The following is a 72089-nucleotide window of genomic DNA, read 5'->3' as shown; positions in this document are numbered from 1 at the left end:
ATCTTAGTTAGGCCGTAAGCTCTAGGTACAACACCATCAGATGTAAGCAGTCTACGGTATGTCAACTCGTCGATAAATTGATCCCGCCTCCATCTCACTAAAAAAGCGCGTAAGTCTCGCGTTAATTTCTTACTAGGATCTTTATTAAGGCGTAAGTACTCGTGTCCGAGAGAATCTCCTCCATCCTTGAAACGTAGGCGTCTTTGTCTAGAGCAACAGTGACGTTACCCTTATCGGCGTTAGTAATTAGTATATTGGGGTGGTCATTGATAAACCTCTTGGTAGTGCGCAACCAGTTCAAAATTAATTTGTCGGTGGATGTAGGGGAAGGAAAATTATTTTGGAATCTATTAAGGATTGGAAGGGAATTATGTCTGACAGAATTAATAATGTTATTTGGACGACCAGTGATATTATTTTCTATACATTTGATAAATTCGATTAAGGTACTGTCTTTATTGTACTTGTTGATAGGAAGTCCGAATTTTTCGCCAAGTTGCAAGAGGTAACGAACCTCTAAGGGAACGTCAATGTCGCTCAAATTGACAAACCATTTTTCTCGTAACAAGTCTAAAGGAGAAGCCCCATCAAAACCATCGGGAACAATATCAATTCTCTCGAAAATGGATTATCTATTGTACGATCGCCTATCAACAACAAGTTGAACACTAGGAGGATAACTAGTGTCTTTGGTAACATTGTAAGAAATAGGTTTAATTTTTAGTTTAATAATTTTAATTTTTTCTGTCCTAGCCAATTTATTTTTTTATTTATTCTAAACATTTGTTTAGAGAAATGGAAACTGTTAATTTTATCTAAATATTTGGACTTCCTATCAACAAATACAATAAAGACAGTACCTTAATCGAATTTATCAAATGTATAGAAAATAATATCACTGGTCGTCCAAATAACATTATTAATTCTGTCAGACATAATTCCCTTCCAATCCTTAATAGATTCCAAAATAATTTTCCTTCCCCTACATCCACCGACAAATTAATTTTGAACTGGTTGCGCACTACCAAGAAGTTTATCAATGACCACCCCAATATACTAATTACTAACGCCGATAAGGGTAACGTCACTGTTGCTCTAGACAAAGACGCCTACGTTTCAAGGATGGAGGAGATTCTCTCGGACACGAGTACTTACGCCTTAATAAAGATCCTAGTAAGAAATTAACGCGAGACTTACGCGCTTTTTTAGTGAGATGGAGGCGGGATCAATTTATCGACGAGTTGATATACCGTAGACTGCTTACATCTGATGGTGTTGTACCTAGAGCTTACGGCCTAACTAAGATACATAAAGAAGGTTACCCATTGAGAGTTATTGTTTCTTGTATAAACAGTCCATTATATAACTTTTCACTTTTTTTACACAACTTAATTAGTGACAGTATTCCAAAAGCTCCCAGCTATATTAAAGACAGTTTCCATTTAGTTGAGCAGTTGAATGGTTCTGTGTTTGATTCTAATTATGTTTTGGCTTCGTTGGATGTAATATCCCTTTTTACTAACATTCCTGTGGAACTAGCATTAAATAGCATCGACAGGAGATGGGTTTACATCTCGGCGAAGACAAACATATCAAAAAATGAGTTCATTATTGCTGTCAGATTCATTTTAAACTCTACCTTTTTTAACAATAGAACTTACAGACACGTGTTCGGCACTCCAATGGGTTCACCATTATCTCCAATAATCGCGGACATTGTAATGCAGGATCTAGAAGAAACAGCACTAAAAAAACTGTCAGTACAACCCTTGTTCTATTTTAGATATGTTGATGATATTTTGCTCGCGCTTCCATCTGACATTGTCAATGACACTTTGAACATTTTCAATTCCTTACATACGAGATTACAGTTTACCTTGGAGGTTGGTGCAAATGGCAGATTGAGTTTTCTCGATACAATACTGATTATAGATAACCAAAAAATTATATTTGACATTTACCATAAAAAGACATTTTCTGGAAGGTTCCTTAATTTCCATTCAAATCATTCTCTGTGCCATAAAAAAGGTACCATTATCAGTTTTATTGACAAAATTATCTTATTATCACATCCACGATTCCAACAAAAAAATTTGATAGATGCTATTCATATTTTCTTAAATAACTGTTATCCTCTTCCCTTTATTTTCTCTACAATAGAACGCAGATTAAAGTTTCATAAATATAATAAAGATACTACACACTATTCACGCAATAAAGACAAATATTTTACGATTCCTTATGTTATATCTATTTCCGAAAGTTTCCTTCCAATCTCTAGTATGTTTCATTGTAAATTGGCCTTTTCTATTCCTAACACGTTAAAAAGTTTCATAAAGAGAGGAAAAGACGAACTTAACTTCCTATCCAATCAGAATGTTGTCTACAAGATCTCATGTGATGATTGTGAGGCGAGTTATGTTGGTCAGACAAAGAGAAAATTGAGCACGAGACTACACGAACATATCTCTGATATCAAAAAGAATACAGGTTCTCCTACTGTCATAACTGATCATCGAATCAATTTTGATCATAATTTCAAATGGAATGATGTGAGAATTTTGGACTGTGAATCTTCTTACAATAAGAGATTGGTGTCTGAAATGATTCATATTAAAAGACAGAAACAAGGCCTTAATAGACAAAACGATACCGAATCTTTACCCGATACTTATTCACAGATCATCCAGTTTCTTTCTCCCTATTGATCGCTTTCCCTTCCCTATCCTTCTCTTCTCTCCCTACTTTCTCTCCCTTCCACTTTATTCTTTCCTTCTTATTATTTTTTTCTCCCTTCTCTTTCTAGTTTTCCATTTCAACCTTCTTGTCTTTATATGTCGTACTTTATATCTTAGCTTCTTAGAGAGACGATCAATTTCGATTCCAATCGCATTGCCTAATCTATAATACATCATTTCGACACACACATAAGGTATTTATTATAAATTTATTTGTTCTAAACTCATCATACATATGTAATGCATGTCGGCAATTTACTCTTTTTTTCTTATATGCTTGTCTTATAATATCAAAGATAATTTTTGCCTCTTTCTTTTAATTTTGACTTATTATTTACGACTTATTTGTACTTTTCTTTTTACTGTTTGCGACTCGATTTGTACTTTTCTTATTATTCTTATTATTTTTATTTACTTCTACCGTTAATTTATTATTACAATTTATACTTGCTAACAGAAACATGTTCATCCTTATACACACATACGATCGGAGGAGCACATTTTTGTCAACTATAATCGTTTGTTTGATTTCCTCTCAATTTGGAGCGAGCTTTATAATTAATTTGCGTCCGAATGCGAATTTTACTTGATTTCTTATGTTTTTATCTACGTTATAACTCTATTGTTAATTACCGTTGCTAATTTATTTGTTACATTGAAAATGATCCAACTAGGATCGAAACGTTTGTTTTGTTCACCTTCTGATTGTCAAATTATATTTTACGTTTTTAATTTTATGACATAGTTTTATTTAAAAAAAATTTTTTTAACTACTTATACAGTTTGTCAATTTATGTTTTAGGCTCGTAGCCCTTTTTCCTTTTTTACTTATTTGATTTATTGAGCCTTTTTATTTTTATAATTTAACTACAATTGATTATTAAAAAAACGCATCGCGCATTGCTGACAAGAATTGAACTTACGATCCCTAGAACAGTAACCTAATACATTTACGCTGATCGCACGCTTATGATTGAGTCAATAGGCCTGTTCTTTTTGACTGAACTTTTGCATCAGTTTATCTCTCTTCCTTTTCTGTCTAAGGCTGAGTTCAAAAATATTACCCGAGTGCCTTTGAATATCATTTTGTCTTTGTTGTTCATCGAATATTAAACAAAAACAAAATGATATTCGAAGGTACTCAGTGTTTTCGAATGTGGTCAGGAGGAAAGAAGAGGAAGAAAGGTGAACTGGTGCAAAAGTTCAGTCAAAAAGAACAGGCCTGTTGCCAACATTGCCTCCTACTGTAATCATTCTTAATTTCATGCCTCTGTTGACAGTTTAATATTATTAATATTTGAGAAGACCTACATAGAAACGAAATAGGCTCGCGGGGCAGAGTTTTTTTCTGCGAGATTCCTTTGTTTTATGAAAAAACACTTCGAGTAAGTCTAATTTAATTGATTTTTCATATAAAATTGAAAGTTTGACAAGAAAGAAGGATACACCTCAAAAATGAAATTAGGCTTATTTGATGTGGTTTTGCATAAAATGAAGGAATCTGACAGAAAGAAACGTCACTCTGCCCCGTGAGCATATATGCTCCTGAGATATTAATTAAAATTCATTAAAATTTATAATTATTCTGGTTAGAAAATCTGTCACAGTTAGGAAATACTGCGCTGCGGTCATAATTTCACATGACCTCAGGCACGAACCTGAGTTTGTCATGGGCCGCATTAGATTGTTTAATAAATTTTATTGCTAAGCCATTCCTATATCAAATCCATGTCAGCGTAAGATTAGGCCTCTTATGGACCATGTCAGATTTTTTAAGTAGTTTTGGCGTGGCAAAGCAGTGACAAAGTATCATTGGCCAGTATCGTGGCACTAATGAAAAAATTTCTATCAGGGATGTGTTTCAGAAATTATAAAAAATATGTTCTTAAATTTTTAATATCATACTAAAATATAATTTTTTTCTTTTCTTATGTATTTTCAATTTTTTTTTTGCTTTATTAAAATGTTTTACATGAAGAATATCAGTATGGTGAATTAGACAACGGATTTCCTCGTTGTCAAAATTACTATACTAAAAAAAATCCTCATTTAAAACGTTATAATAATGCAAAAGAATTAATGAAAAAATTATATAAGAAAGGGAAAACAATGCAGTTTATTATGCTGTAAGAAGCTTAAGAATATTCTTCATAATTTCTGAATTATAAGTCTTTATGTGGAAAGTGGTGCAACTTTATTTTTGGCAACTTTACTTGGCAATCTATAGATGTCAAAATAATTTTGTTCAATTATTATAACAATTAGATATATATAAAAAAACTTAAGCATAATGAGTAAAAGCTATTAAAAATTTTTATATTCTGACAACCAGCTTAAATGCTAAATAGGTAGCATTACTTACTTACTGCTATCTTATTATTGTCTATCTTATTTTGATTGTCCAATAAAATTTATTTTCAGATCTGCATCTGACTAAATTTTTAGATTCTTCAGTAACAAAAAAACCGTTCTTTCTGTGTAAGAGATATAGAATCGAGGAATTTGAAAAATAAAAAAAAACAAAAAAAAAGTTTTATGTAAACATGAAAAAAAGTTGCTCTCTTAAAAGATGTTTACCGCGATGTTTGGTAAATCTAATAAAATACGAGAAGCAAGGAAATCACGAAACGACGGAGTTGCAATAGCGCAAAGTAATGACGTATATTTCGAAATACGTTAGCCTCGCACACACGATCATGAATCATAAATACATTACGTATGCCAATAAGAAATAAAAGGTCCGGTGACAGATTCTACAAATTTCAGGAACTTTGCGCGAGTACTCCCTCGAGAAATCTTTGAATCATTTATCGATTTGTACATGACGCGTCATAGCTTCGCCCTTCGCCAACACTGTCGCTGTAATTTTAGAAAGGACTACTCTATTTTTGTTTTCCGCTATTCGCTTAGAAAAATAACCGATTAACGTATGACATCGCTAAAACTGATGAGAAAACTTTTTAATATCGTACTAAATAATATAATTTTTTCCTTTCTTATGTATTTTCAATTTTTTTTTGTTTTATTAAAATATTTTACATGAGGAATATCAGTATGGTGAATTAGGCAACAGATTTCTTCGTTATCAAAATTGCACTATACTAAAAAAATCCTCATTTAAAACGTTATAATAATGCAAACGAATTATGAAAAAATTATATAAGAAAGCTTTTCTCTTCAATAATTTCGAGACATAAAAAGCCATCGAATTCAGGACTAATAATAATACGGTACGATTATCTGAGCGCAAGTTATAATGTTATAGAGATGTTATTTATAACATTACGAAAAAATGAAGATATCTTCTTTATATCACTTGATGTAAATTGGACGTAAAGAGCCATTGGCAAGAGATTTTTGTAGCAGCGTTCCAAAAGTTCTGCAATATCTTTGTTATCTGTTCATGGCCCTTCAATTTTCTCCACTCAATCGGCCTCGTTATAGTTGGGAATCAGGAGTAGGTTATGAAAGCCCCATTCGAAACGATAACGGAATTTATTATCAGCAAATCGAGGAGAGTCGTTACTCAACAAGTTGGTCTCAACGAGGGTAGATATAGGAAGGCTTTCGTTCAGCAACAGGGCAGGTAGTACGGAAATCAAATAACTGAATGAAGGGGGAATCTAAACGTATATAGTGGAGTTCGCTTAGTAGAAAAGGTGATATTTTATCGGATGTCGTGAATATTATTTGGTTTTATTTCGATATTTTATACAACGAACACACAGTGTCCTCCGTTATCTCTATCGCTGGCAAACGTCCGCGCAAAATGTTTCTACATATTTTATTTCCTGGAATTTATCCGTTAACCAATGTATATGATTGATGATTTTTGTGGCATCGTTAAACGTCGTTAACCGATCTTCCAATATTCGATGCTTCCTGTATTTTTCGAGAGATTCTTCGAAAAAAAGGAAAGATATTGAATTATTATATATATATTTTTTTATTATTATAATTTCCAGAATATTTACAATCTGTCCATAATGGATAATAAATAAATTGTTTATCTTTAGTCGATAATAACGTGTTGATGTTTTTTCGTTGGAAAACACCTTACAATATGCAAGCTTTTGTTAACACTTATTAACAGAAGTTTGATTTTATTTGCTGGGTATCTAGATTGCGTTCAGTATTAAATCTTCTCTGTAAGTCTAGTGATTTAAATCGTTTTAACCTTTGTTTATCAAATTTTTCCTCGAGTAACTTATTTGCGAGTTGATTAGGGTGATTAGTTGATCTATTGATATATATATATATATATATATATATATATATATATATATACATATATATATATATATACATATATATATATATATATATATATACATATATATATAATTTACAGACTGCCATAGTTATTTATTTCTTCCTTTACATATGATATACGAAGATCCTTCTTATGATTTCATTTATTACAAATCATGGTGCATCTACTAGTATTCGCAAAATTTTTGACTGAAATCTCTTCATTTAAATGTTAGAATTTGAGGCTGAACCCCACACTTGTATGCCATACATCCATATCGATTTGAATATAATCTTGTAAAGCAATATTTTGTTTTCCAATGAGAGTTTGGATTTCAGAGCCAATACATTTTATTAAATTTATAATTTAGTTGCTTTCTTTTATTCCATATATGTGTTCTCCATGTCATATTGCTATCCAGATGCATGTTTAAATATTTAATTGATTTGTGCTGTGGTATTGTTGATCATTATTGGTGGACATATTTCTTTTTTAAGTGTAAAAGTTACATGTATTGATTTTTGTTCACAGATTTTAATTCTCCAAGCCATTTTTGTATTTGGATTATGATTTCTTTGGATTATTATTTCTTGAAGATTTTCTGACGCTATTTTCGGCTTTACATGCGAAGCCATGATGACTGTGTCGTCGGCAAATGTTGCTGTAGTTGTTTGTTTTCTTACTGGAAGATCTAAAGTGTATAAAAGATATAAAAATAGGCCTAATACACTGTCCTCCTGGAACTTCAGACTCAATAGACATTAATAACGTATATTTCTTGATACTTAGCTAAAGCTAAAGCTTAACTAGAGGGTAGTTCTTGATACTTAACTAGAAAATGTCTATCGGTTATTGGATCGGTTATGATTTCAGGAGAAAATAATAATTGTGCGGATGATATTTCCTTATTTTGTATAATAATCTTAGATGTCAGACCTTATCGAATGCTTGTGATATATCTAGAAACACTGTCCAGCAATATCTTTTTCTTCTTGATCAGTATTTATTTTACGTAATTCTATGTATCTGTTCGATTGTTGAATGCTGTTGGCGAAAATCAAATTGATGGTTTGGGATAAGATTACTTTTCTCCAACTCTCTAATCTATAATAATTCTTTTGAGCAAGAGCTTTTCAAATACTTTCGCTGTTATAGATAACAAGCTAATTAGCCTATGATGTTATATCTTCAGGATTTTTACTCTGTTTTGGCATTGAAATTATCTGTGTCATTCCATTCCATTGTGTTGGAAAATAGTTTAATTTAATATCTCATTGTAGATGATTGTTAAAAATCTCAAAGCTTTTCCTGGTAATTCTTTTAACATTTTGCTTGTTATTTAATCATATCTTGGTGCTTTTTTTACATTTAGATCTTACTCTTATATCGTGCTATATACTTCTTTAGAATTAATATTCTTGATGGCATTTCCATTTGCTTTCAGATAACGATGAATTTTTTCCTCTTCTTTTTCTTCTATTATAGACTTTGGAGGAAGTTGTTTTACTGCTTGATTTACTTTGTTATGTGGAGATCGCGTTGTTTGCCATACGTTTCTGAGTTTTCTTTTTTTCGCTATTTTGACTTTCACATTCAACTTTAGGAATAGCCGTCCATACTGCTTCTTGTATTATTGTATTAAATTTATTTACTGCTATTTCTAAATTTTCAGTAGTTTTGAGTGGTATGTTATATGATCTCATTATATTTAATCATTTACTATTTCTTTAAATAAATTTCAATTGGTTTTTTGTTGTGAAATGGTGATCTCTTTTTTATTACCTGTATACTTAGCGTGACTATTAATGGCGAATGATCAGAGGACAAATCCAAACACAATTCTATTTTTGAGTAGTGTTCGAATATTTTTTTTGTTACACAGAAATCTATAATCCGATATCTTCCTTCGATCTGAAGGCCAATAGTTGGTTCATCTGTTGATAAAGCATATAGATTATTTTCTAACATGGCTTGATATAATTGTCCCTTCGTAGAGATATATGAGATCTTGAACCCTACCATGGATGCTTCGCATTGTAGTCACATCCAGCAATAAATTTATTTCCTAGAATTTTGTAGAAATGTGCTCCTGTTTTATCATATGTTTCAGGGGACTGTATATTGATGTTAACGTTATTGGTCCGATTAAATCTTCTACCGTGATGCTAGTTATTTAAAGATATTCTTTTTGATATTCTTCATTTACGTGATAATTATTAATGATTTCACAATTATTGTTGTTCTCCCATGAGCGGTGCCATCTGGATAATGTGTGTCATAAATACCTTAGGATTTTTAAGTGATTCTTCTATGTATGAGTCTCCGAGATTACATCTATGTTATGATTTATTAAGAATGTTTTGAGTTCTTGTCCTCTTTGTATCAGCCCATTGGTATTTCATACACCTATTTTTATTGCATTAGACATTAATTCATTTTTGTGATCATGGCTGCAAATAGATTTAACATATTATCCCTTTTCGAGATGAGAGAATTGCAATATCAGTTCCTCAACTTTGTTCCTTTCTGTTCTGTAGTCAATGCTGCTGGTCGTTGTATGTTATTATTATTGTCGCTCACTTGATGTTCGAGAGATTGCTTATTTTTTTTTGTTATTTGAATATATGTATTATTCGAAGTATTCGATTGTATTCGATGTATTCGGTTATTGATTGTTGGTTTGTTCCATTTCTTGCTTTAGCCTTTGTTCGAGATTAGCATCCGTAAAACCGATTTTACGGAATTACTGTATGTACGGTATGTAGTTTAGAAACGTTTAGAAACTTATATCATTTAAAATTATTCTAGAAGCTTCCAAATGAACTTGAAGATCATCTTTCTTTGTTAAAGTCAAGAGTGTAATCAAAACCGCATATTGTACATACACAAAAACCAATTATTAAAAACGGCAATTACAATTCTGATCGATCACAGCGCATGCTCGCTCGCGTGACGCGACACACGTAATTCGCTTACGTTCCAATCATAGTCGCTGATTTTGCGGGCGGGCAATAACGTATTATTTAGCCATCGTTATTAAAAATGACGAAAAGATCTTTGTCCGATCAAACCGATAAAAGGCCAAATCAAACAGTGATCAAACTCTTAGTCGCAGTTAACGCTCCGCAATCTAGATCAATCGCCTCTGAGATGCTCCGCCGAAAGGGTTTTTGCCTGTAAAAAGGAAACGTTGATTTCCATTCGCATTATTTGTGCTGTACTGCATTAAATTCATCATCTTAAAATTTGTTACACATTTTTGTGAAATCATCAACTCTGTGAATTGTTTCTGAATGAAATAAAAATTGTGATCTGTTACGTGAACATTCGCGTTGATTGAATTGCCGCTCGAAAACGTCTTCCCGCTCAAACTCTCTCTCTCTCTCTCTCTCTCTCTCTCTCTCTCTCTCTCTCTCTCTCTCTCCTCTCTCTCCCCCCTCTCTCTCTCTCTCTTTCTCTCTTTCTCTTATTCTCGAACAGCCTTAGTTAGTTTAGAATATAATTTTTGCTGTAATTGTTTATATACTTCACATCCTTTATAGCTTGCTGGATAATTTCCTTCACAGTTGTGACATTTTACTTCCGCAAATTTCTCTTTTTTTTTGACAATCATTCCAGCAAACACAATATAAATACAATATAACGTGGAAGTAAAAATAATGTAACAGATGCACTCTATTTATATTATAAGTTGTGACGTGACGTTTTCCGTCCGTCACAAGGGCCGCATGGCTTGACCGAACGGTGCAGTATAGCGTCCTGAATCCTCTCACATTTTGGGGGCGGACGCACCTGCGCTTTTCCCGCGACGTCGTTTGCGTATCTTACGCGTTCCGCGCTGTCGTTTTCGTTTTCCCGTTTCTGTGTGTTCCCGTACCGAGGGTTACAGAGGCCGGCGACTCCCGTGACCTTGGCGGAGTGACGCCACCTCACCGGAGAGAAGAGGAGGAAGAACGACCAGGATTGGGAGTCGGGAGACGACCGCTGATGACAGACCCGCCGGGGGCGCACGATACCTGACCCCGGGGTCGCACGCAAGTGATATCCTTCCTGTATTGTTATGCCCTTTTGATTATCGCAAAGCATTTTTTTTATCGCACTCTCTTCCAGGCACAAAGCGGATCGAGAGTCGGTACGGCATGATGGGGAAGGCCACTCTACGCCCCAAAGACAGCGAGAGCCCCGGATGGACGCCTCGAGGCCACGAGGCGGCCTGAAAAAGACTCCCGTGATCTCTCGAATTTCGCGCGCCAGGACATGCGACGGGCATGACGCGATTTCCGAGATTAGCGGAAAGCCGCGGGGCTACGCGCCAATCAGGCCCCCTCGCGGGGATAACGAGCCCTGCGTGCGTCCGGGAGGATTAACGCCCGGCACTTGAGCTGTGGCCAGCTTGGCGAGAACACGCGAGAGGACACAGGACGTCAGCTTCCAAGGTCGACTAGGACGAGCACTTGCGAGGGAGTTACAGTAAGACAAGCGTCACCCCTGTAAAGTCGCCGGTTTCCGCATCCGGAAGAAATTATCGAATTTCTATTGGGCGTATAATAATGAGTGCACGTGGCATTACCGTGCACCAGAGTTTCGAGGAACTCGAGTACGCGTGTCGCCTCCCGGAACGGCCCTTGTCATCGGGATAACTCTAAAGCGTTCGTCAAGGCCTCGTCACTCGTTGTCGGTTTCCTTTTTTATTGCGGATCATATGTTGCGTCGAAGTTCCTTGTCGTAGTATTGTCGCGTATCGTGTCGTCTCGAGCATCTGTAGCGTAAGATTTGCATGTTTCGGTCCTCTGTGTCATGACCATTAAAGTCAATTTATAATAGCAATTGATAAGTGTGCGTATTCTGTCATATCGAGACTGCGTAGTGTCGAGTTTGCACGTATTCGAACCTTCTCTGCATCTCAGCTGAGCGGCGCGAGGTTCCGCGAGCGCGCACGAGGTCACGCCGTGTTCACGCTACAATCGTTGCCGAATTCCTTAGCATTTGCGAGGCGATGAAGTATGGTTCGTATAATTCGCGAGAGTATTCCCGTGTGGCGTGAGCTCGTGTCGCGGGAATTTAACGAAGTTGATACGCCTAGCGTAAAATGCGGGAACTATGTAAATCAGTTATTGCGCTCAAGTAGAGTTTATCGTCTCGATTGTACCAGATGTGAATGAGAGTCGAAGACTCACTTAATATATTTGTTACTTTTGTTATTGTTACTTTATGTTCGTGTGTACTTTATTCTCACCCTATTCGCTCCTCCAGACGATCTGCTATCCTCGACCGCGAACCGCCCCCTCTGCCATTTCCGAGACTGAGCTACCGGTTGAGAGCCCGTCGACATTCGCAGCTCATTAAAGATGGCATAAAGAAAATCGCGTAATTTCTAGAAAGAGTGGCACGCTCGCTCGTACCTGGCGCCCAACTATTGTTTTGTGATTATGTGCCGCCCTTAAGAGCGGTCGCGGGAAGACGCATTTCGGTCACGTTTCGTTTAACACCACCCGTCATCCGATCGCCTACGAGAACCTTAGCTGTGAATGTGCGACGAAGTTGCGCCACGCTCGTGAGTGCGGTTGCAAACTATATAACTTCACTTTATACATATAATACACCGTTATGAAACTATTACATTGTTTCATTATTTATACGTTATAATAAATACAACAAATAGCAATATAACGACATTCATTGCATGTTATATAACAGTTGTTTCATTGATATTATATTAATACTATATAATAATTTAAATTATGATTCTGACGTTGCGGTCTCTATTCACGATGTTATGAAGCTCTATGCTAGCTTCAAGCTGTCGAGCGCGACAAAGTGCAACACGCGTGACTATTTGTACTTGAATCATAAGAATTTACGGATAAATGAGTATTACTTGTGCTATAGAAGAATATTATTAGTAAATTCAGTTGCTTACATTACAAATTATATCAGTGCATACTAAAAGCTGTTCCATGAAATTAGTTAAATGTAAAAGTGGTAATTGTTGAGTTTAGCTCTTACACTTCCGATATTGATTAAGTTCATTTGAGTGCATTTTTGCACGAATTTGGTAAATCAAATCATCGTTTTACCGCAAAATGAAGATTAATCATTATAGTGAAGAATATTCAAGTTAGGAAACCTGTCACATCGATGTCATAGAGATAGTCATGAGAACATGAAGCTATAATAAGTATTATTTGCTTCAATATTACACAATTTTTCTGCTCTAAAAATAAAAATTCTCTATTTTAAAAACCTTGATAATAAAGCTAAACAGAAACAGATTTTGAACAAGGTTTGCTATCAATTTTTGATTGCAGAAAGGCAATAAATTGTACCTAGAGTTTGTATTATCTGACATTGTCAGCAAATTGTTGTCAGAAATATGACAAAGCCTGCTAGACATGCTTTGCCAGCAGATTGGTAGCAGAAGATGAACGTCTTGCATAATCTGACGCCAGATTAAGAGCAGATTGAGAACAGAACCTGAAGAAAACTGTGTTCGATTTCTGCCACCAATTTACTGGCATAGTTTGTCAATAGACTTTATCGACAAATCCATAGCCAAAGGCGAACATAGATAATTATAGTTTCATAATCAAAATCTAATCGAGTTTATTGTCAATTTGGCCCCAAATTGGTTAATGTTTTGCTATCAGGAAATATATACAATTATTTTCTATATAATTTTTGTTTTTATAGCAGAGAATTTGTTTTGATTAGGAGTATTTATCTGCTTTAAAAACAAATTTTCTGCTTCAAAAATTAATTCTCTACTATAAAAACAAAAATTTTATAAAAAATAATTTGTATTGTAAAGCAAAGAATTTGTGTTTTTAAAACAGAGATTTTTTTCAAATAGAAAATTTGTGTTTAAAACAGAGTCTGAGAGTATTTGTGTAACCCTCAATGCCATCGAGATGACAGATTTCCTCACCTGAATCTGTCAACTTCAACAATTAATACTTCGGTTTGCGGAACGTTTTTTTACCAGATTCATTCATTTCATGCAAAAAACGCGTCGAATGAACCTAATTTTATCAAATCATATCAGAAGTAAGGAGTCTATACTCAACAATTATCATAAAAGTATGATATATGAATGTTACGATTAAATACTTCGAATACTCAGTAATGATATTTATAAATATACATTTATGTGCAAACTATGAAGTTTATAAATAAATGAATTAAAATCAATTATTACATATGTTTTTTATATCCACGCATAAACAATTTTCTAATAAGGGAATGTATTTTGCACATACTAATCTCAGAAAAAGTAATTAAGGGGGTATAACACCTTTTACGGCCAAAATCGACCTCATTTTCAAGATTTTTTTTTTACATACAAAGAAGTGCGCAATTCAAAATCGGGTCTTTGGGCTTTTTTATTTACATATTAAAGACACTGAACATATTTTTTGTTTTCGAAAAATCATCATGGTTTATAAAATAAATGCCGTCAAAAGAGGCCGCTAACGTCGCGTATGTCTTGCTGGTGTACACGATTGTGGCTGACTGGAGTGACCTAAAGCAAAAATACAAATTGGTTCTTAATCTGTGATAGTTTGACTAAGGTAGTACAGGTGGATTTTAAAAAATATCAATTTTTGAGGAAATGGCGCGACTTTGAAAAAAAAAATCGAATTTTCGTCTAAAAATCTGACATAAAATCGATTGCCAAAAAAAATCTAGTGATTCTTTTTAAAAAAGGCTAGGTAGTACCATAAAGGCACCCATGCTGAGTATAAAGATATTTGATTTTTGTCGATCGGATAAAAATTGTTGGGCGTTGTGATGTACACCAGCTTGAAAAATAGTGTTTTTCAGAAAACGCATTTTAAGTTTTGGTACGAGAAATCTTGCAATTATTAGCTTATTACCTTAATCGGCAATGCCTGGCCCGTACAATTGTCCTTCCAAATTAAAGTCCTCATCATCTTTGACCTTTTTATTGGATATGTCAAGTCTCCGAGCTGCTTTAGCTTCCGCAGTCATGGCGCGCTCGGCTGCGCGGATCCGCCGTTCATCGGTTTTTATGCAAAAGTTGTAGCAGGTGTTACCGATCGTTAAGTTAAGAACTTGCATAATTTCCAATACACTTTTTAGGCCATCGTTGAAATTGCAAACAGCAATATTTGCAACAATATCAATGATCGCCTTGCTGCTGTGGACCCCTTTCGGCGCTATAGACCACAGCACAGAGTTAAAGCTCTCGTTGTTATTTTGAATATACCCGCCAAGACAGCGGGATAATAAATCGTCAGAACTTAATTCTTCGTAGATAGGCTTGACTGCTTTGAAAACTTCATCCTGAAATACTTGACAAACTGTCCGTTTGTTTTCGCTTTAGAATTAATTCCAAGATCTTTTCTAGGAATAGTATGTGCAAAAAGCATTGAGTTAAGCTAGTATAATATATAGCAACATTAGGATAATGTATAGTAACATATCAGTTACATTCTAGTTTTATAATAATAACGCAGTAAATTATATTACTGTTATATGACTATACTGTTATATAACATCTCAAGTTATAAGTTATATTATATAGTTACAATGATTCATGAGTGGAAACTAACGTAGACGTAGAATGTTATGCACACGTTATATTATCTGTTATAAATAGTAATAATGTAATCTTATGGATTTTCCCAAATGCAATAACAAAAAAAAATCAGAGCAAATGAGAATCAACATGGTAGTTAATACGCAATTTTAAATCTTTATTCCAAAAAATAGAATCTTTATTCCAAAAATAATACGTTTCAGTTCACTTTGAAACCATCCTCAGCAAAACAATTTCAAAATATCAATTTTTCATGTCCAAGAAAAAAATCACCATCAGATTAACAGATTTGATATTGTAATCTATTCGAAACATTAAAACAATTATCTTATAAATATTTCAAAACCATTCTATCCAACAAATTACACAAATTAACATTAAAAAATTGGTGACTCACCTCAAAACATAGGGTAACTTCGGCAAATACGCCGCTGGAATTTACGCCGCAAAAGTCAGACAAAATAGAAGGATTGAGAATAATTTTCCCGCAACTATTTTACATGCCTTTATGTTATATTAGTATTGTGTTATGATTTCAGTTTCTTACTGTTAATATTAAATTATGAATTATTATTGAAATTATTGTGAGTTGAATTGATTCATTACTGTGTAGCATCATAAATTATAATCTACATAAAATGATTACTGTGCCTTATTTAACTGACAGATTACATCCCTCAGATCATCCAACATTTTCTTTGTTGCTTTTTAAGTGAATTTATCTCCTCGTTTAAATCGAACGATGTTCTCCAAAATGTCCACGAGATATTCCGAAGGGTCCATGAAGATCCTTTCTTAAATCTCATTTTTTAGATAGGCTGTCATAATATCAAGCTGCTCAATCTTCATGTCGTGCTGAACTGCTACGGTCGCGCGTAGTGAACTCAGCTCCTGGCCACAGGAGCAAATGTCTCGAGAAAATCTACGTCAGGTTTCTGAAAAAATCCGCGCGCCACGATACGGTACTCCTTTCTCTTTTTAATAACTCAATTTAATAACTCTTTGAATCGTACTTGTTTCGCAACACGAACCTGCTTCCAACATGACTTGTTGATTCTCCGGACGCTCGACAAGCTTCCATGAATTGTTCTTGATTAAAGACTTTACTTCAGACGCATAGCTTTTCGCCAAGTTAATGAGTCCGTTTCAGTAATCGCTTGTGCTACGGGGATCTCCACTACACAAGCAATCTCAACTTGTTCCGGATTAGCTTCGCCATAGTTTTTTTGAGGTCGTCTACGTTTACGAGCCGATGCATCTACATTGCCCACACTTTCTATTCCAGACTTTTTATCAATTTCTTCGATGATTTCTTTCAACTTTTCCTTCTAATCAACCCGATCGCCACTCTCCAGATAGAAGAATCCTCGAATGGTGTTGCTGGCTTCTCAGTGTTCCCTTCTAGAAAATGTACATCTCTAGTGGTCTCGACTTTTTGAGAGTTCGGTAGCCATTCAAAAACCTTTTCACTCCTAGGAATATCATATAAATATTCTCTTTTTAGATCAAGCATCGAATTTTCCTTTCTTGTCAAGGCAATATACTTAACATCCAAATTCCTCAAAGTACGCCACCGTAGGTGTACGACCATGTCAAGCTTCATAAAGAGTTATTCCATCGAGCTTCTTTGTTGGACAACGATTTCGGATGTATTATAATTTGCCATAGAGGTGCCTCGGCCCAAAACAAAGGAAACAACTCGGATTGAATCAGAACACATCGCGCCCACTCTATCAACGTCCAGTTCTTCCTCTCCGCCACCCCATTCTGCTCGAGTTTGTAGGCCGTCGCGTTTGCGTCTGTGTTGGATGCCGTGTGATAACTTTAAATATTCATCGAACTCTATAAAGAATATGCGTTTCGCGGGTTTCTTTCGTGTCCAGATCCATTCTTGGAATGTCAATGTTTCGTGAACCTTGCAATCTACTTCATTAGGGCAAAGAGCAACCCGATACTGTACGGCATTCCAAGAATGGATCTGGACACAGAGGAAACCTGCGAAACACATAATCTTTATATAGAAAGCACCCGTGGAATCCCCAAGAATATTTATCGAACTCTTTGTTGATGTACACCATTATCCGATTATGTCTTGATTTTTGTATTATTTTTATATTGTGTCGATTTTCAAAGAGCGCCTTGAAATTCTTGAATTCATCAAGTGCTTGACTCTTGTTCGCGATGAACCTTACTTCCGTCCATCTCATGCTATTGTCTTCATAGACGATCATGAAGCGAGCATCATGAAGGTGATGAAGTAAACCACCATTCGACGATGTCCGCAGGAGACCATTTATGTCTGTATGAATTAACTCTAACTTCACTGTTTCTCGATTTGATTCCTTCGGAAAAGACAACCGCATCATCTTCCCCCGAATGCAAATTTCGCAGTTCGTTTCCTTGTTCACATCACCTGTTTCGATTCTATAGATGATCCCGCCTTTCGATGCACAGTGGTAGATCACGGAAATTTAAATGATCCATTCGTCGATGCCAAATCAATGAGAGATTTTTCGACTTTATTGGAGTTCCGCCCTGTTCCTTCTTGTACTCTGAGTTTTGACAGCTGTCTGATAATGTATCACTTACAGGTACCTGTATATAGTATAGATTATTGACACGCTTCGCGTGCCGACTTCGTGGATCCGTGCTTATCGATGATCGCAGCTTCTTGATTATTGAACACTACTTCGTAGTCTTTGTCCGTAATCTTCGAGACTGAAAGCAAATTGAAAGCTCCGGTACGTGGAATGTGTCACTTAGGATTACATCGCTTCGTTTGCTGTTCATACTCGTCGCAATTTCTGCAACACCTTTTATCTTTATTTTCGCACATGCATTGCAAGTTTAGTTTGCCCGACTCTTTCTCATCGATCTCTGTAAACGTGCTAATATTCTTGCAGAGATGGGAAGTACATCCGCTATCCAGACACCAAATACTTTCTCCTGTGTTCTCAGTCATCTGACATACATCTCCTTTATCATCGGTAGATAACAGGGATACACTTGCAGGTTTTTTGTTACCGGTGATTTTCTACGTACATTCTGAAGCTTTATGCCCTTTTTTGTAACATTTGAAGCACTTGAAGTTGAATTTTCCTTTTCCTGATCACTCTTTTCATATGTCTCTTTGACCTTGGTTTCTTCTTATCCGCAATCATGGCTCCTTGTACTGGGTTCAATGCGGCCGCTTTCTTCGCATCGTATTCTTCAATTACTTTGATGCGTATTTTCGAGTGTAAGCAGTTGATTGCGATTTTCAATGGCATTCTGAAGTTTTCAAAGTTCGAGGGCAAAGCATCATAATCGCAAGTTGATCTGGATTTATGTTGATATCCATGTCGGATAATTTGTCGACATAATTTATCGAGAAATTCATGCTCACACACGTCACCTGTCTCGTTCATTCTCTGTAAAGCTTTTCAACAAGGTTACTTTACGTGCCGATCCATTAAATTGATATGTACTTTTTAATTTGAATAACTCACGTGATGTTATGCAATTTTTTACTTGAGTGAGTTGACTCAATTCAAACTCGGGCCTATAGAATCAAGTCGGATCTTGCCTTTTCATTCCTTGTAATCCATTCTTGAGCAGCAGCTGCACGTCACGTCAATCGTAACCGCAAATTTCTTTATCTCTCCATTGACATAACTCCATCGTTCTTCGTCAACAGTGCATGCATCTGCAGTTTCCACGTGTCGTAGTTGTTATGTCCGAGCGCTTCAATACGCTGTTGGTACTCATCGCGAGCAAGAGATTATCAACATACAACAATGAAATGTTAATGTTTGAGCAGTAATGTCCGACGACACTCGCACAAGATGACCGCGCGCACGAGTGAGATTTCTTATTGATTATTGTTTCATGTACTCTCCTTGTTTCCAAATTTCACAGTTTCTCACGCTCAACGTTTCGTTCACACTCAATCTTTCGATCCTTCGTGCACACGTCGGAGGTCCTTTTGTATAAAATCCTGTGAATCCTCTTTTTACCGGCTTTCTTACGCACATCGAGAGAGCTTTCGCATTGAGAACGTTCTGTACTCGCTGAACAACCGCTAACTACACGACTTTAGGTGTCTGGGCCCATAACCTGTTAGAGGAATGGGACGAAAAGAAGTATAATTTAAGCAGAATGCCAATAAATACTTATTTAATTAGCCTTGTAGCCAGAATATAGCACACTTGGCTTCGAGAAGTACATACAAGTAGCGCGTAAAAAGCAAGAAGTATGAAGAATAGCTGAAAGTGAATAATCGAGGCGCCGCTGCGTCGTTCTTTACATGCGGATAGGTCTTTAAACTGCCAACAAAAAAGAATTAATTAACCAGGTACAGTACTTCAAAGAAAAGAAACAAAATGACTCATCATGAATATTCTAAGAGTAAAGTTATATTATAATAAAAAAATAGTATATATTGTTCGTAATCTGCATATATACATTTATTTATGAGATATGAACAAATTTTATTTTGAGAAATTAAATGTAGTGTAAAAATTATATCTGAGTTAATCTACATGTGAATACAATGAAAAAAGGCGTCGTGATCGCATGATTAGGCAGCCAATCAAACTGTTAATAGTTCATCTCTGCTTTCTAAGGCTATAGTTAGACTAAACTTTTACATAATTAGAAATAAAGTAACGATAAAAGTAATTAGTGAATCGTTACCATTACTCCAAAAACGTAATTGCATTACTACAAACATTGCTCAGAAGAAAATGTAATGTCGTTACCCATTCGTTCCTAAAAAAAGTAACTTGTAACGGTAACGAACAACGGTTACAAATAATGCATTACTTGCCAACCCTGGTTATATTAATATTGAAAATATCCTTATTATTTTCCTTTTATTCTAATTCCACGAAGAACAAGGGTAGTGGTCTCTTTGTTCTAGCTTGCAGAATATTTGATGTGCTTATTACTTTAGGATTTTATCTTCTATTTTTCCTTTGAGTTCTACTAAATTTGTTATTGGATGCATATTTCTTATAATTTTGAATTTTTTATCAGTTTTGTTTTGATGAAGTCTTGCATATCTTTCTTTTTCAATTCCATTATGGGTATGTATTTTTCTGTGACGAGCGGTTGTACTTTAATTTGGTTATTCCTTAATATTCTTACATTGATTTTTTGCGATTTCATCGAATAGATTTTAAAGGAATAACATTTTCAACGCCTTCTATGAAGATAGGAGGAACTTTTATTACAGTTTTTCCTTTGTTAACTATTGTTTTTTCACATCTGTAAGTTCTTCATTGTTTAATTTTTCGTAAATGTTGCTCGTTCCGATTGGATTATTTAAGCCTGTTCTACAATGTACTTTTTGTTTTCTGTTTCTTGCTTCTTGTTATTTTTTATCTTGTCTTTTGGCTTCTTATCCGGTTTTTTGTTTTACATACGTCCGAGATAAAAGTTAACGAACTTCGAAAGAAACAAGAAATACGTAGCAAAAAATACAATTGTTGATAAAAGTTTGCAAAGGAGAAAAAAGCAAAAGGTATAAAACAAGAAACAGAAAAAAGAGACATTGTAGAATAGGCTTTAACTAATAATCTTTTATGGATATTTGATGTTTTCTAATATTAATAATATTAGTTCAGGGTTACTTCTTATCCTCTTTTTATTTTCCATCTTTAGCCAGTTTGGTCCTTGTTCTTGATTTTTTATACATAGTTGTTGACTATAATGTTGCAGCTTTAGTGCCTACGTTTCCGGCTACATATTTAACATTTTTCAGAACGTTTTTACGTTATTCAGAACTGATTGGGTTAAATAAGTAGATTGTGCGTGACTGCCCTGGTGGAAAAATGTTGCTGAAATTATTTTACGTTTTGGAAACTTTTCAACAAAATTACAGCATTTCAATGAAATTTCAGTTTAATTTTAGCGAAACTTTTTCACCAGAGGTTTGATTTAAATCCAGTGCATCAGGCATGCTTAGTAAGCATGTATATACCGGACATTGCATCAATATCTTGTGCGCCTGCGCAGGCCTCACGGCCACGTGCAGACAGCTGACTACGATGATATTCTTTCTATAGATGTTATGTCACAACCAACCTTGATTTAAAGATAACAGATTGCAAGACGCCTTTCCTTACATAAGCAAGGGTCACAAATTAGTCAAGTCAAGATCTACAAAGAAAGAGCTGATAAGCGAATAAAGGCAGAAAAACGGTTTGTCAAAGCAGAACTATACATACGTGTAAGGCCAGACTCACCAGAGATATATATAAATCATTATACATATAAACTTAGAATTTTATACAACAAACAATAAAAAATTTCGTACAAAAGGAATATAAATACAGGGTGGCATGAAGATACGGTCTCACTCGTCTCGAGCAGATAGAGTGGACTAAACTGAATAGAAAAGTCCTCTACCATTTTGTAATGCTCGCAATAATTAACAAGATATTAACGTTTAAATATAACCGAATACGCGCGTCCGCTCGACTTACTATTGTCGAAGGTACGGCCCACCGAGCGAACGGCGCTCGAGTCGTGAAGAGCGGGAATGGCCTAGCAAGCGCGCCGCGCCGTTTGAGCTTAGATGCTCGCGACGGTAAGCCCCGCTCCTCGCGGCCCGCGCGCTCGGTGGACCATACTTTCGGCAATAATAGATCGGGAAGACGTGCATATTCGGCTATTTTTAAACGTTAATATCTCGTTAATTATTGCGAGCATTACAAAATGGTAGAGGACTTTTCTACTCAGTTTAGTCCACTCTACCTGTTCGGGACGAGTGGGGCCATATAATCATGCCACCCTGTATGTATATATATATATATATATATATATATATATATATATATATACAGGGTGCGTTACCATCCGGGCAAATTTTAATTTAAATTTTCCGCTATACTGTGCCTCCGCCAGAGGTTGTTGTTGGTGTCCGAGAAAGCCTAATGCTTCTAGTAAACAGTCATATTCTCAAAATGGCCGCGATGTTGTAACCAAGTGCGAAGTATAATCGAAGAGCCGTGATCATCGAAGACCTTCGCGCTGAGCGCTCAACAACGGAAATAATTCAGTTCTTTAGATCCGAGATCAACCGTTTATGAAGTTGTGGCAAAATATACGGCTTTAGAACAGTCCAACGAAGGTTCTAGTATGTCAGCGAGAAAGAGTCATTCGAAAGAACGCACCGCGAGGACCCTCGCAGTCGTTGAAAGGGCTCAAGCTGATTTCGGATGACCCAGAGCAATCGTTGCGAAAATTAGCATCGATTGTTAGTGTAAGTGAGCCAATAATGCATCGAATTGTCGAGGAGGACCTTCGATACAAATCATATACATTAAAGATATAACAGATGCTCTCTGAGGCTGCCAGGACAAGCCGAGTTGCTCGCTTCGGCTCTCATTCTGGCATTCTAACAACCCAGATTTAAATCCCTTGGACTATTACGTATGGAGCGTAATTGAAAGAGTCACAAATAAGTCTCGGCAGCCCAATATGACATCATTAAGGACCGCTATTGAGACAACATTCGTCGACATGGACAGCGCTACATTACAGCGTACGTGCGAATGCTTCAGACCAAGAATACAAGTTATCATTCAAGCTAGTGAAAGATATATCGAATAATTGTGCTCTACAGGATCTCCCAAATGACATGTAAAAGGATTTTTTGTAATATTTAATTTTTCATTAAAAACATTTTGTTTAAAAAAATTTGTCCGTATTTTAGCGACGCAGCCTGTATATGTGTGTGTGTGTGTGTGTGTGTGTATGTACACGGTGCGGCACTAAATGCGAACAAATCGAATAATTTATATGTATATATATATATATATGTATATATATGGTATATATATATATATATATATATATATATATATATATATATATATATATTGAGTCATTTAAAAAGTATCCGTGGTTTTTTGTCACTAGATGGTATTGATGGTTATATCGGGCAACACTAATCCGATTGTGTCAAACGAACGCGCGTCTGAAAGATGACATTTTAGGTTACATTTTTTGTAAACAAAGTTTGATTCATCAATCGTGTCAAAAGTTATATTGATTTGAAAATGAGTGAAATATCTGAAGAAATACGCTATGTGATGCTTTTTTACTACAAAAAAGGCAAAAACGCAGCATAAACATGCAGACAAATTTGTGAAGTTTACGGCGCGGATGCTGTAAGTGAACGCAGGACGCAGGAGTGATTTGTTCGATTTCGTTCTGGAAATTTTGATGTCAAAGATCGACCTCGCTCTGGTCGGCCAGTCACTAAAAAAAGTCGATGAAATTTTGCAACTGGTCAAGCAAGACCAGCATGTGAGCTATCAGGAGATAGCCAATGCATTAAGAATCAACCATATGACTTGGATCATATGTTTGGAATCATTTGAAAAAGGCTGGCTACGCAAAGAAACTCGATGTTTGAGTGCCACATGAATTAACGCAAAGAAATTTGATTGATCGAATTTCCATCAGCGAAACACTACTAAAACGCAACGAAATCGACTCATTTCTGAAGCAAATCATCACAGGCGATGAAAAATGGGTGAAATACAAGAATATTATATTATTTGTAAAAGATCATGGAATAAGCGCGGCGAACCACCACAAACGACTTCAAAGCTTGGATTGATGGCAAATAAGATGATGCTGTGTGTATGGTGGGATTGGAAGGGAGTCGTCCATCATGAGGTGTTATCACATAGCCTAACGATTAATTCAAAGCTCTACTGTTCACAACTGGATAGATTACAGGAAGGATTAAGGAAAAACGACCAGAATTGATTAACAGAAAAGGTGTTGTCTTCCATCATGACAACGCCAGACCACACACATCTTTGATGACGCGCCAAAAATTAAGGGAGCTTGGTTGGGAAGTTCTGATGTATCCACCGTATAGCCCGGATCTTGCACCGTCTGACTATCATTTGTTTCGATCTCTGCAGAACTCTCTTGATGGAAAAACATTGGCCGACAAAAGAGCTGCCGAAAATCACTTGAAAAAGTTTTTCGCCGATAAACCACAAAAGTTCTACACGGATGGAATTATGAAATTACCAGAAAAATGGCAAAAGGTTATAGATAATAATGACCAATATATACTTGATTAAAATTGATTTTCAATAAAGAAAAATTTCATTCAAAAATTGAAAAAAAACCGCGGATACTTTTTAAATGACCCAATATATACATATATATATATATATATACATATATGTACATATATATATATATACATATATATATATATATACATATATGCATATATATATATTCCTATAGGAATCAATCTCTGGTTGTTAAAGATTTCGAGAAATATATTAACAATACCATATAATTTCATATGTTTCGATTCCTTTTGAGTCATCTTCAGCGTTACAACATCAATGAATACAGCAATTAATAAATCACAGTCAATGTCTTCATTTTTTCTCTTTTTGTATGCGACCGTTGTGGCTATTCGTGAAGCTAAGAACAAATTGTCCAGCACAATTGTTAAGCTGAGTTGCGATAAAACTTAGGCTAAAATTTAAAAAAAAATCGTTGGAAAAGATTAAAGAAATAAAGAACAGAAATAAAAAATTAAAATTTTATATTGCGTCAGCGTCACTGTTTCTAAATCATTAATTAAATTAAGAGTTTTCATCAAAAGCATTGTCGCATGATAATAAATCAACATGTTTAGAATATGGTCAGCATAAATGTGTACAGATTTACGCTGTGGTTGCGTAAGTATTTTCGTTCTTTACACAAAAAAAAACCAATTGACAAACAATACTGTCAAATGTACAAGGATCATTCGATAAATGAGGTAAAAAAGCAATAAAACCTATTTTACGGAAAATTCTTTTTCACTTTTCGACGTAGTCTTTTTGGAGTTGTACACACCTATTGTTAGTTCAGCTGTATTTCAATTTTTTGATTCCTTCAAAAAAGAAAGTCTCGAGACCTTCAAAATATGCACCCACAGCAGCGATGACCTCCTCATTGGACGAAAATTTATTTCCCCCGAACCAGATTTTAAAGTTTGAAAATAGGAAGAAATCACAAGAGGCCAAATCAGAAGAATAGGGATGGAGCAGCAATTCGAACCTTAATTCATGCAATTTTGTCATTGCGACTATGGACGTGTGAGCCGGAGCGTTGTCATGAAAGATGACTTTTTTACTCACTAATCTCGGCCGTTTCGTTCGCAGCTCTTCATACAAACGATTCAGAAGTGTAGAATGATATGCTCCTGCGATTGCGTTTGACCTTTCTGTAAGTAGGCAATGAAGATGATTCCTTGGGAAAATCCCAAAAAACAGTGGCCATTATCTTCCCAGCCGATAAAACTGTCTTCTTCGGACATTCACCAGGCACTGTCCACTGCTTCGACTGCTGTTTTGACTCGGATAGATCCAAGTCTCATTTTTTCGGTCACGAAGCAACGCCAAAAATCTTATGGATTGCGCTTAAGCATCGATAAATATTGCTACGAAATGTCTTTTTACGTATGCTTTGGTCAGCAAATTTAGTATTCGAAAAGATCGCTACAAATATCGATCCGATATCGATATATCTCTGATATAAGTATGTATCGATTCGTTTTCCGAAATTGTGTGGAGTATTGATATTATTTAAGAGATGGCGTTTTTATCATTTATGAAGAGATCTTTTACTATTGACTGATTATTTCATATGATTGTGTTACATCCTATAGACGCCTCGATTCTTTTGTTTCGAAAGAATCGGCTTCACGTCGCGACTATGATTGGCGTCTATGAGACTCGAGTGAAGTCTTCTGATAACGGTCTGAACAGAACTGAAAAGAGAGACCGGACAATCTCGCGAAAACTCGTAAACGCTAATCAATCCGGAAAGAATAATAACCTTAATGCAGACCCGAAAAGTGACAAGATTGCAAAAGAAATTATAAATGACCAGACTGACCAACAATTTCATCTTAAAAAAACAGGCGCCACGTCGCGCTTAAAAAATCATAAAACGCATGGGATAATTTCTCACGGTAGCGTTATCTAAGATCGGACTCGCAACTGACAATGGTTGCCCTGCACGCAAACTAGTTGTACACGGTAACCATCTGTTTACTTAGCCATATTTTTCGCGAGGATAACAGAATTCGTTATTCGTCTGAAGTAATCTTGCCTCTTTAAAGAAAAACATAAATTTTATTCACATTGATAATGATCCAACAGGGATCGAAACGTTTGTTTTGTTTTGCTTATTATCGGCAAATTAAAGTTTATATTTTAACTAGATGACATGTTTTATTTATTAACTGTTTAAAAATTTTTTAATTTATAATAATTATTTTAGACTCGTAGTCCTTTGTTTTTTTGTTTGTTAAATTTATTGAGCCTTATTGTAGTTTAATTTACGCGGACGAAATTATGCGTTACATGTAATTACGAATATCTTCCATTCACCTTTGCTTTTATTAAAAAACGATTTGGTATTTACACTTGTAACTTTCTGAAACAATTATGCAATCTTGTCAAATTGAGTGTGAATATTAGGGTCCGCATGAAATTTCTAAATTCTTGCTTAAAATTAGAATTGGTTCCTCCACATTTACATAAGCTTGCTAAATCTAATAGCTTTTCACTATACAATAACACTTCGTACAAAAGACTTGAAAAGATTCAACTGAATCATAATTATGCGATTAGAGTTGAAAGATGCTTACTGCCATTTACATTTGATCAGAAATAATATTTTCGAATACAATCTCTGTCTGATATTTTACCGACCTCTGTAGATTGTGATTTTTTTTATAAATCACAATCAAAAATATTTGGATCATATTAACAATTCTTACTTTTTCGAACAAATGCTTAGAATAAATAAAAAAATAGATTGGTTATGACATAAAAATTTTAAATTATCCAAGTCTAAAATCAGATCTATCTCATATGTTGTTTTCAATGACACGAATAATAATTCTATAAATATTCAACTTAAGGTTGACAATGTCTCACAAAACATTCAGTCTAATTCTGAAAGAATTGATATTAATCCGAAAAAATTTAATGAGACGCCTCTCCTTGATACGCTATATGGTTTGTTAATTTGAGCAGCAGTGACATTCTCTTAGAAGTTCGGAATTTATTACAACTTGATGAAAAATTTGAACTTCCTATTAATAGAGATAACAAAGACAAAACTTTGATTGAATTCATTAAATACATTGAAAATAATATAAGTAGGCATCATTAACTTTGTCAGAAATAATTCTTTCTCAATACTTAACAGATTCCATAACAATTTTCCTTCTAATTTTACTGACAAACAGATTTTAGAGTGGCTACATGTAACAAAAAGATTTATAAATGACCATCCAAATATATTTATTACAAACGCTGATAAGGGAAGTGTTACTTGACATAGAGCCTACGTACCGAAAATGGAGGAGATTCTTTCAGACACTAATACTTATGTAATCGTTAATAAAGATCCAAGTAAAAAGTTGACTCAGGACTTACGTACATTGCTGATGAGATGGAAGCGTGATTTATTGACGAACAAACATATCGGAGATTGCTTACAACTGGTAGTGTTATACCTAGAACTTACGGTTTGACCAAAATACATAAAGACGGCAACCCAAACGGTTTGACTAAAATATTAGGTGTAGTAAAAAGAAATCCATTATTTTTCCAATAGATGGCTTTAGTAATCTGTATCTTGCATTGTATAAGTGCGATCGAGTTACGCTAGATGGCGTTAGAAAGATAAGATTTCGTACGAAAAAAACTTCTCAGACGGTTTTGTGATTGCTTGACTCAGTATTGTTTGAGCGCGCGTCAAAGATGGACACCAGCAAAGAGAAAATACGCATATTTTACAGTTTTTCTTCAATAAAGGCGAAAACGCAAGCCAGGCGGCTGAAAATGTGAATAGTGTTTATGGTCCTGTATATACTGTAACAGTCAATCACGCGCAATTTTGGTTTCGTCGATTCCGTTCCGGTAATTTTGATGTCAAAGATGCATCACACTCTGGAAGGCCAATTGTCGAAAATATCGATAAAATAATAGAAATCGTCGAGTCCGACCGTCATGTAAGCACTGTTTCGATTGTCCAGGAGCTAAACATTGCACAAAAAACCGTTTGGAACCACTTAAATAAGGCTAGATACAAAAAGAAGCTCGATGTATGGGTGCCACACAAGTTAACGCAAAAAAAACCTCATGGACCGAATTTCCATCTGCAAATCGCTGCTGAATCGCAACAAAATCAATCCATTTCTGAAGCGGATGGTGACTGGTGATGAAAAGTGGGTCACTTATGACAACGTCAAGCGAAAACAATCGTGGTCAAATCGCGATGAGCCGGCGCAAACGATGGCCAAGCCAGGATTGATGGTCAGGAAGGTTTTGCTGTGTGTTTGGTGGGATTGGCAGGGAATCATCTACTATGAGCTGCTCCCCTGACTCCAAGTGATTACCATCTGTTCCTGTCTATGGCGAATGATTTTGCTGGTGAAAAATTCGCCTCAAGAGAAGCTTGTGAAAATCGACTGTCCCAGTTTTTTGCCAATAGGGACGAGGGTTTCTATGAGAAAGGCATAATGGAATTACCTTCAAAATGGCAACAAAATATCGAACAAAACGGTGCATATTTGACCTAAATCGGATCATTCTAACTATACTAAATAAAGCTTTCAATTTCATGCAAAAATAATGGATATCTTGTTACTACACCTTATACATAAAGACGACATTGAAAGTGATTGTATCCTGTATTAATAGTCCACTATATTATCTTTCTTTTTCATCATCGTATCAATTTTGACAACAACTACAATTTTAGATGGAACGAGATGGAAATTTTAGATTGTGAATCTTCGTATAACAAAAGATTAGTGTCTGAAATGATTCACATCAGAAGACAGAAACAAGGTCTTAATAAACAGAATGAACTGAATCGTTACCTAAAACTTACTCACAGATTAATCTCTTTCTCCTTCTTAACTACATTCTTTCTCTTTTTATGTCTCCTCTTTCTCCTTCTTAACTGCATTCTTTTTCTTTTTATTTCATCTCTCCCCACTTTCTCTTCCTTCTACTTTATTTTCTCCTTCTTATGCTCCCCTTCCTTTCTAGTTTACCACTTCAACCTTCTTGTCTTTATGTGTGTATTTTACATTGTCTCTGAGCATCTCAGAAAGATGACTACATTCAATCTCATCGCATTGCCTAAAAATAGATAATATATTGTATTACATTGACACACATAGAAGGTATTTATTCTCATTTTAGCTGTTACTAAATTAAATATATATAATTTATGACGGTACATCACACAATTTCAATCCGCATTAATAACTCATATGACTTTAATGTACATTTCTCATAATATTAGATTACTTTTTTAGTTTTTTATTTTTATTTCTATTACTTGCGACTTAGTTTGTATTTCTCTTATTAGATTTGATTACTTATTCCTGTGGCAATTTTACATTACATTTGTACTTTTCAACAGAAATAAGTATGTTCGTCCATAATCTACATACACAATCCAGAGGAATACATTGTTATCGATTACGACATTCTTACAACTTTTATTTTATATTGGAGCGAAATTGATAGTTAATACTGTGATCGAGAGCGAATTTTAATTTTTATACATCTTATCTATGTAATATTTCCACTGTTATTTTTGTTCGCATTGATAATGATCCAACAGGGATCGAAACGTTTGTTTTGTTTTGCTTGTTACCAAATTAAAGTTTATATTTTAACTAAATGACATGTTTTATTAACGGTTTAAAAAATTTTTTAATTTATAATAATTGTTTTAGACTCGTAACCTTTTATCTTTCTGTTTGTTAAAACATAAATCATTTCTTTTCTTCTCGAAATCCCCCTAACAACGCATTTTAGATTAACAACAATAGGACGCTGTAAAAATCGTAAATCTCGCATGACATTGCAACTAACTATTGCATCTTAGACAAAGGACACTACGTTTTTCTTTCGGAGTATAAATAAAAGTCTCGCAGAAGCGCAGAGCGTCAGTACGGAAATCAACCGCCCGGTCGTAAGTCATTTGCACAAAAAATTTTCAATTCGCATGTGTTCGTGCAAACCAGAGCCTTGGCTCGTCACGCATCTCTTTGTTCAATTGTGCTCTCTGAGACCATCCAGTCTTCACTCAACGAACTAGCCTCCTGGCGCTCTTGCGTGGACAACAGGCCATCTCATCTAGCAATATCCACCCGAGGTTCTGTGAACCAAATATGCGCAGCTAAATAGTATGTCGGCCTGTCATTCCACTCACTCATTCACACATCTCCTCGTATAGGTCCACATATAAATACATATATATATGTATATATATATATATATATATATATATATATATATATATCTTGAAAACTACGTGGTTATAATTTTAAAACATATAAAAAGAAGAGCATAAAAAACCGCCAAGAAATATTGAATATTAATATTAACTATAATATTACGCAATTTGTGAACTCTGAGATGAATGGTGATACTTCTTGTGCTCCTTTAAAATTAAAAACAGTTTCAACTAAAATTACGAATTCTAATACAATTCATCGTATAATATTAATATTACTCCTGATAGATTTAATGAAAAATTTGATATACGGAATACTAACAATGGCTGATAAATCTGATTAATGCCAAAATTTCAGAAAAAGCCATAGTCGTATTACAATTAGGTCAACAGTTCAATTTACCTAACAACGTGGTTAGTAAGGACGGCATTACACGTGAGTTCATCAAACACATGGAATATAATCTTTTTAGAATTGACGATGAAATACGTAAAAATGTTAGGAATGAAACTGTCCAAATTCTTAAATCGATTAAGAATTGTAACATTAAATCTGTTGAAAATACAATTTTACGAAGGTGTAAAGGAGATTAAGCGATTCATCTCAGAGAATCCGGATATTTTAATTACTAAAGCGGATAAATACCACTGTAATTATGAGTCGAGATAGTTACAAAGAAAAAATGTATGAGATTCTCAATGATCAGACTACATACAATTCAATAAAAAAAGATCCTACTAATAAAATAACTGTGGAAATTGATAATTTACTAAAAAATTGGAAAAACAAGGGGTACATTGATTTAAATTTATACAAAAAATTGTATGTGTCGGACGGCGACTTCCGAGATCTTATGGACTGCCAAAAATTCATAAAGAAGGTCACCCTTTAAGATTAATTGTCAGTTGTATTAACAGTGCTTTTTATCCACTGGCGACCTTCTTAAAAGAAATCATTGACAATAATAATATAAAAAATTTTAGTTATGTAAAAAACAGCTTAGATTTAGTAAATAAACTCAATGGTAAAGCAATTGATAAAACTTTTAATATTATATCATTTGACGTCTCCATGTACACGAATATTCCGAATTAGTATCAAAAAACATTGAACGTAGGTGGAATTTTATTGAGAATAAGACTTCGATTCCTTTACATGAGTTTATCAAAGTAATTATGATTATAATTAATTCCACATTTTTTAGTTTTGATAAAAAAATATTTAAACAGATTTTTGGCATGTCAATGGGTTCTCCTTTGTTCCCTATACCGACGAACATAGTTTTACAAGAAATTTTAGAACAAGAAATTATTATACCATGAATAATATTATTTCATCTTTTTATTTTCATTATGTGGATGACATTGTGTTAGCTGTATATAAAGAAAAGGTTGAAGGAGTTCTAGAATTGTTTAACTCATATCATGAAAGGCTTAAATTTATTGTTGACTTTGGCGATGAAAACGACGTAAATTTCCTAGATGTTAAATTAATGAGACAAAAAGGAAATATCATCTTCGATATTTATAAAAAACATACCAATTCTGGGAGATAGTTAAACTTTTTTTCGAATCATCCGTTAGCACATAAAAGGGGAGTAATTATTGGGCAATTTGATAGAATTCTATTTTTATCCCAGCCTAAATTTCATGAAAAAAACATCTCTAAATTAATTCACACGTTTTTAAGTAATGGTTATCCTTTAAAGTTCAACAATAAAAAATAGAATAAAAACATTGGAAAATATAACTAATTTAGATCAAAATCGCGAAGAAATTAATAATGAATGTGATTCTAACGTTACTTCAAAAAAATTTTTCACGATACCATACTTGGGCAAAGTATCTGAAAAATTCAAAAAACTTTCACATGTTTATGGTTTTAATATAGCTTATAAACCTATGAATAAAATGAATACATTTATTAAGACAGGAAAGGATTCTTTGCCTAAGGATGACCAATGTGGAGTAGTTTATAAAATCAATTGTTTAAACACACTGTGAATCATCCTATGTTGACTAAACTAAAAGGAAATTAAAAACTCGGATTAAAGAACATAAGACTGACATAAAAAAACCTTCTTCCGAAATTTCAGTGGTTCACGTCACCGTTTGAATGAGATGCATGAATTAGATTGGGATAATATAAGAATTTTAGATACAGAACAATCATTAATGAAAAGAAGAATTTCGGAAATGATACATATAAAAAAACAAACAAGAGGTATCAATAAGCAAAGTGACACGGAAGATTTGCCTGAAGGAAGGTTTATCTTCCTCTTCTTAAGAAGGATCTCTCCTTCTTTTAATAAATAATTCTAGAACATTCTAAACTGTTGACTCAGATATATAAATAGTGGTAAAATACATGATATGACAAATAACAACACATAATGTCACGACAAAATTCTAATTGTGCAAAAGAAGTACTTGAGATTCATCGTTTAGTTTTTTTGCTGTAAAACAGGTAATGATTCTTCTTTATATTCCGACTAGAAGATATTAATGATATAAATATAATTTTATTTAAATTAGAATCTGGAAATTCTTGTTCTACACTTTTCTTGATATGACAACTGGCGTTGTAACATTATTGTATGAAGCATCTTCACATAGAAAAGAACATATTTATTTAATTACAACACCCGACTGTTGAATTTAATGTAACTAAATGTAACTCTGCGTTTTAAAAATATTATTGAATTACTGAAGATGACCAGATTGTGGCCGAAACGTTTAATGTTTTAATTAATATAATAATAATTAAATATCACAAACTATAACTTGTGCTGTGGTTTTTTTATGCTCTTCTTTTTATATTGGGAGTACAAATTAGTTCGATTAATTTTCCAAAAGCTGGCTCCGGCTGTTGTGAATGGTTCATAGTGACAACTGATTTTGGCGTTTTCAGAGAAGTTAGACATCTGCTAATAATATTCAGTTTATATCGCTTTGAGTTTCATACAAAAACCTTGACTTTTACTGTGTTTGAAATGTCGAATTTTGTGTTAACCAAGCAGCATTTGCGGGAGGTTCTAATTTTTTGCTTTAATTGGAAGAAAAATATAGCTGAAGCCCATCGAATGCTTGTCGAAGTTTATGGTGACACTGCTCCAACTGATTAATCATGTAGGGAATGGTTTCGACATTTCAAGGATGGAAATTTCAGCGTTGAAGACAAGCGCTCTGGACAGTCAAAAAAATTCGAAGACAAAGAATTAGAGGCATTACTCGAAGAAGATCAGAGTCAAATGCAAGAGGAGCTTGCAGAATCATTGGGAGTAACTCAACAAGCCGTTTCTGCACGATTGAGAGTCATGGGAACAATTGAAAAACAAGGAAATTGGGTGCCTTATGAACTGAAACCGAGAGACGTTGAAAGGCGATTTTTCACTTGCGAACAGCTAATTCAAAGACAACAAAGAAAAGATTTTTTGCATCAGATTGTGGAGATGAGAAGTGGATATTCTACGACAACCCCAAGAAGAAAAAATACTACGCTAAGCCCGGTCAATCATTGCCATCGACCTCAATATCAACACCAAAGCCGAACATTCATGGTTCGAAGATCATGCTCTGTATCTGGTGGGACCAAAAGGGTATTGTTTACTATGAGCTGCTGAAACCTGGCAATTCCATTACGGGCGATCGGTATGGGCTACAATTGATTCGTTTGAGCCGTGCATTGCGAGAAAAACGGCCGGAATACGAGCAAAGACATGATAAAGTTATTTTTCTTCATGATAACGCTCGGCCTCATGTCGCTAAAGTCGTAAAAAAATATTTGGAAACGCTCAAATAAGATGTTTTACCGTACCCGCCGTATTCTCCAGACATTGCTCCTTCTGATTAGTGGTTGTTCCGAAGGATGCAGCACGATTTGGCAAGTCATCGGTTCACTTCTTTCGCAGAAATCGAAAATTGGCTCCAAAATTGGATCGCCTCCAAAGACGAGTCATTTTTTCGAGATGGAATTCGAAAATTGCCTGAGAGATGGGGAAAAGTAGTAGCCAGCGATGGACAATACTTTAATTAATCTGTTCATTCATTTTGTTTTGAAATAAATGCATTTTTGAACAAAAAAAAATGAACCGAACTAATTTGTACTCCTAATACATATATATATATATATACACACACACACACACACACACACACACACACACACACACACACACATATATACAGGATGGCATGAATATACGGTCCCACTCGTTCCGAACAGGTAGAGCGGACTAAACTGAGTAGAAAAGTCCTCTACTATTTTGCAATGCTTGCAATAATTAATGAGATATTAACGTTTAAAGATATGATTATATCATTACAAAGAATATTTTCTTGATAATATAGTTTTAAAATCTTATTATTTACTTGAAACAAGTAATATTTAGGTATATATATATATTAGGTGCGCAACTAATTCGCATTTTCATCAAAATAACAGCGAGAACTTAGTTGCGCACCTAATATAATATTTTTTTGTATGTACATATGCACGCTTCAAAACGAACTAAACTGAGTTTTTTCCAACAGTTCTTAATCATTTTCCAATTTTCGCAATCGAGATATTATTTCGAAAGCGCTGAATATAGCCATCGATAGCTTGTAAATATATATGCATGTATACATACTCATATTCACATATATACATATATTTTACCCTTTCGTTCGGTATAGTACGTGTTCATACATCAAACAAAAAACGAGAACGAAGCCTTTATGTTAGAAGGAGTAAGCGGTGCCGTTCACCTAGTCAAAGCATGCCGCCATCACCGACCGACGATTACCCAAAAATTTCGTACTCGCCAGTCTCAGAACTACTAGACCTAACCTCTCTCCCCATCATCGATCTCGGTATCCCGAAAATCCTAAATTATTCCCCTCCTCTCGAAGAACGATTCTCTCCCCCTCTTCCTCTCGAAGAACGATTCCCTCTCCCTCCTCTTTTAAATCACCTTCTTCCAACTTCTCCATATCAACCATCCCGTGCCGATCGACTGGGATCGGTTTTTTAGACTGATTCTTTCCCCTCCAATGAAGAGGATAGAATAATGATGATCTATATTTCTGAAAACCCACCCTTTACACCGTCTTATATAAGCACCTTATCCCGATGTGCTCCTGCGCCACCTTCCTCGCCTCCAATACTCAATAACCTATTTTCTCTACTTCTACACGCACGCACGCCCGCCTACATATATATATATATACATATATATAATATCCAACATCCTATATATATATGTAGGGTGTTTAGAAAATAAATCTTTCCCATAGAGGCAGAATGGACTAAATTGAAAAGAAGAGTCCTTTATCATTTTGTAATTTTTACAATAGTTAACAAGATATTAATTATTAAAAATTGCCGAAAATTAATTTTCCATAATTTTTTACTTAAATATTATCAACTTTACAGAAAAACTGCAAGATAAAAATTGTTTATTTACTTCTTATAGAACTCTACGAATTTTTTTAGAATTTTTTAATACCGTATTTTCTCATTTTGGTAAAAATAAAAAAAGGTAGTACTAAAAGGTTGATAAAAAATTCTGAAAAAATTCTTAAATCTCTTTTCTGTAATGTTGATAGCATTTGAGTAAAACATTATTGAAGACCAATTTTCAACAATTTTTAGTAATTAATATTTTTTATTGTGAAAATTGTAAAATGATAAAGAACTTTTCTTCTCAGTTTAACCCATTTTGTCCCTGTGTGAAAAATTTATCATTTTCCAAATCACACTCTGTATATATAAAAATGATATTAAAAATTATGTTTTTCTCTTTTTTCGTTGATAATTTTATATATATATATATATATATATATATATATATATATATATATACGGGGTGTGGCTATTAAATAATGAGACTGACGCTGCTACAGAAGAAGTACGCATGCGCCAGCGACCGACAGCTGTTTAGCGTGAAGCCTTCTCTTTCGAATGCAGTACCTCTCGCTTCAGTAAACAAATCCGTATATCCGTAGCCTTCTTTCGCATTAGAGTTGTTTTTTTGTTTCGCTGGAAAAATGATAAGTGTAACAATAGAACAACGAATTGTTGTGAAATTTCACGTGAAACTTGGAAAAACCGCTACTGAAACTTATAATTTATTGAAAGAAGTGTATGGCCATGAATGTTTATCGCGTACACGGGTTTTTGAGTGGTTTAAGCGTTTCCAAGACGGCCGAGAAGACGTTGAAGATGATTCACGCCCGGGTCGCCCTTCCACGTCAGAAACGGATGACAATATCGAAACAATCGGTAATCTGGTTTGATCCGACTATCGGTTAAGTATTCGTGCGATTAGTGAAACTGTAGGAATTGACAAAGAATGTGTACGGCAAATTTTACATAACAATTTTAACATGAAAAAAGTGTGTGCCAAAATGGTACCTAAAATTCTCACGTTTGAACAACAAGAAGCTCGCAAAAATCTTTGTACTGACACTTTGAATGCCATTGAAAATGATCCAAACTTATTGGAAAGGATAATAACATTAAATTAAAATAACATAAAATTAAAAGGAACAAGATTTGAGTCCGTTGAAGCTGTGAAAGAGAAAGCGGCACGCGTCCTGAAGGAGCTGACAGAAGAAGACTTTCAGCACTGTTTCAAACAATGGAAGATTCGCATGGAGCGTTGTAGGGATAGAGAAGGGGTGTATATGAAGGTTAATAAGTAAATATGTATGAAATCAAAATAAAATGTTTTACAGCGTCAGTCTCGTTATTTAATAGCCACACCTCGTACAGGGTGTCTCTAAGATGGGTCGGAGCTACATTAGGGGCGGACAATGAATCAAAGGAACAATCATGGAACAAAAAATTCTTATACCATTTTGAGATACTCGCTGTAGTTTTTGAATTAGAAAAGAAAATGTCTAAGCCAATATGCGGTTAAGCCACGCTGCGCAAATTCGTAGGATGGCTCTCGAGCGGCGACGAAGCGCTTTTTCCACCTCCTTGCGCGCCGCCGCCACCGCCGCTCGAGTGTGGACCGTCCTACACGGACAGTGTGCGTGAGTGCGTAGTACGTGCGTGCGTGCGTGAAAAATAAAGTTTTTGTCATCTTTAAATCAATTTACAATCGATTAAAACATAGTCGACTAATAGGCAGCAAATAGTCAACTTATAGTCGACTCATAGTCGACTGTTGAAAGTTGACTTTAAGTCAACTGGGAACAGTCGACTTTCAACAGTCGACTATATACCGATTGGAAAAAGTCGACTATAAGTCAACAAACAGTCATTTGTGTTGTGTGAGCTCTTTCCAGCGTCAAATATATATCTATCTCATTTTAAGTGTGAAAAGTATAAAAAAGTGTAAACAAGGCGAACAGACCCACTTTCTCTTGACTCTTAATTCTCTAGTAAATAATCTCTATCAATTTCTATTCTAAGCATTCTAACCAACAGGTCTGTTCGCCTTGCTTACACTTATATATTTGACGCTGGATTTAAATCTACTACGTTAAATCTACTTCTCTTATATACGAAGAGAAGCAAAAAAAAACAAAAATTATAAAAATTTGCTCCTAAATCGTTAAAATTAATAGGTAAGTAATAGAATAAAACATTCCATAAAATAGTTATGTGTGTGCACTGTGTATTCTGTCATTTACTATGATTAATAAAAATCTATAGTATAGTAATATGAACTATATTTTCAGTACTCGCAAGTCGCAATGAATATGAATGATAAAACGTAGTTAATAAATTTTTGCAAACTATCTTGTACTTTATATTATTAATACTACTTAATTTTTTTTTAATGGTTCCTCGCAAAATAATCTAATAAGAAAAAAAACATTTTGAAAATAATGATTTAATAAACAAAGTATGAAAATATTGCAAGCAAGTAGTTAAAAGCAATGACAATTTCTAATTTGATGAAACATTTAATGAGAAAATATCCAATATTGTTATTCGAGAGTAAGACAAAGTGAGAACGATAGAGAGAGAATTTTGAGCGAGAAGGTTTTGAGCGAAAGTTCGATCTACGCGAATCTTCACATAACCGATCACAAATCGAACGTGGCGATTTTCTTGCGGCGAAGCATCTCAAAGGCGATTGCGCTGAATTGCGGAGCGTTCACTGTGACTGGAAAATCTAAGAAGAAGGATCACTGCTCGATTCGGCCTTTTATCTATTTTGTAGAATAAAGGCTTCTTTTTTCAATCGCCTATGAGATTTTCTCAGAGAAAAATTATAAAATTTGAGGTGACCCCATGATTCGGGCAGCGATTGGCAATTCTCGATTACGATGGGCAAGCGGTACGCTATTGCCATGCGCGCCCGCCAAATCAGCAGTTCTGATTAGGGTGAGTTACACGTTTCGCGTCACGCGAGCGCGTGTCCGCTGTGACCGATCCGAGTTTGATTGCCATTTTAGCAATTGGTTTTTTGTGTATACTTGCGGCTTTGATTATAGTTTTTGACTTTACCAACGAGAGGATTGTCAAGTTTATTTTTGGAAAGTTCTAGAAACACTCATTTGAAATTGTTCTAGAAATTTCCAATCCACATGTTGCACATACCGATTCCGTGAAAATGGTTTTTCGGATGCATCTCGAACATCCCGCTCGCCTTGTCACTCAGTGACGAAATCAGTGCTCACGCTCGGCAAGCGTACAGATGTCGCGAGTTCGGCTAATTATTTAGGAGATCGCGGCGCTTCAGGTGGCGCAAACTAATGATGCTTGCGCGTGTAGCACATGGTGTCGCGGAAGCCTGTGCTTACACATGATCGGAGACATTTTTAAGTTTAAAAATAATAAGAAATTATTTAAGAAATATAATGACGCAAACGCGGTCATGTGATTTAGCTATGATATAAATTGAAAAGAATTAGTGGACAATTTTTGATTGCGCAACTCTTGAGAACGTAATCAGAATATTTTTAAAACTAAAACTCGAAAATATAATATAGTACATTGCATTAAGCGTTAAACATATTATTAAAAAAAAAATTGTTAAATTTATTGTATTCATATCATCGAAAATTGCGGAAGATAGATGAGATTAACGTGAATATTACCGTGATTACACGCGCGTTGACTGACGCGAGTACATTGAATAAGCATGGTCTACTACAATATGCGGTTTTTATTGCTCTTGCGAGTCCGCGTGTAGAGTGATCAAAACTGTGGGTCCAGGCAGCATCACCAATTTGACTAGAGGTCGGACGAGCTCGGAAGAGACTGTGCGAACAGTTGCTACTCGGGTTACACCGTCCTCTCCTGTGCAGTTTTGTGATGCGAGCTAGAGGCCATCTGCTTGGTGGTGATATCTCTGAAATTATGAGGCACAAATTATGAGCCAATCTAAGGATCAGTGCTTACCTTGCACTACTTCGACTGTGAGATCAAGGAATGCAGGTACTTTTTCCAAAAATGATCACGCATCTTTTGAAGATCTGCCATCGAGAGAGAGAGCTCGTAGCCTTCTCTGTGAGCGGCAGTTCTGGAATGGCTAGCAGAGAGGCTCCGATAAGCAGATGTCCTGGAGTAAGTGCGGAGAAGTCGTCAGGATCGTCAGATAACGCCAAGAGCTGAGAATTCAGGCAGGCTTATATCTGAGCTAAGAGAGTGCTTATCTTCTCGTAAGTGAGCGTGGTGTCGCCTATTACTCTTTGAAGATGGTATTTCGTCGACTTTACTGCTGCTTCCTAGAGGCCTCCGAAGAGGGGTGCGGAAGGTAGGTTGAAGTGCGCGAGAGCGACAGACAGAGATGTTTAAGGGGAGAAACCACAACAAAAGTTTGAAAAAATCGAAAAATTTTTTTTCGCTTATAAGATGCTTTAGGGTCTTAAGAATAACATACCAAAAGATGGAGTGCCGCAAAAATTTCGGAATACCCAAATTTTCCATTCTGCGGCAACGCCTCTCAGGTATGCTCCGAGCGCCTTTTGTGATTCCGGCGCGCTGTAATTTATGAGTACGGGAGCAGGTATAATGGCAGTCGATGGAGAAGGAACTTCCCTCCGAAAAGTCTATAGTACTTAAGAATGCCTATAGGTATCACGTAATTTGAAGAAACGCACAAAAGGCTTGGGAGGAAAAGGGAAATTGACAGGCAAACTGATCGACGAACTGTCAATATATTTCGGGTTAGCTATTCGTAGAAATTGCGAATCAATCGAAAAAATGAAGATAGCTATATGGGCCACATTACTTCACAAAATATCTACGGATAACCATCCCCAACACGACGATTGCCCGACTGGAGAAAATTCATAGTGCTCGTGGCAAAGGGCGAAATCTTCTAACACTTTGGCTACCTATACGCATAAATCACTAATGTCTGATATAGTTTATGAAGCAATTAAGCCAGTTTACGAACAACTCACTACGGATGATCTTCTCACTCGCTGCATCGGGGGTTTCACTCAAAACAGCAATGAGAGCTTCGACAGTGTGGACGATGGCTCCGAAAACTATGAATTCCGGCAAAATAATCATCGACATTGCTACGAACATCGCTTCGTGTGTTTTTAATGACGGATTAATATCAATTTTACATATAATCCAGGTCATGGGCATGAAAATTGGCCCAAAAAGTCACGAACTATGCATGGACTTGGATGAGAAACGCATACAGAAAGCGGAACGATCTTTGTGAGGGCGCAAAACAGGCCCGCATCGATCTGAAAACAATTCGAAAGGCCAAACAAGAGCAGGAGATAGATGAAGAAGGCCAATTGTATGGCGCAGGCATCACAGATTAGAGGTATATAAAAATATTATATGATTTTACAGTACTTAAAACTTTAAACGCGTTTTTCTCGAAACCACTTTTTTTAAACTGGGCGGACACATAACTCGAATAAATCTTTACCGATCGGTTTCAAATTTTGACAGTATATTCAGAATACCTTTCTCTATGGAAGTGCGTAGGGTTTTTTTTTATATTACATGGTTTTTTTTATCAACAATTTTATGGCGTTTTTTTTTTGTTAAATTTGCAAGTTTTCCTTAAAACGTGCACCATTTTGCGAAAAATTAATATATCGAAAAAATCCTACGTACTTCCATAGCTATTGATATATAGAACCTAAAAAACTGTCATTTTTTGTTCCAGGTCAAAAATTAAGGACTCTAGATGTCCGCCCATGGTCCCTCCTTCAAAAATAGGCGCCATCGGACAAGTGCGGTACAGCCGCCATTTTGTACCAAAAATGTATGAAAAAATTCTTATTTGTACTTCATTCATAATATTATAATGCTTATTTTACAAATTTTTGATTGATCATTTCATTGAGCCAAAAAAAATTCCCGAAAATATACTTACTTATTCGTGCTCTACTGTGGTTTCCTTAAAGTATGACGGTACGTAACTGACATACATATATTATGAGTACGAATGAACGTACATATGGATTTTTTTAACATTATCTTTCCAAAGTTAAATAATTAATACTAATAACAATTGAGCAATCCATTACAAACTGGACCTTAATCACTTTCAATACAAATACAGACAAATTATGATGTTACAAACTGTAAGATATGAATCCGACAATGATTGTGTGTCATTTTATTTGATCGTTGCAATTTTCACGCGGATCTTTGAAATCTTTCTGCTTGCAGTTTTCTCTATATATATATATATATATATATATATATATATATATATATATATATATATACATACATACTGTAACGTGACGTCTTCTTCCATTCGTCACAAGGGCCGCATGGCCTGACCGAATAGTGCAGTATAGCGTCCTGGGTCCTCTCACCTTTTGGGGGGGGGGGGGCGGACGCACCTGCGCTTCTCCCGCGTCATCGTTCGCGTATCTTGCGCGCTCCGCGCTGCCGTTTTTTTTATTTTCGTTTCGGCGTATTCCCGTACCGAGGGTTACGGAGGCCGGCGACTCCCGCGACCTGGGCGGAGTGACGCAATCTCACCGGGGAAAAGAGAAAGAAGCACGACAAAGATTGAAAGTCCAGAGGCGACCGCTGAGGACAGACCGCCGGGAGGCACGATACCTGGCCCCGGGTCGCACGCAGGTGATAGCTTTCCCGCATTCGTTACGTTTTCTTTTTGTATTATCGCAAAGCACCTTTTATCGCACCCTCTTCCAGGCGCAAAGCGGATAGAGAGTCAACACGACTTGACGGGGAAGGCCACTCTGCGCTACAAGGACGGCGAGAGCCCCGGAGAGGCGCCTCGAGGCCACGAGGCGGCCTGAGAAAGACTACAGTGATCTCTCGAATTTCGCGCGCCAGGACACATGCGATAGACATGACGCGGTTTTCACGAGTAGCGGAAAGCCGCGGGGCCATGCGCCAAGCAGGTGATAAGGTCCCCTCGCGGGGAGAACGAGCCCTGCGTGCGCCCGGGAAGATTAGCGGCCAGCACTTGAGCTGTGGCCCGCTCGAAGAGAGGACGCAGGACGCCAACCGATTGAGAGCTTTCCGAGGCCAGCTAGGAGCACCTGCGAGGGAACCGGTGAGACGAACGTCTCCCCCATGTACAGTCGCCGGGTTCCGCGTCCGGGAGGCGTAGATATCGGATTTGTTTACCGGAAATGCGAGTGAGTGCACGTGGCTTGATTGTGTATTAGAGTTCGCAGGAGTAGAGTACGCGTGTCGCCTCCCGGAACGGCCCTTGTCGTCGGGATAATTCCAGGGCGTCCGCCAAAGCCACAGCCTCGTCAATCATTATCGGTGTCGTTATCGCGGATCGCATGTTACGTCGAAGTCCCGTTCCGTAGTATTGTCGCGTATCGTCTGTATCGTCTGTAGCGTTAGATTTACTTGTCCCTTCGGTTTGCTATGTCAGAGTCCTTAAGGTCGCGGGAATGTAACGCAATTGAGACGCCTAGTGTAAATCCGCCGGCTTATGTAAACCCGTTGTTGCGCTCACATAGAATTATCGTTTCGACTGTATCGCTGACTGTAAATGTGAGTCGTAGACTCGTTCAATATATTGGTTACTGTTAAACTCCTGTTAAATTCGTGTGTACTTTATTCTCGCTCCTATTTGCTACTCCAAGAGATCTGTTATTCTCGGCCACGAACCACCCCCCTCTGCCACTTCCGAGGCTGAGCTGCCGGTTGAAGGCCCGTCGACATTCGCAGCTCATTATCATATAGTAAAGCCTAAAGAAATATCGCGTAAGTTCTGGAGAGAGTGGCACACTCACTCGTGCCTGGCGTCCAACTATTGCTTTGTAATCATGTGCCGTCCCTAAGAGTAGTCGCGGGAAGACGCATTTTTTCTTTCGCGTTTCGTTTAACGCCCCTCCCCCCCCCCCCCTCGGCATCCGATCGCCGGCAGGAATTTCAGCTGTGAATGTCCGACGAAGTTGCGCCACGCTCGTGAGTGCGGTTGCAATACATACATACATACATATAGAAAGTTTATGATTGATTATAATAATGAGACAGAATCATATGACAACAATTTAATTAATCCTATAACAATAAATGATTGTCGTTTTTAAGCAATAATTTGATATTGTAGCAGTGCTACATAGACTGTGCAAATGTTCAAAAAATAAAGTATTTATTTTTATCTAAAGGATCAGTTGATCAACAATGTTAGTCTTTTATACCTTTAAAAATACATCATAACGTTTTTAACGTTAAAGATATGCGAGTAACGAATTCTTTACAATTAGGATAATTTGCATATCGGTCCGTATGTATGGAAACATATTATTCGTTACAACATTACTCTGAAAAATTAACACTATATTTGTAAAGATACGTAAAATTCCACATTGAATACACTGCCTAAACTCATTTTTGAAAAGAGAAAGTGTGAAATTAATAAACAATATTGCTCGTCGATGATGCATTTGAGTCGCAGTATAAAGAATTTGGATTTCGAAATGTGCTTAGTCGCAGTAATACATGATGTACCAAGCATAAAATATAACAGATATATAAACATATCAATGTGTGTGATTCGAAATTTGATGATTACGTAAATTTAAATCTTCCTACATGTCATTGTACGATTCATGACGTTATTGATGGAACATACAGCGAAGCTCACCCACACATAGACGTTGTGGAACATATATTACTTCAATGTCATAAAATGTAATTATGATATATATTAAAATAAAATCGCACACACATAGAGGCGAAATTGAAATAACTCTTGATGCGAAAATAATAATTTTCAATGATAACTTAGATATGTTGCTGGAAAATGTAAAATGGTGAGCACTAATTAGTGAGACTTATGGTGATATTACTGATTCAGTCAGTTGGCTCACTATATACGCTGAGGATTCAGTGGAAGCTTCTGAAAATTTGTGGTGGGAATCACTATTTAAAAAAAGAGACTTATGATACATAAGTCTTATTACATCAGTCGCTTTGTGGACCGCTCGTACTGCATAGAGCAAATTGCTTTTACTGTGTCAGAGTATATACTGTTCTAGGAAACGTCTCACATTATGAACTATTACGTTCCAATTCAATAGGATGAGGAGTGCGAGAGACAGTAAGTTTATAAAATTTTTATAAAACTTTGATTATATATTTTATACGTTATGTATTTTTCTATTTGCATGTTTTCTATTTTCTATAGCGCATCTTCTCATACATTTTCTCATACATCTTCGAAACCTCATATACATATCTTGGTGAGGACGTGTATATTGACATTGACAGCGTATAAGTGTAGTTCTTGGACATCGGGATTGTCGTGGGATCTACGTCTCATGTAAAAATTGCGATCAGCGACAATCGAGGCAATCGCATAATCCTGTCTCATGCTATGTAAAAGGCGTTCATCGAGAAACGTGCAGATATTGAACGATTAATGCAATCAACTGTCCCTTCAGCATCATCACCACCGATTCAAGATCTGAATGTAGAACTTGTTAAAGTATGTAATACGAAAAACGTAAAATTGACATTGCATAATACATACTTGTACATGAAACTAACAACCGTACTCTTCTTATTTGAGCTCGAGCAATGTGTCGAGCATGCGTGTTATAAACTAAGTTAATGTACGCATAGTGTTAGTGAAAAATTCAAATATTTTTTATCATTTTTATGACAAAATTATATTACTAATAAACGCGATGCTGCAAATATTTTGCACAAAATTTTTGATAAAAATTCTATAGAAAGTGAATTAGTAGTCTATGGTTTAAATTATATTGTACATGCTGCATTAAATATTAGATAAATAAATCTATATTAAAAAATATATTTCTTTGAAAATTTATCTTTTCCTTAATCTCTTCATTCCTTCTTTATTTTTTATCTTCGTGATATTATATTACTTAATAAGAAAGCGCGTTTGGCTGAGAGAGAGAGAGAGAGAGAGAGAGAGAGAGAGAGAGAGAGAGAGAGAGACAGAGAGACAGAGAGAGATTAATTTATACCATTAAAATATTATTAAAATTGTGCTCGTATTATTCTATTGTAAAATCATAAAAACCCGTAAAATAAACGCCATATCTTTTTAATAAAATCGCGTGCTGGAGAATATATATCAACAATTTATGACTACTATATGCGAAAATTGTATTAGGTGTTGGAATTAATTCGTAGCGTTTTTTAATGAAAGAATGTTATTTATTTCAAATGAGCATTAAAAAATACATTAATGAAAGTACTTCCCATCACTTGTAAAACGCTACGAATTAATTCCAACACCTAATATTAACAATAAATGTGGTGCGTTAAAAGATTGCGTGAAGTTTATGATGAAATTTCAATCATGGAATGAATTAGTAATGTGCGCTTCAGATAAAATTATATACACATTTAAAGTAAAAAATAAATTAATATTTTATTAAAAAATGTATAATATGATACTCAAATATATTACTGAATTTTTTAAATTACTTTCGGTCTCCATTTTTCCTGCCTCTATTCAGCGGTTTAGAATTATATGATAAGAAGATGCGCAATTTTTCCTCAAATAAGTTAATCAATTTATTAAAATAAAAATTGAATAATAAGAAATTATAATTCAAATCTCTATTTCTTTCCTCAACAATCCTAAAATATTTTTTTCGCTCCCTTCTATGACATTATCTGCTTGTCACGTAACTTTGAAATCTGCACACTCCTATTTCTCCTTACCGCGAGTGGAAAAGAATCTTCTTTCTCTATAGTTATTTAGAACTAATTAATAATCTGATAGCTGTTCAGTAGTATAACGTAGTACAATAAGTGTTCGATAGCTACTCAATAATAGTTTATAATGATTTGATAGTTAGGAACGCTCAGCTATTTGTATTTTTTATATTACTAAAAATATTATTACAATTAGTTGCTAAATTGAAATCATTGCTAAGTCATATCATTAAAAAATCGTAAAACAAATATCATATTTATTTAATAAAATTGTGAGCAAGAAGAAAAGAGAATGTGGGAGAGAATAAAGCGGGAAGAATGTGAATAACTATGATAAGGGCCACAATGGATAGGAGAGAGAGCACGAATACTATGGCGAGTATAGGACTACAGCGGATGGGACGTATATCATTATGCGCACTGTTTGGCAATGTCGCAATGCATCTCGATCTTTAAATTTTATATCATTATGCATACTATTTGGTAACGTCGCAATGTATCAAGTTATATTCATGATGTCATTGCGAAACATGTCATATTAACATGTCGAATGTTCTGAAAAATATCTTATTATATTAACAAAGCTGTCGCATATCGGCTTTTATTTTTTTTATCTCTCGCTTGTTGGTTGAACAATTCCATATGCATTCCTAAAGAAATGTGATGGAGGGGATGAAACTTAGAAAGAGCTCGGGTAATGTGACTGCATCAGTTCAGACGGACCGCTACTGCAACGCTTTCCAAGCATGAGATTTTATGTTCCTATTCAAGATGTAGAATTTTATAAGCAGTAAGTTTTTATTTTATAAATTATTTTTTATACCTTTTCTCTACAGTTTATTTATCTGTTTTCCTTTTTTCTCTATTTTATATATACAGAGTGGCATGAATATACGGCCCCACTCGTCCCAAGCAGGTAGAGCGGACGAAATGGTACAGAACTTTTCTACTCAGTTTTGTCCACTCTAATATATATATATATATATATATATATATATATATATATATATATACCGGGTGTCTCAGAGCACCCGTACCACCCTTTTAAAAGGTAGGGATGTGTTTGTACAAAAAAATGGTTCAGACAAAATTTGCAGGATTTCGGGAGGTCTATCTGATGGTGACCTTGAATTTGACCTTGAGATCGACCTTGGGCATAACTCAAGGTCAAAGTACCGTTTTACAAATGTAAACCCTTATTTATGACATCACAAATGAAAATAGCGGAAAATTTTACGTCCGAATACGTTATCAAGCGTAGGTCAAAATTACCCTTAGAGGTCATGTGGAGGTCAAGTTACTTTTAGAGCACCCGTACCAACCTTCAAAAAGATATGGATGTGTTTGTACAAAAAATAGTTCAAACAATACTAGGTATTTACATAGCTATGATGCATCCATCTGCTGGTGAATTTGAATTCTACCTTTAGATTCATTTGTAGTCGTGTACATCGATTTTTAAAGATTCCTAATTATCAAGATCTTGAACAGTCGATGCCGCCTGTGTCAGCGTTACCCAAGATGTACCACGTGGAGGTCACAAGGTCGGACTTACACCTCGTCGGGGTGCTTTTTTAAGGTGGTTCCCCTTGCCGTCACCTTTGTTCGTACGCATGTGTTCAGTCTAGATTTTCGAAGTGTCCTCCACGTGCATGTATGCAGGCTGTTATTCTTCGTTGAAAATCATCCGTCACCCGACGAATTTCGACAGGATCTAGAGACTGAATGGCTTCTCGAATTCTGTTCTTCATGTCTTCTGAAATCGTAGGTCGTTCGCAGTATACGAGATCTTTTATTCTTCCCCACAAATAAAAATCCAAAATTGTAAGATTCGGTGATCGTGGTGGCCAGTTATGTGGACCATATTTACCTATCCATTGGCCGCGAAATATGCGGTTCAGTTGTTGACGAGCAATGACAGACGTGTGGGCTGGACATCCATCCTGTTGAAACCACATATTTAGACGTAGTTGAAGTGGAATATCTTCAAGTAAACGTGGGAGTTCGTTTTCGAGTAAATCGACTAAACTGAATTAAACTAAACTGACTACACTAAACTAAACTAAACTGAACTGAACTGAACTCAACTAAACTGAACTGAACTAAACTTACTTGTTTGTTTTGCTTTTCTCCCTTTGCTCGCTTAAGAGTTTTATAAACTGTCGGTTTTTTTTTAGGTGCGTTTTATACCTAGGTAGGTAGGTACTTAGGTATTTCAATATTCGGGGATTATTATTCATTTATAGGTAGATATGTCTTACTCAAGCGAAGAAGCTGCGTTAATGTTGTCGGTTTTGGGTAGGGCTGGAAGTTTTCGCGAAGCTGAAAGAATGTGGCGAAATGAATATCCCGATCGTACACCGCATTCGCGCAATGTTTTCAGTCGTTTGCAACGGCGGATAATTCAAAAAGGTATCGTCCAACCGGATTATAATAAAGGAATGCAAATTCATCGTCCGCTTCGTGCAGTACGGGCACCTGATATAATTGCTTCTGCTCTTGTAAATCCTACCGATTCTTTAAGAAGACGAGAAAGAGATAGTGGAATAAGTAGAAGCACTATCAGTAGAATTTTGCGAGAAAATTCATTTCATCCATATCGAATGTCACTTCACCAGGCTATGACATTGGACGATCATAGACAAAGACTGATATTCTGTAATTGGATTACTCAACAATTACCTACTTTCCATAGAAGTATCTTGTTTTCTGATGAGTGCACTTTCAAAAGTGATGGCGAAGTGAACACACATAATCTCCGTTATTGGGCGCAAGAGAATCCACATTGGTATCGAGAAATCGATCATCAACGTATCTGGAAAGTCAATGTTTGGTGCGGAATTGTTGATACGCATATCGTCGGACCATTTTTCTTTGAAGAAAATCTAAACCGTTTTCTGTATGTCGATTTACTCGAAAACGAACTCCCACGTTTACTTGAAGATATTCCACTTCAACTACATCTAAATATGTGGTTTCAACAGGATGGATGTCCAGCCCACACGTCTGTCATTGCTCGTCAACAACTGAACCGCATATTTCGCGGCCAATGGATAGGTAAATATGGTCCACATAACTGGCCACCACGATCACCGAATCTTACAATTTTGGATTTTTATTTGTGGGGAAGAATAAAAGATCTCGTATACTGCGAACGACCTACGACTTCAGAAGACATGAAGAACAGAATTCGAGAAGCCATTCAGTCTCTAGATCCTGTCGAAATTCGTCGGGTGACGGATGATTTTCAACGAAGAATAACAGCCTGCATACATGCACGTGGAGGACACTTCGAAAATCTAGACTGAACACATGCGTACGAGCAAAGGTGACGGCAAGGGGAACCACCTTAAAAAAGCACCCCGACGAGGTGTAAGTCCGACCTTGTGACCTCCACGTGGTACATCTTGGGTAACGCTGACACAGGCGGCATCGACTGTTCAAGATCTTGATAATTAGGAATCTTTAAAAATCGATGTACACGACTACAAATGAATCTAAAGGTAGAATTCAAATTCACCAGCAGATGGATGCATCATAGCTATGTAAATACCTAGTATTGTTTGAACTATTTTTTGTACAAACACATCCATATCTTTTAGAAGGTTGGTACGGGTGTTCTAAAAGTAACTTGATCTCCACATGACCTCTAAGGGTAATTTTGACCTAGGCTTGATAACGTATTCGGACGTAAAATTTTCCGCTATTTTCATTTGTGATGTCATGAATAAGGGTTTACATTTGTAAAACGGTACTTTGACCTTGAGTTATGCCCAAGGTCGACCTCAAGGTCAAATTCAAGGTCACCATCAGATAGATATCCCGAAATCCTGCAAATTTTGTCTGAACCATTTTTTTGTACAAACACATCCCTACCTTTTAAAAGGGTGGTACGGGTGCTCTGAGACACCCGGTATATATATATATATATATATATATATATATATATAGTGTGGCATGAATATACGGCCCCACTCGTCCCGAGAGTGGACTAAACTAGAAAAGTCATCTACCATTTTGCAATGCTCGCAATAATTAACGAAATATTAACGTTTAAAGATAGCCAAATACGCGCCTCCACCTGACCTATTATTACCGAAGGTACGGCCTACCGTGCGCACGGCACGCGGGCCGTGAGGAGTGGAGATGGCCTAGCAGGCTCCTTCCGGCCCACGCGTTCGATATATATATATATATATATATATAAAACTTTCTTCTGCAGAGTATTTTCTTGTAATAAACCTCATCATACACCTCGTATATTGGAAAGAATATTTACACTGATTCCTACAGGTTACAAATACCCGGATGTCGGAATCGTCGTAGAACCTGTGTCTTTTGTGGAAATTGCTAATTGGCGACAACCAAGGTAACAACATAATCTTGCTTCGTGCAATGTGGCAGGCTTTCATCAAAAGACGCGCGAACGGTTCGTGTAATCAATTGCACTTTTTCGTCATTATATTATTACCAAGATCTTGTGATAGAAATCGTAAAAATGCGTAATGTGAATGTGGTCAAATTAATACTTCGCGATACATTTCTATATATGAAACCATCAACCGTGCTCTTCATGTTCAAATTTGAACATTGCGTCGAGAACGTATACTCTGAGCTGTGCCAGTATACGCATATCGTCAATGAAAAATTTAAATGTTTTTTAACACTTTTAGGTGAAAATTGTATCATCGATAAATATGATGTGGATTTTTTACGCAAAATGTATAATAAAAAATCAAATATAAAGTGTGAATTAATATTATGATTTATGTTTTAGATAATATTATAAACAATGTGAAAAGTTAATGTACATTATATTGTTAATCGGAAGCAGGTGCTTAAAATTCCTGCTTATAAATAATGTAAGAATTATATATTGTAAAACTACGTTATATATAAAAATGAATGCATATTTAAATATCTGGGTATATGACATTATTGATTCCTTTCTTATTATCGCAGAGCTATCTTATCACGCGTCAGCATCTTCGCGCTGAATGATACTTTAACACTCATATTAAGCGTTCGATCTATTTAAATAATTAAATAAAAAAAACGTATGAATAAAATATTTTTACGTGCGAGAAGAACGGGTGCAATAACGCGGCGGGAAGGATGATGTCACATCAGGCGAAAAGAGATAGTAAGTATTTGCAGTAAGTGTATGCAAGCCTTCGTTATCGATGCATTTTTGGGAAGGGCGTCGGGCGCCGGCGGTAGAAAATACGGAACGCATAACGAAACATCATCACGCATATTATGTTTATGTAATTCATCGACCGGAGTCTTATGTTTACACTCAGGGCATTTGATGTCGCCGTTTTTCCTATGCTGAAAGAACAATGAAGATACGCAGCATGCACTACGCAACCACGTAGAGTACGGTCTAACGCTAGAATTCGAGCGTCGATGAATTCACGCGAACACGGGTATGTGGGACACATGCTGGGTGCGATTCATCGGCGGCAGATTTCAATTACCGAAATATAGAAAGAAGAATGTGCTTATCTTGCGATGCCCGGTTAATGTTCTCTGTTGTTCCCGAATGCCAGCAGAAAGAAGTGGTCAGGGAGGAAGGCTTCTGCAGCTTCCAAGATGAACCAATTGTCGATTCAGATCACGCCAATGGGCTACTTCCTCACTCTTGTTAATGTTAAGCAACGATCGATTATATTGAGAATGTTAAAGCTAGCGAGAAGGATATTCACTAAGTTCACACTTGAGTTAACATTAATTAGATATATATTTAACAATGATTCACATTAGTGTACATTGGCGTGATGATTAATTCTTACGCGAAAGTAGACTAATCTTCAAATTAAGTTGGATTACTACGAATTAAAATTTAGATCTTATGATTACGTCTAGAATTAGAAATGGAATTAGATTTTATGAATATTTCTAGAATTAGAAATGGAATTAGATTTTATAATTACTTCTGGAATTAACAATGGAATTAGTACTTAGAAAAAGAATTGTTCGCACGAGGAGCTTAAACTTAGAGCGGCGGATGGTCGGACAAGGGAATAGGAACCTGAATTTTGTGAAAACGCGCGCCCACGACGCGTACCGCTACTGTCTTCTCTTCCGAGTTTACCCGAAGACGTTACTAAAGTCCCACTCCATTGACCGCGCCGCTGTGGAGAGAAGCGTCAGATGCGTTCTAGAAGATGCCCGTGTACATTATTTTGGCCCGGGGGGGAGTATGTTCGAAAATTGGACAAAATGAAGTTGCTGCGGACGCGACAACACCGAACGCTGATTGGTGAAAAACGCTGATGGGTGATGTGGGTAAATTTTACCCTATAACTAGATTTTCATTTGCTGATTTTCAATCAGCGCTCTGTGTCAAAGTGCTGTAGACTGTATAAGGATCCGGATCTTAATGCAGTTCAGTACAGCGACGAAAAGTTGGCCTCTGTTTGGTTAGAAGGTGTAGAGGGGTGAAGATATAGGTGGGAGAGACGTGTTGGAAGGGTGAAGGGTATATAAGCGTTGTTGAAGTGACTTTTGCTTTGTCGTTGTCGACATCGGCGGCGGCGAACAAGCTCGTCGACGATGACGACGACGGCCCCCTACTAACTCCATTACAGTCTCAAGCAGAGATGTCAATTTCTTCCAATAGTTTAACTCGTGCCGCGACCATGAGACTCTCAAGGTATTGCGGTACCGAAAGACGCTCAGAAAGGGTCACATCACAACTATCCAAAAACGATTTGAATATCTATGAAATAATTTGTTGAATAAAAATCTAAAAGGTATAGTTTTATATGCAGCTTCTATCTCAAAATTTGACATAAAACTACAAGTCAATGTTGATTTATCTTAATTCCAAGCAATTAACATTGAAACCATAAGATATGTAAAACCATATTATCCCGTAATTTTAACTAGCATTATCGCATTTGCTGTTCCGAAAATTCTTAAAAACGGTGTGTATTTACACTTTCCGACACGGTTAATGCAAGTAAATCACAGTAAATACAAGTTTCTTCACAATTGAATGTCACCATATCATTAAGTTAATGCACGAAGCTATATTTTTTTGTTTGTATGGCTCTCCAAAACTAAGTTTTCGATTTAAAATGGAAAATATAATAATATTGTTTACAATTATAATTTATTGATAAAGAGTTCTTTTTGCCTATCAGCTTTACCTCAATCATAATTGAAGAGGTAGTTAAAACTTTCAATTTATGAATGGAAAATTTCAGATCGATTTTATGAAAACTCGACTAATCACACTTGGTTCATCATTCAGTTATGTACATATACAACTTCGATTAAGCCGGCGAAATAGATTACCTTTACACAGCACGTTTAGTAATAACAGTAGCAATATAACTATATTTATAGTATAAAATGTCGTAAACGGTAGTTTACATCGGTATTATGACACAAGTAGCTGTTACTCTAATAGCGAAGAATATAAATATATAAAATCGGTTTTAAGGAGCCGTTATAAAAACATAAAGACCGCTTGTATTTCCAACCTTTTGGCTACGCCAAAGCTTATAATCCAATCAAAGAATTATACAATTATTTCTGTTTGAGATCGGTAATTCGAAAGAAAAAAACAAGAATTCTTTCAGTCGACCGACATTAATTGTCATTGAACGCATGCATAAATTGAGCTCGTGATTTCATCTCAAGTATGATCTTAATCCTCGTTAAAATCATCGATTCGTCGTTCTTTGTTCTTTTTAAAAACAATTCGTTACACGTAAACAAGTTGTCGTTACCGGCAACGGACAATCGAAGGTTCTAGAACAATTCAATTCGCGCACGCGAGCGCCGCGCTCTGACGAATACGTCACGCGCTGTCACCAATCCCACGCACGGATTTTCTGTCGCGCATGACTGTTACGTTGAACGTCGTTAGAAAAGAATCCAAAGCGCCAATCAATTTTGTACACCTAATGCCACGTAATAATTACGATTGTGGCAAATTTTTATTGGATTTTTCTCCAAAAAGAAAGCTCAGGCCGAAAGCAATAAATGCTTCGATCTCGCCGTCCTCCTTCTTACTTGAAAAAGTTCTTAGAGTCTAACAGTTCTTAGAGTTCTTAGAATCATAATCTCGCTTCGTAAAATCGCCGTGCTAACCGCTTAGTGAAATCGCTATAAACCGAATCTTTCGAGAAGTGCCGAGAAAATCGCCGAGATTTTCCATCACCGCCATTCCAAACTCAATTTGGAAAAGGTGACCGCATTTAATATTCTGTTAATCTAATATTTAATTAATTATATTTTTTGACTCTGTAACTGATTATATTAAAGAAATTCTTTTGTTAAATTACAAAGAAACTGAGTTCTCTTTACTGTCGTGTATCATACCAGCCGTGTGCCGGTCTCGCACTCGAATCTTTTCGCGCGGTGCGCTCTCGCACAATTTCTATTACATCAGTAAGATGAAGGATAAAGCTCACGAAATCGGAGGATTTCTGCCCTAGAAGTGGAACTTCTGAAACCGATAAATTTATTGAGAGTATGATGAAATCTATAGCAGGAGTACGAGAAACGAAAAAATCTACGATATAAGCGTTTATCTGGCGCGAGCAACCTAACGACGATGAGCAGTAATCGATGCCGATCTCGCAATGGAAATAAAGCGATGATTAATCTTACCGAGGACTTACCTCTGAAACCGATAAATTCATTTAGAGTATGAAGAAATCTATCGCCCAGTATCAAATTCCACTTTTATATCGGCGAAAGTTGAAAAAATCATACATGTAGTTTTACGTAATGACGATGCGATGGCGGGAGAGTTAGAGAGTGAGAGAGGCAGTGAGAATGGATGGGGAAAGCCGCTGACGTGTCCGTGCCCGTCGGACCCTGTGGTATCTGGAATTCTGCTCTTCGCATGGGATGAACACGAAGGAGAATGATGAAACAGTTCCTACCGTTCTGGAAGAATGTTAAAAACAATAGTCCTTATGAAGACTGAATGCTAAAAACAAGAGTCCTCATGAAGACTGCTGGGAGTCATTTCTGACTCTTCGGAAATGTCCTTGAGTCATGTTGTTGGGCTTTCGAGCAGGAGAAAAGATAAGAATGTTGCCTGGGTCATTCGACGACCTCCTCATATACTTATATACATATACCCGCCTTGCGTGACCTCAAACGCTAGCGACTTGTAGCGTTGCAAGTGTTAGTTGCGGCGCTCGAGTTTTATTTTTCTTTTCAGTTCTATTTTTCCGATTTCTCTCTCTCTTTCTCTCTCTCTCTCTCTCTCTATCTCTCTCTCTGATGTCTGGCGTTGTTCTGCATGCGGACCTTTTGTAATTCTCAGCGACAGATATTGTGTTAGTCCTCGGTAAGATTAATCATCACTTTATTTTCATTGCGAGATCGTCATCGATTACTGCTCATTAGCTAATTGCTCGCGCCGTCAGATAAACGCTTATTTCGTAGATTCTTTCGTTTCTCGTACTCCTACTATAGATTTCATCATACTTTAAATGAATTTATCGATTTCAGAAGTTCCATCTCTACGGCAGAAGCCCTCTGGTAAAGCGATACCGATATCCAAGCTGTCGTATATATAACGCACGCAATTACGTCTCCACCCTTTCGATCTATACGTTCCAAATCGAAATTTCATTTGAGTTTATACTAAACCGCCTTATGGCTTGTGGAATGATGTCAATAGAAAGAGAGACACCTCATGAGACTAATTATATTATAATTAACGACTTTGCTACAGCAAAAGCGAGAAAAGTTTGTTTTTAAGATTATTATTTTATCTTCAAAGGTTTTATTATATTAGGTGTTGGAATTAATTCGTAGCGTTTTTAATGAAAGAATGTTATTTATTTCACATGAGCATTAAAAAATACATTAATGAAAGTACTTCCCATCACTTGTAAAACGCTACGAATTAATTCCAACACCTAATATAATATTTTATTATAAAAATTTTACATACAAATTTTATCATAAAACATAAAACTTTTATGTTTATTTTATGTTATTTTATTTTTACTTTACACATTAGAAATAAAATAATTTTTATTATTTTAAATAAATTATTTCATTTCCTATTTTTCAAGAATCAATCTCGCATTTTTATGCATCCAGGCCCGCTTTAACTAGAGCTGGCTCTGCCGACTAATGGCATTAGTCGCGATGTCGTAAACCATCTTTGAAATGGCATCCCTGGCCAAGGATCGCTGAACGATCGAGATTGCCAAGAAAGCATTTTCGGTTGCTTGAAACAAGCGACTAGTGTAAGACGGATATCTCGTTCACTCTCGGCGCACCGAATGCGAGCACACGGACATAGGTTCGTTCTTGTGTGCGTGGCTTTTATTTGTACGTCAGTAGGTATATAAGGCGGGTTCTAACCCTGGGTCTAGAGGGGAATGCGGAGTGCGGGGAAGTACTTGTCGACGCGGTGGATATCTAACGCGGGGTAAAGAGGGGGAAAGGTCTAGGCTCCTACACAATAGGGCTCCTACACAATTGGGCTGCTTTTTTTGTTATCAAAATTTGATCATGTTTTTCTTTAAAAATGCATTGATAATAAAGATTTGAATTTGACCATGGCATATTTTTCTTTAAAAATGCATCGATAATAAAGGCTTGCATGTTAGAGAAAGAAAGAGCGCTCGTGCTATGAGTGAAGAAAGGATGGAAGAATTAATAGAGTACGAGTTTCTTTTGTATGATACAGTTTTTTCAATTTTTATGGTTTTTCCTGGCGCGTCGGTGGAAGACAGGATGTGCAAGTATTCACACAAAGGTGAGTACTCCAAGACGAACACACTCTTTTTTGTCATCGGTTTTTCTTTTATTACTTGTGTTCTCTCATTTAGAAAATATTTACCTAAATTTTACGATCGACAATCTAAAAAATTAAAAGCTATGCTTTGCTATTCCTCATTTATTTTACCAACTTCCTATTGTTAACGCCCTTCAACTTGCTTTTACACGTTTGAAAATATGAGTCTTTATTTATACACGATCGGTTCAGTAAGTACAAAATCTAAATGTGGATACTATGTAAATAGGATTTTTTTCTACATGATTTGTAACTTTTTCCGTAAATTTTGTCGTAGATCTGACGATTCTGAGGATCTATGTTTTTTTTTGTTTATGTTTCCAATATCGTTGGGAAGATTTTCTAATGGCACGTTTCTTGAATATTATCACTCGCAGATCAGTAACCGTTAAAGTTTGAGTTTTATGTTCGTGTTTTGTACTAACAATTGTTTTTTTTCCTTTTTTGTTTTTTTGTTGAAATTTACATGAAACGGAGAAATCTTGGAATCCATTGGACATAATGAAATATATAAAAGGTACATAAGTGCTCGATGTACCACAGTGGTGTCCTAGAAGACCTAGGAATCAGTCGCTTCAGTTATTGACGATAAGCATAATGGCTAATCATGCGAACATAGCCAACGCAGTCGAGTATGTTCGAAACGCAGATCCAGAACAGTTCGCATATATCAGAGACGAAGTGTTCGAAGAAGTGAACTTCGAAGAACTAATGGATCAAGAAATCGATTCCGACGAAGAAACATTATCGGACGACGCTGGCTATACTAGGGATTTGAGCGAGTGTGATACAGATTACGTACAAAGGTTTGTGCCATTATCAGAAATCCATGCACTGAACAGTCATACTAAACACTGTATAATCCATTGTTATTATACAACGACGGATGGTGCTTTACGTATATGTGCAGAATGCATGATTCGTTTGAATGAGACTGATATGGCAGGATTGTATCTCGTAAGGAAGCACGATGTTGGACATATTTACGCGCTAAGCGGTCAGTGCACAAATTGCAGACTATCAACATACCTTATATTTCCGTGCAACAAATGCACACATTGAAAAAACTATTGCGAATAGTATTGTGAATGAATCACGTGCAAGTGCTCCGTAGAAGAGTGAGATCTAAGACTGTAAAAAAAAAAGACATGGAAAATCACGAGCGAGTGGTACGCGAATTGTTAGAACAGTGCGGCCAGGTCGCTACTCTGGTGGAATATTTCGCGTGGCTGCAACGATGCGACGAGTGCATCGAGCAGCTCGAAGAACTATGTCGTGCCAAGCGTCCACGTCTCGCCGTTGGACACAGACAATCCATGGTGGCGAGGATCGCGCAACTCGCGAGTGCAAAAGTACAATTGGAGCAACGTTTCATGCACATTGGTGGCGACTACGCGAGTGGCGAGTATGCGAATCGCGACGAAAGATCTCTCATCTGGCGAGAGATCGACGCCGCGTTTGAAAGCCGTGTATCGACAGGTGCTGTGATAAACTCTAATCACATTGAGCCGCGACGGTTTTTGAAAGACGCGAAGGAAATAGTGTTCGAGCGTGTGCGAGACGCAGTAGAAAGACACGGTAGAGCAAAAATGAATACTGCGTTCAATGGCGAGTTTGCGACGAAAGATAAACGTGCCAATAAGAGCATAATTACAAAGAACAGCGAGATATGCACGAGTGGTACGAGCGACACGTCGTTGAGCCTATCCTAGCATCGCTCGAAGAATTCCAGGAACGCGACGGCGGGTGGGCATTGTCGCGAATACTCAATTTGATAGTGAATGTGAATAAGCATAATCCAATGCACGCGGGATGTCACATCGAAGTGCCACGAGAAATAGTGACGAAACGGGCGGTGATCAGTGTTCATTCGACAGACAATGCATGTTTCGCGTGGTCGGTGGTCGCCGCTCTGTACCCTGCAGAAAGACATGTAAATCGGGAATCGTTATATCCGCATTATACAACAGTACTAAATCTCGCAAACATTGAGTTTCCAATGACTTTAAAGGATATTTATAAATTCGAACGGTTGAACGCGGTGTCGATCAACGTGTACGGAGAATAAACAGGTCCTTCCTCTGCGACTCATCAATGAAAAGAAGGAGAAACACGTCAACATGCTGTACGTGCAAGATCCACGCAACGATGGTATTGAACATTTTGCGTGGATAAAAAACTTATCCCGTCTCGTGAGTTCTCAGATTAGTAGAAAAAAGAACAAGAAATTTTTCTACGATCGGTAAATATACATGAAAAATTATTATAATTATCCGTCTCACTAATAAAATAATGGTAATAGTTATTTTTTCTTTTTTCAGATGCTTGCACTACTTTAATACCAACGAAAAATTGCAGTCGCACGTAATGGACTGCGAGAAGATGAACGACTTCGCTATCAAACTGTCGAGCATGGACGACAAGTGGCTCGAATTTGAGAACCACTGCAATAAGCAGAGCGCCCCATTCATCGTCTACGCTGATTTGGAGTGCGTTCTATGGAAGATGGAACTAGAAAGGGAAAATGCATCGTCGTCGTCGTACACACATCAACAGCACGAGGTATTTAGTATAGGATACTACGTGCGATGTTCGTACAACGACGCGTTATCATTGTATTGGTTCCGTCGCGATGAAGATTGCATAACGTGGTTCGCGTGACAACTCAATGATTTGGCGCATCAAATTAAAAATATAATATCCGCCAACGTACCCATGGAAACATTGTCGAAAGAACAATTGGAGGCGTACCGTAGCGCGACGCGTTGCCATATTTGCGAGAAACCGTTCGCGCCGGACGATACGCGGGTCCGCGATTGTCATCTCACCGGTAGATTCCGTGGTCCAGCGCATGCAAATTGTAATTTAAATTATAAAAATTCATTTTATATTCCGATCGTTTTTCACAATTTATCAGGCTACGACGCGCATTTTATAATTAAAGAAATTACTACCGCGTTCGAAGGACATGTAAATATACTACCGATAACTAAAGAAAAATATATTTCATTCACTAAAAATGTCGATAGCACCAAAGACACAAATGAAAAGAATTTTCAGAAAAATTGCATAAAATTACGATTTATCGATTCTTTAAAATTTCTAAACGCAAGCCTCGATAAATTGACGTCGTTTTTAAGCAGAGACAAATTAAAATTTGTACGTTCCGAATTTCCAACATTATCAGATGAAGAATTTGAATTACTCACACGAAAAGGTGTCTTTCCGTACGAGTACATTGATCGCGTCGAAAAATTGCAGAACACGCGCTTACCACCGCGCGAATTATTTTTCAGTTCGTTGACAGGCGATACAGTATCCGAGAGCGATTACGCTCACGCCGCGAACGTCTGGAAGCGATTCTCCATTCAAACGCTCGGCGAGTACAATGATCTGTACTTGAAAACTGATGTCTAGTTATTGGCCGACATTTTCGAAAATTTCCGCGAAAGTTGTGTCGCGAGTTACGGTCTCGATCCTGTGCATTACTAACATTGCCTGGTTTCACGTGGGACGCGATGCTAAAACATACGCGTATAAGATTCGAGTTACTCACCGACATCGATATGGTCATGTTCATCGAGAGCGGTATACGCGGTGGTCTCAGTCAATGTTCCGGTAGATACGCACAGGCTAATAACAAGTACATGCGTTCGTACGACTCATCGAAACCATCATCATACTTGATGTACTACGATGTTAACAATTTATACGGATGGGCGATGTGTCAACCATTGCCATACGCCGAATTTCGATGGGTCGAAGACACTGCGAATTTTGACGTGAGTGCGATCGCTCTGGATTCATCCATCGGTTACATTCTCGAAGTCGATCTCGAGTATCCACAACATCTACAGGGTGGGCCATCTATTGGTACGTTTTTGAATTTCGTCGTATGGCAACACCGAACGAGCTACAGACCCGAAATTTTGACAGTTTATTAGTCATACCGTCCGCGGCACGAAACAACATGTTTTCTCTTGAAGAGCGTTTTGAAATTTTAAAAACTTATTTTCAAAGTCAGTGCTGTGTCGCCGAAACTGTACGAATTTTGAAAAGAAATATGGGTCGTGATAGAGCACCCACCGAAGGAGCTATACGCAAATTGGTGAGGAAAGTTCGTGAGAAAGGGATGTTAGTGGATGACATTATATTACGACTGTTTTGAGTGAAATTGGCGCCGAGGTAGTCCAAAATGTCATTAATAATTGGGGTGACCGAATGGCATACTGTAAGGCCAGTAGAGGGAGCCACATGAACGAAATCGTTTTTCATTCTTGACGCGGATACTTTTAGCTTCACAACAAAAAAAAAATTAATAAAAAATATCAATGTATGCTCATTTGATCGCATTTTTAAAAACGTACCAATAGATGGCCCACCCTGTACATGATCTGCACCCTGACCTGCCGTTCTGTTCGACGCGCGATAAGCCGCCCGGCGAGGCTAAACTTTTAGCGACGCTACGATAAACAGCGTTACGTCACCCACTACCGCAACCTGCAGCAATGTACTCGTCACGGTCTTCGCGTAACAAAGATTCATCGAGTACTACAATTCGCGCAATCTCCATGGCTTCGCGATTATATTGAACTCAATATAAATTTCAGAATTCGCGCAAAAAATGATATCGAGAAAAATTTATATAAATTAATGAACAACGCGGTATTCGGTAAAACTATGGAGAATGTGTGCAACCACGTTGACGTAAAATTATTAACAAAATGGGACGGACAGTACGGTGCGGAGGCAATGATCGCGAAACCGAATTTCCACAGCCGTAGCATCTTTGCGGAAAATTTGAACTGCGCAAACTCGAGGTGAAGTTCAACAAGCCGATTTACGTGGGTATGTGTATACTCGACATATCGAAAGTCTGCTTGTACGAATTTCATCACGAGTATATGTTACCACTGTTTCGCGACAAATGTAAAATTGTGTACACCGACACGGACAGTCTTGTATAAAGCGTCGAGTGCGAGAACGTTTACGAGACTATGAAACGTGATATCGCTAGATTCGACACGAGTGATTATCCGATGGACAACGCGTACGGTATGCCTCTCGCGAACAAAAAAGTACCTGGTCTGATGAAAGACGAAAATAACGGTGTGATAATGATCGAATTCGTTGGTCTCAGAGCGAAGATGTACGCGGTGAGGGTGGACGGCAAGAGAGAAACTAAAAAAGCGAAAGACGTAAAGGTAGAGTAACATCGTAGCGCGAACGATAACGTTCGACGATTACGCGCGGTGTTTGAATGAAGAGATTGAAATGACTCGTCGTCAATCGTGTATACGATCTAAACTGCACGATGTGTACACGATATCCGAATCGAAAATCGCTCTGAGTCCATACGATGACAAACGATACGTCGTACCAGACTCGACGGAGACGTTACCGTGGGGGCATTGGCGGATACCTTAGTAATATATATGCGTGTGTGTGTGTGTGTGTGTGTGTGTGTCAACATTTATATCACTATTATGTTTTTTCTACATTTTCATGCAATGTACATGTTACTATTAGGGGTTTGCATTAAAAGCCGCTGTTTTTTCTTTATATTTGAGCACTTATTTCAATAACAAAATATATAAATACCTCAATCAAAGTATTTTCCCTCGGAAGCTATGACTTTTTGCCACTTTTCAGGCAGAAGTTGAATTCCACGACGAAAGAATAGTCTGTCTTTTGAGTCAATCCATTCAGCAATCCAATTTTCGACTTCGCTATAATTATGTGTATATTAAGTGTGTATCTTCTAGAGCATGTTGCATCGATCGGAACAGATGATAATCGTTTGGTGCTAAGTCCGGAGAATACGCTGGGTGCGGGAGAACCTCCCATTCGAGATCTATCAGTGTTTGTTTCACGGCTATAGCAACATGCGGCCGAGCGTTATCATGGAGTAAAATCACCTTTCGACGATTTGATGCAATTGATGGTCGTTTTTGCATCAAATTATCATTCAAACGTTCCAATTGTTGTTGATAACGCTCGGTGGTGATTGTTTCGTTCGGTTTAAGCAGCTCATAATACACGACACCTTCCATATCCCACCAAATACATAGCATTGCTTTGTGACCGTGGATATTTCGCTTTGGAATCGATATTGATGGTTGGCCAGGATCAACCCATGATTCTTTGCGTTTTGGGTTGTTGAAAAAGATCCATTTTTCATCGCCATTCACGATACGCCACAAGAAACTCTTCTTGTTATGTTTTGCAAGCAAAGAAATTGAGATGTTTAAACGGTTGGCAATGGCATTTTCGGTCAATTCATGTGGCTGCCATTTTCCTTCTTTCTGAATCTTTCCCATAGCTTGTAAACGTCGAAAAATAGTTGATTTATCGACTTTCAGTTGTTGAGACAATTCTTTGAGTGTTTGAGCTGGATTTTCTTCCAATAGAGCTTGTAGTTGTTCATCTTCGAATTTTTTCGGTTGACCTGTTCGTTGTTTGTCGTGAACGTCACAATCACCACTTTTGAATCGTCGAAACCAGTCTCTACATACTGTTTCCGATGGAGCAGCTTCACCATAAATTTCCGCAAGCAATCGATGAGTTTCAGCTGCACTTTTTTTCAAATCAAAACTTATCACGTTCCATTTTAATTCAGTTATAGAAAAGCACATATGTAAACAAGGATGACATCTGTTGACTAAATTTTAGTAGGAAATGTTCACATTTAAAAATGATATAAGTAGCAGATGTCTCTGATCAGCATACGCAGTTACTGCCATCTAAACGTGAACAGTTGCTTTTAATGCAAACCCCTAATATTATCATTATAATTTACACGTAATGCATTTTTTTACATTTATATAAGTATTACTATTACGTTTTATGTAGTATCATTTATTATGTATTACTATTATTTTCATTTCATGTATCATACATTTATATACGTATTTTATATCTGTATACCGCAAAACGAAGATGAATGGAAAGTAATAAAAAATATACTTAGTTTATATACTTATATTGATATATTTTTTATATGTAGAAATAAAATATATGAATCAAAATTTTTATCAAATAACATTGTTTTTGTGTATCCATGAATTGTGTGATCCATTGAATCCCAGCCACTTGACGTACATCTTGTCTCCCTTCCTGCGCAATACTTTCTCCACGAGATACACGTCTGGATGAGTAGCTCGATGCAACTCGTACTCGTAGAACGCTCCAGCGACGGATTTTCCGCAATAATCCTCGAGTAAATAGGTTACAGGATTGGTGCACCTTAACGATCGTAAACACTTCGGTGGTCCAATTTGACGTGTAAACCTTCTCAAAAATCGTTTTGTACTTGCTCACGCGTACCGAATCGCCTATTTTGAATTTTGCAGGACCCGCGATCTTTATCGCGCTGTACACCGTATCCAAGAGTCTTTCGGCGATCGCGAGAGTTACTTCGGCGGGTCGCATGCCGATGGTGCGATGCTTGCGCGCGTTGTAATCTGACAGGAGACGTGGCAGCTCGTCGACCCACTTATAATTGCCGTTGAGCGTAAACATCTTCCACATGTCGTTCTTGAGCGTGCGATTGAACCGCTCGACTACTGACGCTTTCAACGTCGAATACGTGGAATAGTGATTAACATTGTGCTTTTTCAAGATTTTCTGCACATCAGCGTTGTAAAACTCTTTCCCCATATCCGTTTGTAAATTTTTTGGACATCTTCTACTTTCTCGAACGATCTCAGCGATAGCGTTAGCCGTCTCGCTTCCACCCTTGCTCTTGAGTGGTACGCAAATACGTGGCCCACGCGTATTTGCTCAACACATCGATGACGGTGAGTATGTAATGGTGACCTCTGTTGAAACCTGAGTACGGACGCATCTCAACGACATCAGCCTGCCACAGATCGTCGTATCCCCGAACTATGACGCGCCTTCGCGGAAAATTTCTTCTCGCAGGAGCGTGCAATTCCTCAACGAGTTGACGTCTCTCGGAGCTAATTTTCTATCTCTTTTTCTCAGATTTCTTTTTCATGATTCGACGCGTAATACACTGAGTACGAGAAAATAATGTATTTTTTCTCGCTGATGTTACTCAACTGAATCGTTTCATGGCTACGCGATTTAATTTATAATAAGACCAGCTTCGCGAAGTTCCTCGATGATCGACAGCATCTCGTTATTGTGAGCGTTATTGCCTGCTCGGTGCGAAGCGTCGAGCAATCGTAGACGATCCACCAGCTCGTTGGGATCATCCCAGTGCTCGTAATCGATCGCGTTGTCATTCAATGTCATCATTGCATGAGGTAATCCCTTTCCAGATTTCTTCTTCTGTTTCTTGAGTGTGATCGATATCAACGGTGCGATTACGTGTTTGTACTTGTATCCCCTGTTGCTCAATAATCGACCCTGCGAATGGTACTTGTGTTTGTGCGCGTTCGTCACCAACAGCATGCTCTTGTACTTGTGCATATCGTCTTCCGTGTAGAGAGTATCATCGGGAATTCTCTTGAAAATCAATTCGTAAAGACCAGGTGTACCGACGTATCGTACGCCATCGATAATTATGTTGTCCGTGTCATCCACATAGAAACGTTTATTGCCAAACATCAGCCCATCCTTGTGTAGGAAAATGCCGTACACGTAATCTATACCGCTCTCTTTATCTTACACTCCCCTCAGGACAGCCTCGACATACTTTTGCCATAGTGGGCCCAAGCTGGCTCGTAACGCCTCTCGACCTTCCGACGTTTGCAGCTGATTTTGAATCTTCGTCGATAGCGAGTCTTCCGTCGTTTCGAAAACATTCTCCAACGACTCTATCGTCGGTACGATTTTGGCACATGATGTGGAGGTTATCGGCTGTGCGCGATCGTGCGATCGATCATTGGATTTATGCAGAGTCGTGGAACGCTCGAACGTCTCATTCGCTTCTTCTCCCTCCTCCTTCTCTTGTTCCTCTTCCTCCTTCCTCTCACGTTTAGAGGCAGACGTTGCATCTTCGTCGCACGACTCTCTTTTTGTAGCGCGCATGTTGGGGTTGTCGACGAAAAGTCGCAGCGGTTCGATAAGAGGTTTAAAATGTCTCCAACGCGATGCCCTCCTCGATTCTACCGGTTTTCAGAGCGCGATGTTTCTTGCGGATCGACTCGCTCGTCTTCTCGATCTCCCTCGCGATTTTTTCACGCTCGCGCACATCCGCCATGTTCGTCTCTGGCAAAGTATCGGTAACGACTGGTCACGTTACGGTATCGCGAACTCGTTAAATCCTTTTCTATATCGTCCGTTTGTGAGCCCACTGTCTTTGTCTATCACTAGAAATCCATATTTTTGCTGCCAACAGTCGCGGCACAACGTGCAAAATTCATCATACGACATGTCGGTATTCACATGATCGTTGTAAACGTGTTTCAAGTTGGTACCGTTCTGTTTGAACAGGATCAGCAGGTTCGCGTTGTCACGTATCAGATATTTAGGTATCCTCGCGTATGTCTGACAGAGATAGAAGCAGTCGACGTTCGCGTGGCGACCTATCGAAAAGTATTCTCTCACCGCATCCTGCTTGTCACATGCCACGTCATCAAAGATAAAAATAGAATTTGGACGCGCCTCGCTCGGTGGAACGATGTCGCTGTTGTTGGAGAACGTAAAATAGCCGATTTCGTCGATAGACGTAAACAAATTTTCGAGATATCGATACTTTGGCTGTTGCAACGATTTCGAGTAGACGTACACGTTTTCGAAACGCACGCCGTTCGGGCTCTCGAGTAAGCTTATGAGAACGTTGGTTTTACCACAATTCGATGGGCCGCAAATGATCGCGCGTATAGTACTCGGCAGCATTTCGCCGTGCTTGCGCTCCTCCACGCTGCCTCCCATCATTTGCGATTTCGCGTCACAGTTCGTGACGCGTATCGACAACGGTTGCGGCACGAATTTCATGCTCACACTAAGGCTACGCGCTCTCGAACGACTATTTAAAGGCGTGCGAATTTACGAGTCGTGCAATAGCAAAATGTATCTCGTGCTGTGTCATCCTTTCGACATTCAGGACTTGAACGCTGAGCAGCTGCAGTATATACCGAAGGTTGTACTCTTACGCGTGTACGGTGACTATATCGACTACGTGTGGAACAAGCTTCCGGAACACGTGAAGGCGGATTCGGAGGTTCAAACATATCGTCGCTGCGACGAGCACTACAATCAGCCGTGGCAGAGGACGCACATCGACGGTCCCGCACCTAAGATAAAGGACTGTAACGAATGTCAGCGTCGGGCGGCAGTCTGTTGAATCGAACGATAAACGCGCTTCCTTCCGAGTTACATATTCCAGGCTACCAGTTTTGCGGCCCGGGCACTCGGCTTACGAAGCGATTAGCCAGAGGTGACGTGGGCATAAATTCGCTGGACGCGGCGTGCCGAGAAACACGACATCGCATATTCTCGGAGCAACGATCTCACCGATAGACACGCGGCAGACAAAGTACTCGTCAAGGAGGCGCGGAAACGTGTCACCGCGAAAGATTCGGCTCTGAGCGAGAGAGCCGCCGCTGCTGCCGTTTGGGCAGCGATGAAAGCCAAGACCAAGATCGGCATGGGCATGAAATCAAAAAAGAAGACGACAACGAAGAAGAAGACAACGAAAAAGCGGATACTTCCAACGGCAAAACGAGGTGGTGCGTTACCTTTTCTACCAATGTTGGGCGCACTCGAGTCCTTGATTGGTGGAGCGGCCAGTGTGGCGAAAACGGTAAACGATAGCAAAGCCGCGCGACGTCAGCTCGAGGAGCTGCAACGTCACGACTGCGCGATGGAACAGGGCCGCGGTCTGTATCTCGCTCCGTACAAATATGGACGCGGACTATATCTCGGCTCCTATAAACGCGGACAGGGTGTAGCAGCGAAGAAAAAAAAAACGCCAAAACGACGATAAAAATGTCCTCGGGTGCAACTACCAACGTACAATTGGACGTGCTCGCAAAACGTATGCTGGTACCGTACTTTAGAGGTGTCTTCATGCGTAACGCTTTACCGACGAGCGGGGTGCACCGAAACGAAAGCGGTATCGTGAATCTGGACGATGCGACCGGGCCGGGTACTCACTGGGTAGCATACGCCAAGAGGAACAACCGCGTCATATACTTTGACAGTTTCGGTAATCTTCGACCGCCCAAGGAACTAGTGCGATATTTCGAGAACGGTGCTACGATGATAGAATACAATCGTACGTCCTATCAGACGTACAATCAGAGCTTCTGCGGTCAAATGTGTCTGCAGTTTCTACAAACGGTAGACGCGCGTGAATTTAAAAAGCTCGACGAGATGTTGTAAAATCTCAATATTAGTCGAACGCTTTTTCCGTCATGTCGCTGACACTTATGCTGAGCGGGAAGAGCACCGTCCTCGCGGCGAACTACTTTCCCTCCATAGATTTGAGTGACGGCGATTATGAGCTCGGTCTGGTGATTTTTGAGACTTATCACATGATACCGAATGTAAACGAATCGAACAATAAATTTTATTTTGGCAATGACGACGCAGAAATTACAATTCCCGAGCGTTCGTACGAAGTGCGAGACATAAATGAATTTTTGAAACGTACGATTTTACGGAGACGTTTGCACCGCAACGCACTTGAAACCGTTGATGTAGTGCATGGTGACAACAACAACAACAACAACAACAACGACGACAACAATAACAACAACAACAACAACAGCAACAACATCAACAACAATGGCACTGATGATGATAATTGTGAGGATGGAGAATACCCGATTACGCTCCGCGCAAACTACAACACGATGAGATGCGAGATTAAATGTGCATACAGTATAAACTTTGGCAAGCCCAACAGCATTGGATCGCTGCTGGGATTCTCGTCGAAGCGTATGCTGCGACCGCGAAGATGGCACGATTCGAACATGTCGATCAACATAATGAACGTAAACGTTATCCGCGTAGAGTGTAACGTGACCGCGGGCGCGTATAGCAACGGCAAAAGCGCACACACGATACACGAATTTTCGCCGAGCGTGCCACCATATAATATAAGATATCGGAGAGGCCGACGCAGATTATTTACCTGCCGATCACGGTACGGAACATTACGGATCTAACGATACGCGTCGTCGACCAGAACGGACGATTGCTCGATTTTCGCGGAGAGGAGATCACCGTCAGATTGCACGTGCGACAGCGACAGCGAGCGTGAGATGCTCGTATTGAACGGAGCGGAGCGCACGCAGAGAGATAACGCATTCTTTACAAGGCTGGTAACATCACCGCTCGATAACGCTCGCTCATCCAACTGCGTCAGCAAGAAGAAGCTCAGTGCGTCGAACGTTAAATTTTTACAATCTTTGGGATTCGTGGTGCGCAACTTTTAAGATGACTGATATCTTAAACATTAAAGATGAGCCGATCTTTGACGATCGCATCGTCAAGATTGAGACGTACAACCCGTTCGCTAATACAACATTCCGGTACAGCGACGAAATAAGAATACCCATACAGCAACAGGATCTGTACACACTGCCGTACGAAAGCTTTCTATATGTCGAGGGAAAACTGACGAAGAACAAAGTTATCCAGGGTGCTCATGTGGCATTGGGAAATAACTGCGTCGCGTTCATATTCGATGAGATTCGATATGAACTCAATGGTGTGGAGATTGATCGTAATAGAAATGTGGGTATAACTAGCACGCTCAAAAACTATGTAACATTGTCATCCGACAGAAGCGTGATTCTACGGAATGCTGGCTGGGATGCGCAGACTACTACAGCCAGATATTTTAATTTCTGTGTACCGCTCTACGTACTGCTGGGATTTTGCGAAGATTACAAACGCGTGGTGATTAACGCTCGTCACGAGTTGATTTTAATACGCGCAACGACAACAATTGTCTGACGGAAGATCCGGCGGTAGAGCCAACGCTCGAATTATTCAAAGTACAGTGGCGAATGCCGCATGTGTTATTGAGCGAGATAAATAAGCTGTCAATGTTGAGCGCTTTGGAGAGCGGACGATATCTGAGCATGGCTTTTCGCTCGTGGGATTTGTACGAATTTCCACTCTTGCAGAGCATTCGTGGGCCATCAAGACGGCTACTCAGCTCGAGAATCCGCGCTACGTTATTTTCGCTATGCAAACAGGTCGAAAAAACGTCATGTCCGAGGATGTAAGTCGATTCGACGACTGCAAATTAACCAATGCGAAACTTTACCTGAATTCGGAATGTTATCCGTACGATGACTTGAATCTGGATTTTGACAAAAACAGATGTGCGATTCTGTACAAATTATACGCGCGTTTCTGCAAGGGCTACTACGGATACGAGTATCTCGAGCCGAGTCTCACCTTTACAACTTTTTTACGTAATGGTCCATTCGTGATCATCAATTGCTCTCGACAGAACGAATCAATCAAGAGTGGCACCGTGGACGTGCGATTAGACTTTGAATGTAAAGAGGATGTACCTGCAAATACAACAGCCTATTGTCTCATCATACACGATCCCGTGGTTCAGTATAATCCATTGACCAACGTTGTGCGCAAAATCACCTAAGTGCATCTCTAACACAATAAGATCTACGATACGTCGCAATCGACCGCAATCGACTGCAGTCTTCTCGACAATACTCGTGCCAACGTTCGTGGATCTGCAAGGATTCATCGTTAATAAGAAATTTATCGTGAAGGAAGTGGCGGTGCTGAAACAGGGGACCGTTCTCACGCATTACATTTTTACGAGTCCCGTGCCATGGAAATTTTTGACAAGATCCGACAAGTTTTGCGCCTTCTGGTTGATTGCTTATCACTATGGATTGTAATGGGAGGACGGGACGATCCCGTACGAGGAAAAAAGTCTAATTACGATGGCTGTATTTGAAGATGATGCTGTCGTGTATGTCAAGGGACGCGAGAAACAAACGTGGCTGCGGTAATTGCTTCTGGACGATGAGCGAGAACGCATGTACATTGAGACCCTGGATGCAGTTTACGAAGACTTGGAATCTTTATCTAATCTAGATATTACTAATATTATACGATGTGGACAACATGTTAAGAATTGCGCGTTACAAAATGTATTGAAAATATATAACTGGTGATTGCAAAAGAATTTTTTAAATAAAAATATATTAAAGTATTTATTATGTATTTCTTTTCCCTTCCTTTGTAATGTATAAACGTATGTATAAAGGTATGTATAAACGTACGTATGTGCGTATAAACGTATGTATAAACGTATGTATAAACGTATGTACGTATGTATGTACGTATGTATGTACGTATGTATAAACATTTGTACGTATGTATAAACGTATGTATAAATGTATGTACGTATGTACGTGTGTATAAACGTATGTATAAACGTATGTATAAATTCGTGACAAAGAAAATACGTAGAAAGACTTGATAAAACGTGTTGCAAC

General features: G+C 37.5%; 1 long non-coding RNA gene and 6 pseudogenes across 1 annotated transcript; 6 read left to right on the top strand and 1 right to left on the bottom strand.

The window, feature by feature from the left end:
* The first annotated feature begins 32381 nt into the window (after positions 1-32381).
* LOC147908068 (uncharacterized) lies at positions 32382-34925 on the top strand. The gene is made up of 2 exons (XR_015546676.1): positions 32382-33305; positions 33374-34925. It is a non-coding gene; the product is annotated as an uncharacterized LOC147908068 (long non-coding RNA).
* A 5385-nt stretch (positions 34926-40310) lies between these two features.
* On the top strand, positions 40311-42441 carry LOC147908067 (uncharacterized; annotated as a pseudogene).
* Positions 42442-43128: 687 nt separating this feature from the next.
* Positions 43129-46002, top strand: LOC147908066 (uncharacterized; annotated as a pseudogene).
* A 12773-nt stretch (positions 46003-58775) lies between these two features.
* LOC147908065 (uncharacterized) lies at positions 58776-59936 on the top strand (annotated as a pseudogene).
* Positions 59937-62496: 2560 nt separating this feature from the next.
* Positions 62497-63147, top strand: LOC147908064 (uncharacterized; annotated as a pseudogene).
* Positions 63148-63289: 142 nt separating this feature from the next.
* On the bottom strand, positions 63290-66684 carry LOC147908063 (uncharacterized; annotated as a pseudogene).
* A 3067-nt stretch (positions 66685-69751) lies between these two features.
* LOC147908062 (uncharacterized) overlaps positions 69752-72089 on the top strand; it is a 3466-nt pseudogene continuing 1128 nt past the window's right edge.

Source organism: Acromyrmex echinatior, chromosome 11 (genome assembly GCF_024713525.1).
Source record: "Acromyrmex echinatior isolate Ae372 chromosome 11, ASM2471352v2, whole genome shotgun sequence".
Taxonomy (NCBI): domain Eukaryota; kingdom Metazoa; phylum Arthropoda; class Insecta; order Hymenoptera; family Formicidae; genus Acromyrmex; species Acromyrmex echinatior.
This window is presented reverse-complemented; position numbering and strand designations above follow the sequence as displayed.